The sequence below is a fragment of the Python bivittatus genome, unplaced genomic scaffold, assembly GCF_059951505.1.
Source record: "Python bivittatus isolate LINGU-HERP-01145 unplaced genomic scaffold, Pbiv_v1 ctg000610_np1212, whole genome shotgun sequence".
NCBI lineage: Eukaryota > Metazoa > Chordata > Lepidosauria > Squamata > Pythonidae > Python > Python bivittatus.
This window is the reverse complement of record NW_028277088.1, coordinates 55,876,078-55,948,166: the sequence shown is the minus strand read 5'-3', so window position 1 is coordinate 55,948,166 and position 72,089 is coordinate 55,876,078. Positions and strand designations below refer to the sequence as shown.

Below are 72,089 nucleotides of genomic sequence, written 5' to 3'. Positions count from 1 at the left end.
AGAGCTGATGCAGTAAATACCACCCAACAATACAGGAGATACTATTTTATTTTGTCACTTTCATTCTGTCAATCATTCTGACCTTACATGCCTTCTTGTGCTGACCAGGAGACATAAGGGGATGGGAAATCTCCTTAGACTGCTCTTTGAGATGAACCTTGGTATAGACTTGGTGGACTTTGGACTTTTCTCCAGCTCTCTGGATTATCTCAAGTGGCTTACCTCAAGATTGCAGATCTTGTCATGATCATTCATCAAAGTCTGGTAGCTGTTCATCTCTTCAAGTTGTTCTTTTCATGACTGTTTCACATCCATCAGAAGTATAAGTATGATATGAGGGACTTCTGGTAAGGCATGGCAAACTGAACATGTCCCTGGATAACAGGGGATGACATTACAGCTGAAATTCACACCTGGATGCAGGTTCTGGACTGGCGAAATCTTTCCAGAGAAAGGAGAGATCTCAAGATCACCCACATGCACTCTGGACAGCTGCTTCTCACAAGTAAACTGGTGGCTGGTGAGAGGAGCAGCTGGAGTCGAGGGAAATTCCATTGGAGCTGATAGTTGTAATGTAGCCTTTTCAGACTCAACGTTCTGCCAATCCTCATTTCTTATTCAATTTGGGCTTTAATTTTTTTTATTGCTTTTTAAATATTAAGAACCTCCAGAACTGCATGTTTTATGGTTTTCACTGGGTGAGTTTTCTTCAACCTTTTGCCAAAGATGTTTTAAATGTGATTTAAGGATTTCTAAATTTGTATTAAGGAATTAACAGCAAAAGAGCAATTGGAGTGTTGTTTTTAAAAGCTACAAATGACTAAGGGTCCAGGTGGATTTATTATAAATGGATTAATTATATTTAAGAATTCTTCCTTGGAAACTAGTCATGTTTGTACTTTCAGCATAAAAACAAGATAAGATGGGAATTTGAAAGCTGGACACTAGAGGGCACTACAAGCAAACAAAACAATGGATACTTAGAGGGATATATGGAACCAAATGACTCAGAAATTACTCTTAAAGATCTCCACCACTATTGACAAATGTATTGACAAAGTAGATGATGCTATGGAAGACAAATATACTTTACTGCACAAGGAAATTGACTTAAAAGTGGATCTAAAAATGACAGATTACATGGAAGGAAATGGAACAAGATGAAACATTGAACCTACAGACAAAACCGGCTGATGTTACAATTACTGAAAAGGACATACAAATACCAGACCAGAAGAGTGACTTGGATGGTTTTTCTATATTGGATTTACAAAAGGGATTGGTTAATGTTGTCAGTGATTTTATGAGAAGAGACAAAGAGAAAATGATGAGAAACCATATGTTGGGATATTATTTGAAAGGATCTAGGGTCAAGAAGATTGAGAGTAGGGGGAAAGAATTTAAAGTGGGTTTATTTGACCAAGGTTAAAATAGACAAATTGTTAGTTCTGGCAGTTTTTAATGGATTTTCTTTTACTAGGATTGGAAGAAGAGGTTTTAAGATTTTTTTTTTAATAGATAAAAGTTACAGGGATAAAAGATTGTTATAGTTTAAATTTATTTGAGTAAAGTTAACCTAGCAAAGCTATTATTTTTAGTAGCTTCTATTAGATCCTCACTGATTATATTTGAACAATGAGGTTTGGGGGATTTGTATAAGAATAGAAAATGAGATTTGATTAAGGCTAATATAATTATGTTCTCTTTATAACTTCTATTGGATTTTCACTTATTGTATCTGAATGAATTTGGAAGGATTTCAAGTGGGTTTATTAGATTAATTTTATAATAAATATGTTGTTATTTCTTGTAACCCTTAATGGACTCTTGCTGATTTAGGATGGGTAAATCTTTTGGGGGGGGGAAGGGGGCATTTTAAAAAATATATTTGCTTATGTATTAGTTATGTATTAGTTATATATTCAGAAGCTGAAAGATGCATACGAAGTGCTCCTTCCTCTTATTTTTCCCCATAACAAAGTATGAAGTACTCTGGCCTGAGACTGACTACCCAAAGTCACCTGGTGAACTTCTATGGCTGAGGGTAGATTAGAACTGGAGTCCCCTACTCCTAGTTCAACACCTTAAGCACTGTACCACACTGCTTCTCAATGCTCTTATCTTTTGGAGCACTTGATTTGCAAACCTTCAGGAAGCTTGAGCCATTTTATTGCACACTTTAACCCCTCTAACCTCCCCCACAAAAATTCATTCCTCAGTTTTCCTATGGGGAAGTTAAGGGCATAACAGGTGCTTTAAGCCTATACAATGTTTAAGCCACTAACTTTACTACTTAAAACCTGCAAAATGCCTATTCTAGTGATAACATGGAGCCATGTGCTTCTGGTCCTGCGTCTCCTTATAGGACAGAAACATAAATTGCACCCCCAAGACAAAAATAGTTGTCCATCTCAATTTAAAGCATGAATGGTCAATTTTTGGCATACTATACCAAGTATGTTTTCAATCCCATTGTTAATGTATTTGCTTTTTTCTAAAAAAAAAAAAAATGTGTGGGGGGGTACAATGATTTTCTAACTTCCAAGTCTGCTTTTGGCTTGCGTCAGATATGGAAGCCAACATAATTTGACTCTAATGTTACAGAACAAAGCTGGATTCTTCATTCATCAGCAACTTGGATAATAAAAAATGAAAACAGATAAAAACTTGGGAAAAGAATCTGGAAACTCTTCTGTACCCTTGCACCATTGTTTCTGCTTTTTGCTTTTTTTTTTTTTTCTTCCTCCCTTTAGTTCATGATTTTTAGGTCACTTTGGTTGAGGAATCCATTCCTCCCAGAAGAAAAGGGGAAAAAAACCCTCAGTGTCACCTTTCCTTTTAACTCATTTTGAAGTAGGTTCAAAAATACGTTTTAATAGAAAGCCTCAGAGCAGCTCTCTCAGATGCAGAATATAAAACACCCTTTAAAAGCTATTCTTTTTTGTTAGATTAAACTTTGTTTGTTTTTAGGTAAACGGGGAGAAAACCTTTTTCCAAAGACAAATCCCAAATCCCAGTGTGTCTTTCCTTGCCTTGCCTCATAAAAAACAGAAATGGTGCTGCTATCCCAATCTTCTGCAGTGGGAAAATTGATGGGAAACGACATAGAAATACAAGAAAATATTACAAATTCTGATTTCTGGATAAAAGCAGCTAGGAAAACTGAACTCACTGTGGGAGACTGTGGTTCATTTCATCATGTGGGTAAGAAAATAAAGATTTTATTCAAAATTGGATGTACCTTACTCTACAAACTCTCTGGGAGGCAGACAAAAGAAACTTATGGCATCACTGAAATTTGTAAAACACTTTGTTGTAGCTGTAACTGCAGGGTGGGCCTAAATTTATGGTTTTCATGGATTTGTAATATTAGTTGGGAAAGCTAATAGGAACAAGAGATGATTTAACTATTTTGGGTTACTCATGTCTGTTTTAGATTAATCCAAGTAAAATTGACTGTAAAAAAAAAATTATGTGCAGAGATTTGCACAAAGGGAAGTCAACAGGATACAAGATAAACTTCACTTTACCCTGTGATTTACTGGGTTTGTATATGGGTATGCCATTTTAGGATAGTTTATGTCATTGTGAAAAGAAATATTTATCAAAGTTTGAAATGTTAGTCTTTGTTTCACATACCTCCTAAATATTTACTTTGAAATACTGATAACACTCTTTTGTTTATAGTAAAAAGTACAGGCATTTTGCCAGAACCAGGTCAAGAGTGTGAAATTCTCCTACTGAAATGGACAAGAATTTATTTATTGCTTACATGAACCAGTGCAATGTGGCCTCCTGTGAAAAGCCTGGAGCATGGCTCATTTTAAAAATCTGGATTGATTGAGACTGGATTATTCCAATATAAGTATGTTCCTGAGTTGTCGTCCAGGAAGCTCTAGACAAGAAGAATCCTTTTTGCAAAAATCCTCATGTTGTCGTCCAGTACAAGGCAATTTAAATATTAAAAAATAAGGTTGAAGAAACCACCTTATAAAATTAAAAAATAAATGTAACCTTCCTTCTATATAATTTAAGGAAAAAAGTCTGGACAAGAATTCAGAAGCAGTTTTTAGATGATGTCCGGTTATTCTGACAACTTGATAATAATATAATAAATATAATATAATAACATAAGAATGTAAGAATGATAAGTTAAGCAAAAGCAGTGCTAGAATAGATTAAGCAGCATTCTAGTGTATGCCCCCAAAACAGGACAATCATTGCATCGAGAATTCAGAGCTTCTTTTGCTTTTAAATTAGGCTTTTATCACACAAATCCAGTTTCATGCACAGAATTTGAAAATAAGAGACAGATGAGGGCTATTTACAAGTTGTAGATCTCCTTTGTTTTTCTCTTACTCTTTCTATCTTTTTTTTCCAAAAACAAAACAGTTATGGAAGTCAAGATACACCAGGAGCAGTGTCTTTTAACTGGCAGTATTAGGAGCTATCCATCTGGAAGCGCCCAGAGATCTGCCAGTTGCTAATCATTCCCAATGCTTTTTAAAACCAACCTGAGTGCTCCTCAGTTATCCCCATCACCATGCAGATCAGAAACATGCTCATCATATGCCTATATGCTTGTAATTGCACAACTTGCAAACAGTGACTTCAGCTAATCATTGTTCAGCCCAAGCTTGTAGTCAAGAGTTAAGTGCTGGAATGCCAGACAATTAATGAAAGTTAGGAAGAGGCAGCAGGCAAGGCAAGCAGTCTATCCAATATGAAAATAAAGATCAGAAACACAGGGTGTATTTGCTGGACTGTGAGAACAATCTGTTGCTGGAGCAAAGGCCAGAAAAAGAGCCTTTTCTCAGGGTAGTCATGGCCTGGTGCTTTTAGAAGATAACAGTGTATCACCACTGATTTGAAGTTGGTGTCATTAAGTTGGGAAGGCCAGATATGCAGGAGGAGTGAGGAAACATCATGTGGTAGAGCCCATGTGTTGCATCTGAAGAACATAGATTTTCCTGGGTACTTTAGCTCCCTTTAAACTTCCCCCTCAGAGGCATAGCCAGTAGGCTAGCATAAAGTGGCAACAAGAGAAAGAGACAGATACCCAAATCATCAGGACACGGTACTAGGATTACATGGAGGCTGCTGGGATGATAGAATTGATGGGCTTCAGAACACAGGAAAATAGACAAATTAGATTTCTCTTCTCCATATACCAACCATGTTTAAAGGCATTTGCCATACATGTATAATTAATATGCTTATATATTCTTCTTCCCTGCTAGCCGTAAATATAAATTAGTCAGTTAGAAATGCAAATATCTTAAAACAAAATCTAAAGGAGATACCATTTCTCCAACAGTTTGAAATACACAGTGTGCCATGTAGAATATGGGGAAGGAAAAGATTCTGAGGGAAAAGAGATTTGTGTTTGTCTGGAAATTAGTGCATCTTGATTTTAAGGCAACCAGATAAGATAAATTTAATCTCTCTGCCTGGGCCTCATCAGATGAATTATAAGACAAGAGCAAGATTTGCCAGCATGGTTAGACATATATGAAATTCTTAGCCCACTTTATCATACATTTTTTAACCTGTTCTTCCACTGTTTCAAATTTCAACAAAAGTTTGTACATTTTAGCAATTACATGTTCATCATCAGTACACAATTTTATTTCAAATTCTGACTTATTTTGCTCCATACCATAAGTCTTTTTACTCATTTTAAATCTTTCAAGTAACTGTTCATGGGAACAGTTGACAACTATATCCTTCTGCTATTCATTGTTCTCTTGATTTGATTTTAAATTCCCCTTGATAGTTTTCTAATAAGTCCCAGTACTTCAACCTTTTATCTTTTTCTGCCATTTCTCTCCTATAATATGCTTCTTAAGCTGAGATCCATAAAGGTGTTTTTGGGCACAACCTGAGTTTATATCTATTCCATATTCTCAATATGACACATCTAATAAAATGATTTTTAAAGTCCACATTAATTTTAACTTTATCGTACCATAAATATCTATGCCATCCAAACCTCAGGTTGTGATCTTCTAACTGTAAAAGTCTCTTGTTTCTCAGCAACATCCATTCTTTCATCCAGACCAAATAACAAGCAGTGAAATACAATTTCAAATCCGATAAACCCAGTCCTCCTCTTTCCTATGCAGCTTGTAACACTTTATATTTAACTTGTGTTTTTTTTTCCTTGCCATATAAATTTAGATATGTCTTTTTTGCCATTGTTTAAATGGTACATCCATTGTCAAAACAGGTATTGTCTGAAACAAGAACATCATTCTTGGCAAAACATTCATTTTTATCACAGAAATTCTCCCCAACAGTGACAATTTTAATTTCTCCCTTAAGTTCTTATTAATTTCAGTCCATGTCTTAACATAATTATTTTGAAATAACATACCATTCATATTTGTCACAGAAGTACCCAAGTATTTTACATTTTTCTCAAAGCCAGTTTTCTCCAGCAGCTCTATTTGATCTTCTAATTTCATATTTTTTGTTAACATCTTTGTCTTCTGATTATTAATCTTGAAACCTGCTAATATACCCAAGTCCTCTAATTTTCCCATTAATCCTTTACTCCCTCTAGTGGATCTTCTAAAATTAACAGCCAGTTGCCCTACAGATTCTTCAGTTTTCTTAACTTCTTCTTTCACATCTTTTTTCATCCCTGCAAATCCTTCTTCCATTTCCTTCTTCAAGTTCTTCAAACATTTTCTGCATTAAATCTGATGAAATACCCTTACCTGTAATTTGTTCTAGTGAACCCCAGCGTCCTTCCCCCAATTTGGCAACTTTCCTTGTAGTTACAATGGTGAGAAAGTGAATATGTCAATTACTTTAGTAAAAGGCAAGCTTTTTTTTCTTCCTGTTTTGCTTTCTCTATCTTTAATACTTTAGTCCCAATTGGCTCTCTGTAGTCACAGTCAGACTCTGGATCATATTATTCTTATCTTCTTGTTTGTAAAGTCCACCAATTATTACTGTCCTTAGAATAAACAATCAGCATTCCGATGAAGGTCCAGCCTGTTAGTCTAATTAATTTTACTATTTTCAAAGGCACTTTCATCAGAAAAAGTTATTTCTTCTATTTTTTAAAATGACTGTCCTCCTTGTCTGTTTGAAACTTTCTTATATTACAGTCTTGTTAAGTTTTTTGCTTTTAAATTAAAAACCTTTAAGATAGTAAGGTTTTTTTTTTCTCTTCTTAATTTCAAAAAGAAGACACTCACCAAGAATTTTTGATATTCATTACTGTTAAGAATATCTCTCTTAGGATGCAAAGCAATTAAATTGTAACGTGATTAAGAAGGTGAGGTTTTTACCAGTCAAAAATCCATAAAGGCTACATAGCAATTTAGGGTACATTGTAAATCTCTCAGCTCTCAGGCTGCTCAACACACAATTGACCACAAGAAACTAAATTCCTGCAGCTTTCTCATGAGGAGCAGCTCTTCCAGAGCACAAGTGGGTAATCCCCAGATTTCTCCTTCCTCTGGAGAAACTTCTGGGGGTCAGAACCATCTCCTGGCTGGCAATTACACCACTGTGATATCTCTACTTGCAGAGCTGTTTGGAGAGATGTCTAATGTGCCATAACACCACATCCTCAATGAGCCTTTGTTGGTTGCCACATGCCTGGATTTATTTACCTGCATTGCTTTTATTCTGTTAATTAGAAACATGCCTTCAGAAGAAGGTGCTGAATTCCTCTAGCAGACTATAAAGAATACTCAAAACTCTTGCTACAGGAAAAATAAATACAATGATTTGTCTGGCAGAGTCATAGAAAGGAAGAATTTCCCCCAACAATTAGGAACTGTTGTAGTTCCTGGTACATGGAGACATAGTATCTGGTTCAGCCCAGAATAGGCTGATTATGATTCAGTGGAGATAAAAGTCAACAAGAATGGGATGCATAAAAATGCATAACCATGCTAAGTCTGATTAACTAGGCAAGCTTTTTTTATTATTTTTAAGTTAACCATGTGAACAAAAATCTCTGCCACAGTAGAGGTTTGCAATAAATGGGGCTGCATGCCATGGGCCTCTGCAGGAAGTGGTGACATTTCACACATCACTATGAAAATGACAAAATGAGAAATGTGGTATCATTGTGGTTGTACCAGAATGTATATACTATATGCATGGCAAGCTAAAATTATTTTTAAAAATTGTGTGACCAGGCAATCTAAATACAGCACCAGCAAGCAAGAAGCTGCAGCAATGCACAGCTATATGAACTTGCATCCTTCCTCTTAGTTTGCATTATTGGTTGAATCTTTTAAAAACTGCTTTTGTCTCATTCATTCTGATTTTGCTAATCCTATTGGATGGAGGACCAAAAGCTATAAAGGCAGTGAAGTTTCTCCCTCCTTTAGGATTATGTGTTAGAAACTTTCACATACATGAGGAACAGCTCACCAGCTCTTGCACGTGTTGTACTTAAGACTTAATCCCCCCCACAATCCCTTAATCTGTGAATAATCCCCCCCACAATACTTGCAAATTATAACATTGCATGTCACATGGGATCTTAACCATTTTCTTTCAAATAATTAGATTAAATCTACACATGATGAAGTGAATTTCTTCCCCATCCCTCCACCCCCAGCATGCAAGTAACTTCTCTTGTGAAACTATTAACTGAGTGCCCATTTTGTTTCTGCTTCCTCAAAAAAGGAGAGAGTATCTCATGAGCACCTTACTTATATGTATCTCTACGTATCAAAGGAAGGTGAAGCAGTGACCTTGCTGGATTCAATAACTGAAAGTTTTTGAGCTAGGAAGCTCTACGGTAGGAATGAGGAAACTGTAGCCTCAGCCATTGCTGAATCCCAGCATTCTTCATTTTTCCCCAAATTCTAAAAAGAGGACACAGCTTCCACAGCCCTATAGCTCTAGAAGATTTCATGATACTCTCTTGCTACATTTTAAAAAAGAACGCTTATTCTCATTAGGGGATGCATGTGGACTTTTACATTCTAAAAATATATTGCAGCTTTTAAACTGGTCACTGTGGAGAATTCTAATGCCAAATTTATATTTCACCTTTTTGAAATATTTCATTTATTTATTTATTTTTCAAATTTAGTTGCTGCCCATCTCACTCAGTTGGCAACTCTGGACAGTTTACAGTAAAAACAAAAATAAATACTAGTTAAAATACTGATTAAAATACAATAAACCAATGTTTATTAATAAATAACATCTTCCAAGATAATTGATGGTAATTATTCAGAACAATGCATCTGTTTAGAAGTTTCAGAGAAAAACTCCCTTTGCAATATGAGATAACCATTTCATGTTTCTGAATGCCTCATGGTAAGCAATAATTGGGAGAAGCTATCAAAAGTATAAATAAAAAAAGATTGAAGTGTCAACAGAGAATGGAAAAAACAACAAAAACGGGCATTGCTTACATTCTGAGGAAAGTAGTTGGAGGTTTTGAAATACATATTTTTATGGGAAACAAAAATATCTGTCACATATTCAAGCAAAGTAGAATACTATTCTGAGAGCACTCTTTTTTAAGAGATAAATAACAGATTAACTAATCTACCTCAAGTGCATTTTCAAAATGCAATGTATGAGCAAATCAGTCTAAATCCATTCTCTGGCAGAGTTGCAGGATTTTGTATATTCTCATTCATAAAGAAATGCATTGTTTTAAAATAGCCATCTGAAAATATAGATTTATTATTATTTAAAAGTTTCTCTAATACAGGAGTTCTGTTTGCATTATTTTTTAAAATATGATTTTTAAACACAGACTTTTAAAAAATACAACATTAAAATATATTCTCTTTTTTTTGACACAACTTGCTCTTGTGATGAGGAACTATTACTGTGTAAAAGCAACCTCTTTACACAAGCGGCTTTTGATCTCACTCCCTTTGAGAATATCTGATGTGAGAATAATAATAATAGCCAAATTCTGCTGCTAAGACCACGTCTAAGATAGGTGTTCCCATAAACTGAAATAAAATTCCTGATTTTCACCTAACCGTTTGATTCTTTTGCAAAGATTGGGATTCTCCAAGGCTGATTTTAAATGTTTCCAGATTTAGAGTTAAATTCTGTTCCAGTCCTTTGGCCAGCTATCTGAAATGTATATTTGACATTTGTATAAAGGCAAAATTAATATTTCTGTTCATTGCCCTTTTTATTGGAATACCTGGATAGCCTTGGTAGAGAATTTGTAGAAACTCCAGATTTTAATTTAGTATTGTATTCCTCAAGAGCCAGTTTGTTGTAAAGGTTAAGGCACCAGAACAGAAACTGTGAGTTCTAGCCCTGCCTTAAGCACAAAGCCAGCTGGGGGATCTTGGCCGGGTCACTCTCAGCTCTAGAAGGATGGCAATGGCAATCTATAGTACTTCCAAAAATCTTGCCAAGGAAACTGCAGGGACTAATACAGGCAGTCATGGGAGTCAAGACTGACTTGAAGGCATATACACAAACACACACACACACACACACACACACACACACACACAAATTGTTTTCCTCAATTTAATTTGGAATTATTAGGCCCCAGAATCACTTAGTTGATCATTTTGAACAACTTTTAAAAGTTGCTGGAATAATATATGTATCTTGCTTCAATCTAGGGCTTAGTTGAACTTGATTCTACAAAGAATTTAGAACTATATTAGGAGCCTCTGAATGAAATCCAGCTGTATCTCAGGCAACATGGAGAACAGTGTGAAGTAGCTGCACTGATTCTTCTACAGAATGTAACATTTTGATGCTTCAAACAGAGGAATGGGCCCTTCCGACAGCCCCATTTGTTCCCTTCTTAGCAGCTTTAGGAAAGGCATGTTCACTTTAGTGAGAACAACACAATTACATGACACGAAAATCAATATAATGTGCTATCCTAATCAATTTTTTTAAGATGAAAAAAGCAAAGAAAATAGAAAAGACAGCAGGATATCCCTTGCCAATTCTTTCCACTAGAATTTTTAAAAAGTTGGATATTGAAAGAGACAGCTATCATCCTTCCAACCAAATAATAGTTAAGGCATTGCACTAGGACTAAAAAAATCCAAGTTCAAATTCAGCCTTAGCCATGGAAACTGACTGGGTTAGTCACAATTTCTCAGCCCAACCTATCCTACATAGTTAGTATTATGGGAAAAAAATGGAGGAAGGAGCTATGTATGCCTCCTTGAACTCCTGGAGGAACAGTAGATATAAAAGAAATAATTGTTTTCTTCTGTCTATTTAATGGAGAGAATAACTCTCATTCCAATGGGATTTGGGTGTTCTGCACAATATCAGAAAACAAAGTCAGCAAAAGCAATACCAATTTGATTAGGATAGGTATTAAAATACTTCCCAGGTGGTTTTCAAATATGAGATACATTCTGCTGTCAGGGTTAGAATCTAAAGGACCTAACACTTCAAAGAGAAGAAACGTAGAGGGAAAGAGGAATATGTACATATGTAGCATTGTTCAGAAAGGTAGCAAATTGCAGGTCACTGTTGATCTTTAATGTATAGAAGTTTTATAGGAAGTGTTGTTTTCTCCTTCCCCCATAACTGCAGATTGAACAAAGTTGAATGGTGGGAGATTCATGACAGACTAAAGGAAATACTTAGTACTATTGAGTTCATGTGTTGTTTTTGTGCTTTCCAGAAGCATTTGGTTGTCCACTTTGAAACAGAACCCTGGCCTAGATAGGTCTGATCCTGCAGAGCTTTTACCTATGTCCCTAAGTTTAGTCTTGACATTTCCATTGAAAAGAAATTCTATTTAGCAGGCTTGGGAATCACTTGAAACCTCAGACAGTCACTCTTCTTTCAAGTGAACAAGCTGGACAGAAGTCTAACAATGTACAGTAGATTTTGATGAAAAAAACAATACAAGAGTAGAGAAAACAGCTGATAGACAGCAAGATTTAATTTTATGATGGCTTCCTAACCCAAAATGGCATAAACCCTACTTTCAACGATGCTTAGAAACAAGAAGAGTTCTCAAAATATGTGGTCTGCTTATTTGTGTCTTAGTGTGTTGTGTGAATCTAAATGAATGTTGTTTGTTCAATTCAGCATGATTAAGCAAATTATGAATAATGTACCATATGAAAACAGCCACAAAATATCTGTTTTTTTGTTTAGTTTTGGATGATCCTTTTTATAAAATTGACAGCATCTTCTTGTTGTCAATAAAAGATACTACTCAAAGAAATCATTTCAAGTTTACTAAAGGGAAGGAGTTGAATAACTTCATCTTCCCTGTGATTTTTGCAAGGAAAATGGCTACACTGAACTCTCACATTAAATTACAAATACAAAGTTTAAAGCGAGCAATTGTAGAAAGCCAATTTGCACTTCAGATCAGACTAAGAAATGAAAATTGCCTCTACAAATCATATCTCATGGTTTAAAGAAATAATGTCAAGAAGACAAGAAAATCATTGCCACACTTCAAAATTACAATTTCAAGAACATTGTTACTTTATGAATCCAAGAACAGAATATACGCCCATCTGTAACTTGGAAAGTCTGTTTTGTTTCAGTAAGATTTCACAGAGAACAAGCATACCACAAAGTAATTGAGGAAATTCTCTGCAGATCTATCCTGGGAATCTTTCAATTTGATAAAAAATGTAATTCTGACAGCAAGAAAAGTCATTTCTCCACTACTGATTTCTGATGTCTATGTAGCATCACCCAGTCATCACTTGAGTGATATAAAGCCTGCCCTCATTATTGTAATTTTTGGCATAACAATGGTTGGATGACTAGAGAGCATCCTTAAGGTCTTTGTAAGGAAATGAATGACCTAGCCATGTCTAAGAAACAGCACTTTATAGGAAGCCTGTTTACTGATATGAAATTTCTTAAGACTTTTTTTTTTTAAATCTTTCATGCACTAGGATGGATAAAAGAAACACAGACATTTAGGAATTCTATGGCTTAGAGACTTACTCCTTCTAAATGGGAAATATATTACTCAGATTCCAAGATACAGAAAAAATATACAGAGACAGACTCTAGAGCAAAGAACTGCCCACAGCAGAGGGGTTTTAAAAAAAGTCAGTGCAGAAGCCACAACTGCATGATCAAAGCCCCTCCATTGAAGACCCACATTTCTAGCTTTCATTTTTTAATAAGTAATTAGTCCCTCCACAACCTGTGATATGAAACTACAGATGTAACAACTATTCAGTCCATTAAAAGAAAAGCTTTTCAGTGTTTCAGTGCTTTTCTTTCCTTAATTTCTCTTCTTCTCTGTGTCTGCCAAAGTTGTAATCCTTGGCCAATCTAAATAAAGCTGGAAACGACTCCAGCTTGAACATGGAAGAGTTGTTTCCCCTCAGGATGGAAAATACCAAGCTGGGTAGGCATGTTTGCATGAAGGCAGGAGGAATCTGGCATAATAGAAAGCATCAGCCCTGACTGATTGGCAGTGTTTCATTTTCTTCCTGACTGATTTGAAGCCATAACTGGTAATGCCCTTGCTATAGCTTACTATGCTTTTCTATTCTAGAACATGCCCTCCTTTCCTGACAAATTGAGGGAAGCTGTGTTTCCCCAAAACAGTACTGCTGCTGTGTTGGCACTCTGCATGGCATATGACGCTAAGCAGCAAAGTTGTTGTTGTTGTTCAGTCATTAAGTCGTGTCCGACTCTTCATGACCCCATGAACCATATCGTGCCAGGCCTTCCTGTCCTTCATTGCCTCCCTGAGTTTGCTTCAGTTTCATGCTCATTGCTACAGTGATGCTATCTAACCATCTCACCCTCTGCCGTCCTCTTCTCCTTTTGCCTTCAATCTTTCCCAGCATCAGGGTCTTTTCCAAGGAGTCCTCTCTTCACAGCCATACATTACTACTGGAAAAACCATAGCTTTGACTATGCGGATCTTTGTCGGCAAGGTGACGTCTCTGCTTTTTAATATGCTATCTAGGTTTGCCATAGCTTTCCTCCCAAGTAGCAAGCGTCTTTTAATTTCATGGCTGCAGTCTCTGTCTGTGGTGATCTTGGAGCCCAAATAAATGAAGCAGCAAAGTACTCATTAGAAAAATGGACAGAAATGTTGCAATAAGCCCTGCTACTTATCTCCTGCATTGCGATTTTTCCCTAACTCTGAAAAATCCCTGCAGTCATCCTGCAAGGCATTTCTCATGTATAAAATAGGCCTGTACAAGAGTGCTTCCATTTGCCTCGATGCACCATGGAGGCAATGCTATTTCCCTCATCAATTCACTTTGCCAGTGCACTTTGCCACACTTTGACAGTCTCCTCTAGCATGTCCAGTAAAAGAAAGATTTTGGTGACTGTGCTGCATAGCCAATGTGTTAAAGCCTCTTTGCGACTCGGCAGGCCAGAGGAGACTATAGGTACAGAGCAAACATGAAGCAGTTTTGCATTCAAGACACCATTGAAGCAAAACACTCCTTTAGACTTTATACAGACCTTTTATTGAGCACGTTTCAGGTGTTCCAAGTGTTTCATGTACACTGCAGTATTTTAGTAAATGTTATAGACTTGCTAGGCACACCAAGTACTGTTAACTCCAGATGGGGGTGGCACAGAGGGCCTAATGCGAAACAAAGTTCTGGGCCAGGATAATGTCCATCCAGATATATGATTAGAATAGAAAAGTTAATTTAGTTAACTTCTCCATTCTACCATGAAATCATATATTTGGTAACCTTACATATTTTGTAATAACAGTGTCTAGTCTTTGATTCAAATCTTAGGTATTGGCCCCCATATCTTCTTGGTAGAAAGGTATGTTATATACTTTGTTTCTAAACCCAAGACTACACTTCCTCCCCACTCAGAAATACCAAAATATTGCATGTTACTATGTAAGAAAATGAAATTCCTTTTGGTGGGTAGGCGGCTATACAAATTTGTTCAATAAAGAAAGAAAGAAAGAAAGAAAGAAAGTGTTTATTGCAATCATCAGTCAAGGAAGCAAATTCTACAGCGATGCTAGGTTTGGCTACTGTCCAAATTTAAGCATGCAAATCTAGACTTTAGGAAAAGAAGACAGGAGAAATAATGACTCCTGAGAGCGAAGCTGGCATTTAGTATTCTTGATCAATCTCATCAATAAATACTCAACTTGGGATGACATTTAATTTTCAGCATATATTATTATGTACCTCTCCTGCACAAATGAATGTAATAAATAATTTTGTCTGGTTTATTTAATGTCAAACAGATTAGGCAGGTTTACCATGTGATTGAAAATGCAGTTACATTATAAATGTTCTAGTCAAACAGTTGTAAGAAATGGCAGAATCAGTGTGTTGTTTTAGATTTATTTTGTCCAGATGTTATTTCCATTTTTTTAAAAATGTAGTAATATTCATATTGGGAATTGGAGCAGATGAATATTGGCATAGCAATGTGAGAGACTAAACATTAAACAGATGGTTTTCTCGATAGATTCCATTTTATAGACATAAGTGACTCCTGAAGCCCATTTTAATTTCAGATAAAGTGAGAACAAATGCACATTTGTTAATGAAAAATAGTTCTTTCCATATTCCAGATCTGAACTGTTATGAGGTGAGAGTATTCCTCTTCTTCTTGTTATGCTTCTGTGCCTTGCTACTCAAAGTCAACAGCTTAAGTTAGCTAAAGCATGGCTGTCTTAAGCTTCTGGACCCAAAATTATAGCAAAGATCTGTATTCTTGCCTTCTTAAGGAGGCACCATGTTCTTAGCATTAGTTTGTAGCATACTCTTAGGAAGAGTCTGAGTGAACAGGCTAGAAACTATCTGCCAACTTTCAAGGAAGAGAAACATTTTTTTAAAAAGATATGGTGTTTTGTTTACTTAAGAATAGAAACAATCATAAATAACAGCTGGATTTTATACGAGTAATTGTCAAGTCCACAAAGTCCAAACCCCAATTCAGAAGAATTCTCATGAAACCAGGCCTGGTTCAGATAAATGCTCCTTTATTGTGTGGTACATGCAGCTTGAAACAAAACATTGCTAAAACTAAAGCCTGGGTAAACTTCCCTCTATTTATCCCCCTTCCCCTTGTTGTCCTGGCGCCTCAATTCCTCTTCACCTGGTGGGGACCTCTTTCCTTCCTCCCACAGATGCATAGCTCCTTCCTGGCCATCAGGCCCCCACTGGCCTTGCCTGCAATCAGGTCCGGCCTCATTGCCCATATAAGGTTAAGCTCCTCACCATCTCCTGTGACTACTCCTATTACAGCCCTTAACTACTAGCCCCCCTCCCCAGTCACAATTGGCAGAAGCAAATCAATCAAACTCCCATTGACTGCTATGCTTTGTAAATTAACAATTGTTGGTTGATGCAGGTTCTGACAGTAATTCAAACACATACAATCCTTTCACCCACATTTTATCTTAAGTCTGTGATTAAATTCCGATTCCATACCTTCAACATCAGCCACCACTACCACCCTTTTCTTACCATCATGTATGATAAAGAGTTCTGGAAATGGTGCACTACTTTATGACCTTTGTTGTTAAAGATAAGTAATTGATGAAAAATATGCTGGTGTAAATTACTTTTCTGAAGGAAATGTATCAAATCTGGTGAAGTAGGCATTAATAAAATTATAGAGCTAATTGAAATTATGCAGCACTCCAGTTCTCTCTCTTTTAGTACCTTCCTCTTGTTCCACAAAATATTCTGAGCTACATTTATTAGATTTCAAATTCATGGATTTCTCACCTTACAAATGTGACTTTTACCAGAATATGCTACGCCTACAGCCAAATATTATGTTGTCATCCCATAAGCTATGAAGAAAGGCTGATGGGGGCCCTTGGAGAAAGCTGAAATAAAGATACTCCTAGCCATCAGCCTTTTTTAGAATCCACATAGCAGCTCTGCATGGAATTCATGTCTTGCAAAACTTCCATTTTCATGGATACAGTTCTGTGAGGCTTTGCACAGAGGTGTTATTAGAACTGTTAGAACCTACTAGTTCTGACAATGTGATCACTATGCCATACAACAATTTACTTTCCTGTCTTATAATTTAAAACAATCCAAAAATGTGGTTTTCTTTACATTTCAGCATCTTACTGGTGACATCAAAAATGAATGGATGTATCCCATTTTCCACTGGATAAAATTCTTAACAAGTCCTTGGTTCTTGGCTTGGCTCCTGAGCCCAACTGATACATAATTCTCCTTCACTCCTTTCCCTTACTGGTTTAGGAACATACTCCCATGGGTAACAGCCTTTCAGGTACATTTAGATACAGCAATGGTATCCTAATTCTTTTTCAGTCCAAATTTACTATATTGCTATCTTCACTGGATCATAATCTTATAACTGGAAATGTATTCATTTATTTGCTAAATTTATATAGCCGCCCATCTCCCGTACATGACTGAGTGGCATACAAGTTTAAAAAACACAAAACAACAAAATAGCCAAAAACATCACACCAAAAATAATTTTAAAAAGCATTAAGAATAATAAAAATCATTTAAAAAACAAACTAATAACTTGTTCCTTGAAATAATTAACATCTGGTGCCAGAATGAACAGAAAGATTCTGAAGCTTTTTAAATCATATATTTATATTTTTACAGTCAATTGTTCTTTGCAACCACGCTCACAGTATATATACAAACAGAGATGGAGAAATACAAGTTCTCTGAATGCATGAGAGCTAGGAAGTTATTTTGTTTCTGTGAAGGGGGATGAAGGGACCTGGTGAACCTAGGACAGTGTGATCAAATGTCTGTGTTTTCTATTACTCAGACAAAAGATACCTGACCCAGGAGTTGGTTTTTATGCTGCTTGCTCTACTGAAACTTCTTGAACTCCAGACTGCAAGAATTACAACATATATAGGCAGGCCAAAGTAATTGAGTGACTGCACTGTATCCTTACCCAACCAATAATAATACCAGTCCATTTACATTACAAAGTACTCATGTACGAGTGGTACCTCAGTTCACGAAGTTAATTTGTTCCACATTCTGGTTGCGAACCGAATCAAATTTTCCCATAAGGTTCAATGTAAATAAGGTTAATTCGTTCCGAACCATATGTATTTTTTTTTAACCACAAAAATATGAAACAAAGTACAGTACAGTACAGTAAGAAGAGAGAGAACGCTAACCTTGCTTGAGGCGACTTCTGGAGTGAAGGACAGGAAGGTGGGTGGGGGGGCGGTTATTGTTTGGCGGGACAGTCCCCCTCCATAAGGACATCAGGGAGATCTTCTTCAGGGGTTTCCTCTCTTCTTTGTCTCTTAGCTGCAGGCTCAATTTTGGCGAAAAATCTATCTAATGTCACTTGTTTTTTCCTGCGCTGCATAACCCTCCGGAAATGAGAGATCACATTATCATTCATCAGATTCAACACTCTGTTCGTTACAGTTATGTTGGGATGGTGCTTCTCAAAGAAATGCTGGCACTCATTCCATTTTTCCATAATGGATTTTATCACATCACTGCTAACCTCCTCCCTGTCTTCCTCTTCCTCAGTGGAATGGTCCTCACCAAGTGCCTTCTGCTGCTCACTCTGGAGTTCAGTAATTTCTTGTTACCTTCATTATTACCACGGAAGAAATTCAGACAATTTCTTCCGTGGTAATTTCTTGTTACCTTCATTATTGCTCTGCACATTCTTGTCACCTTCATTACCGCTCTGCACTTTCTTTTTACCGCCATGCTTGCTCTGCACTTTCTTTGGAGCCATGCTGGATGTACTGTATGTGCTAAAAAGCACACCAAAAAGCTTCACAGCAAGTGTCTGTCTGTGACCCCGATCTTGCCTAGAGGAAGCCACGTCCATGTGTCAGAGCAGGGAAGATGGCCGCGGGTCGTGTTCGTCACCTGATGCGGAGTTTGCAAATGAAAGCAAAATTTTATGAATGCTTGCTGTTCACGAACCGAATTGCTTGCGAACAGAAGCATTTGTGAACCAAGGTATTACTTTATTAACCAGCTTGGAGTGAAAATGAACAAACCGTGCTTCTTTCACAGTATTTTTGGTAAGCTCTAGATCTGCAAACACACATAATTGCAGTTTGCTTTCATATAAGATCTTGTCTTTTCAAATACTGAAAACAATCCATGGAAATCCAGAGTAGTTTTAGAGTTGTTTGTATAGGATTGGTACATTAAACACCTGATATCCTGGAATGTTATTCAGCATGTTTTTTCTCAGAAGAAATCAGAACACACACTAGTGGGAATTTTCAACAGAATTTTAGTTTGGCATACCACAAGAAAAACATTTAGAGGATAGGGCAGGGAAAAATATATTAATTCATACCATCAGCCAGGCAGAGACAGAAAACACTATAGTGATCTTCTAACTTTAAGGCAGATTGCAAGCAGTTTTCCAGTAATCTAACCTTTAGCTGTTATACTGTATATTTCAACACAGAAGACCTAAAAATATATTTAAATCAAATAAATCTGTTCAATGCATAGCATAATTAAAAATAATGGAGCAACAATAATAATAAAGAATGAGCTGCTTCTAAAGCTATCATCATTCATTGTTTCTATTTTCATGCCTGCATTAGCTTCTCATTTTATAGTGGATTCAGTGGATTAGTGATCCTTCATTTTTTCTTATATCTAAAATTACAGATTTTATGCTCAAATTCCTGAAAGTTTCAGAATGTTTAGATCATTTATATGGAATGATGCTGATGGAAATGTACCAACTGATGCCCTGCCTGGTTCCTGTCTTGATATGATTGTATCCATGAGTATTTCATTTTTTTTTGTATATAATATTTTACTAATTCTTATTTAAAAGTATAGCGTGTATATGATTATACGTATGAAACAATAACACATTGTTTTGCTAATAATAGTACAGTATTTATTAATTTGACTAGAATCTCAATGAGGAATGAAGGAAGGGAGAATAAAAATGAACTGAAGAAATTAAAAACTTAAGCAAACTATGCAGATTTGATCCCAGAATTAATTTACCCATTTTCCTCCTTAAAAAGGAGAGGATACTATGCAAGAACGAGCATCTCTAAAGAAATCCTATAAGGGATATTCTGGTGAGGATGTTGCTACTAATAAACACAAGTCAGTCTGCTGAATGGAAACCATCTGAAGTGTATTACCAGGCTTTGAGAATGCAATAATTTCCTTGACCTTTAAATAGAAAGTTTTATGAGATATAGATGGAAATAGACACATATTAAAATGTGGCATTTCTCTTGGGCCAAAAAACCCACTTAAAGTTGGGAAAATAAAATACTGGCAATAATATCTGACTGCAACATTAATCGTAACAAGGTATAATTGCATTCACTTTTTCTTCTGCTAGGAAAGAAATTCTCAGCATGCTCATAAAGTTGCTGAAAATCAGTGGGTTTAAGTGTGGGTAGCCCTACATTTGTGGATTAAGTAATTTAAAAAACACTTCAAGTTAGATCAACTCAGGTTCTGAAACCAACAGTAAAATGGCTACTTCTGTATCCCTTCTGTTTCCTAAATGTGCATTTAAAATCACTTCCACTGAAATTCTTCACCTTTGCAGTAATTCCTTACAAACTGTGGTCATGCAAGAAAAAAATTGAATTTTTTTCTTTTTTTCTTTCCTTTTACATATGCTGTAGTATATAAGGTTGTTCTTTCAAGATTTCAGATTTGTAAGCAGATACTTGTATCCTTCCTCTATAACTAGTAGCACACATTTTTCCCACTAAATTACAAATTCTCAAGTCTGTCTTTGTTGGAATTCGATTTTGCACGTACCAACTCTCTGCACTTATTGACCACTAGAGACAAGAAATGAAAAGATAGTTAGCAGAAGGACTCTGTGGTTACATCTCCTTTTCTTGTCTAAAACTTACTTTGCATATTTCAAAATAACACGCCTCCTATTAGTTAGACTGATATTGTTAGGGCTTTCATCACTTCCTTCATCTCACAGTTCAGTTTCCTTTTCTCCTCTGAGTCTGAACTGTATAGTTCAGGTATGCAAAGTAAGTTTTAGACGAGGAAAGGAGATGTAACCACAGAGTCCCTCTGCTAATAGGCAGAGGTCACATTCAACTGAGTTAGAGGCAAGCAGAGGACAAGGACATTCATTCGTGCACTCCAGAAATGGTTGTTGGCTTTTAATCATGATGGAGCAACATGGCAGAAGGCTGAAGATGCTCTTGCCATCTCTCAGGTAGATTACTGTAATTCACTTTACATGGGGCTGCCCTTTATTTATTTATTATTGATACAATTCATAGGCGGCCGACTCCCAACAATTCTGGGTGACTTACAATTAAAAGTGTACTTGAAACCTAGTCAGAAGCTGCAGCATGTACATAATGCAGTGGTCTGCATGCTAATTGGCACTGGCAAGTTTCACAAAATAACATCTCCTTTAATGATTTAGTTTTGTTGGTACTTTATATGTGCTTTATTTTGTTTATTGAAAGAATTGTAGTATTGTGAATTGTAGTATTGTGAGAATAGACAGCATACAAAGATAGACAGATAGTACCGGTAGCAGGTCTCTGACATCTCATGGCAGCGACAAACCTATATATATTAATTACAGTAATAAAAATTAATACAAACTAAATTCAGAGAGAGAAAGGAAAGTAAAAAGAAAATAAGAAGTGCAAAGAAAGAAAAGGGGGAAAAAAAGGAAAGGAAAAGGAAAAAGGAAAATACAAAAAGAAAGGAAACATATAAAGAAGTGACTTCCAATCTTCATCACAACAAATTTGGTAGGTCTTCACCCTCTATAAGGTTACAAACAGATATCTCTTCTTACCATAACCCATCCATTATTTATAAGCAAATCCATAAAACATCAACTTTTTAATCCTGGTGTCAGCAAAAGGTCCATAAAGGGTTTCCAGAATTTCATAAAAATATGACTTAGGTTAACCTTGATCAAATAAACCAACTTTATATTCCTTCCTTTTACTTCTGAAAATCTTAATCTTTAATTCATTCAAATATTGTGTAGGATTTGATTTCTCTTCAATTATTCTTTGTCCCATCACATTTAACAAGCCTCTTTTGTAAATCCAATAAAAAGAGATTATCCAGGTCATTCTCTTGGTTTATGATTTGTATTTCCCCTTTAATTTTTAAAACTTCAGCTAGCTTCTTTTGTATATCCAGTAAAGAGTCTTTATCCAGGGCATTCTCTTGGCTTGTCACTTGTATTTGCACTTTAAATGCCTTCTCTGTCTTATAATCCATACTTTTTTTAATTCAGTATTTCTGATTCTACTATTTCTGCATCAAGGAAGATTTATTTCACATCTGTTATTCCTTCATTAACATCCTTTAGACATAGTCTATCCATAGAAGCAGACACTGTTACTGATATTGTTCATATTGTGGCTACTAACTTCTGGCCCCGTTCTTCAAAGATCTGCTTTAAGGCAAGGTTTTTTTTTTTTTATTTGCCTGGAATTTTTAGTCCCCTCTAGTGTCCAATTTAAATCATAAGGTATCTAATCTCTATCATGACTTACAGTAGACAAAATAATTTTGGTTCCCATGAAAAGCTGTTTATTTTATATAGTTAGTTCCAAAATCTTATAGTAAAAGTTTCAATATTCCAAATTTGTCTGGATCCTTAATTTGTTTATAACTTTCTTAGTTCAAATTCCTATATAGTCTTTTGCTGTTTATTTCAAATTCTTTACACTCTTAAACTTAATTTTTCTTTTGTTCAGAAATGAAGAGAGATTCACCAGGTGCTTTTCAAACTTGTTGTCCTGAAGATCTCTAATAGCTTTAAGATGTTTAGATAAGCAATTTCAGAAAGTGATTAGAAGTGGCGTTAGTGAACTTAGCGTCCTTTAAAAGGCTCTGCCACAGTTGTGAGCTTGATGATTGATCTCTTTGTCTCCCAACATCTAAACCTATGGGAGGCCACTGTCCCATGGTCACCTCATGAGGAACAGCTGTCCAGAGCACATATGGGTGATCTCCCATCCTCTCCTTGTCCAGAGAGGCTCTGAAGAACTGGTCTATTCACCAGTTCTTTCGTCTTTGTTGCAGTCATTGTCTCCACTCTCCGCAGAGATGTGTTTAGTTCACTGTGCCTCTACCAGAAGTCCAGCAGGGACAAATCTGTAGTTTTATATGAAATCTTGGATACTATAAAATACGAATCAATCTTTATTGCAATCATAGACCAGCATAAGACACCAGAAAGGAATATAGTCAGTAAAAAATTTAAAAGGCAGCACAGGAGCATAAAAGATATAAAAAGGCATATAGGAACATAAATGGATAAAGATTTCATAAAAAGTCATTTAAAGGACATATAAAGTATATGAAATTGAGCATAAATAAAATAAGAAATTATTAGTTGCTAGACTACAATAGTCATAAAATGTTCTGTGGCGACAGATTAGGGCCATGCTGTGCTATACGTTTGGCCACTAAGCACTAACCTCTATCTATGGTATACTTAGTCTCAGTGTTAGCTTCAGAGATTAATATTCACAAATGTTGAAATTTGCCACGCAGACCTGGCAACACTTAACGTTGTGTCAGGATTAATGTCCCAAAGCAACAGGGAGTATAAAATATGTGTGTGTACTTAATACAGTCTGATAAGCAACTTGAATAGAAAATAGTCCTCCATGGGTATCTGACTTTTGTCAGAAAATGCCAGAAGGAAGATTCTAGGCTGGCATTATTGTCAATGAACTTCCAACGAATATTTTCCCTCCAAATAAGAATTTATAATTTGTATTTTAAAAAATGAAGTTTTACTTTGCCTATTAAGAGGATATCATATCTAGGTCTTAAAGCCTCAAAGAGATTATCTTTCAATAAGGTTGAAATATAGAAGGAAGATTAACTAGAGCACCATTTTTGCCTTTTTTTCCTACACTGCCCACAATTCTTAAAATGAATCCTGATGAAACAGATAAAACTAAATATGTTCAAGATTAGATTTTTTTTGGTTTGTAAATTAGCAGAGTTCGGCTCTGATCTGTGAAATAAAGTTTCTAAAAGTGATTTAATAACATGCAATCTTCCACAGCAATTCCCTCACCTCTGTAAGATTGCAGTTCTATTTTCAAAGTCATAAAAGACAGGGAAAATTGCTAGGTTGTATTTTGGAAATTGCTTACTTTCAGGAACATGCCCTAAAACAATAGGGAATATTGTAACTATTTTATAAAGCATACCCTGTGTTCTTATTTGTGGTTATTAAGCAGAATGCTTCAGACAGGGAAATTTGGAACCAGATGATGCCACTAAGCTAAACATACCCAAATCTGCTTCTTTATAATATCTTCAGGTAAGAATATGGTTCCTGTAAATGCTTATCTGCAAATGGTGATGGATAGATGGATGAATTGGATAAAAAGTAATAAATTATACAGAGGTACTCATTATGAAAGGCAGCCAAGGTGGTGATAGAGTCATTTTGTGTGAGATCAGCAGCTATATAAATATGATATGTGAATGTGTGGAGGTCCACATGGGAAAAAGGAGAAGAACATCTGCTAGTGTTGCACAGAATTCCACCAAAGATTTACCTCAGCTCGGTGGCAAACAAGTTGGAAAGAACTATGTACTGGACTTTTTTTTACCTGTTGTGTTAGCAATTTTTAAAAGAATATATCTTAACTAAAGCCTGAAGCCAGAATCCAATTATCAATAAAGAGCCAAGATGTATTTCATTTCATTCATAATTAATTTTATCAACTGATTTTCAGAACAATACATGGCTTTTATAAAAGAACATAATACTGACAAGGACAATATGGTCATATCACATCCAAGAAGAATGAGCAGAATAATAAAATAAAAACAGAGGCTTTGAAAAAAATTACCACTTACTAAATAAGATTAACAATCCTATTTAGGATTTAGAAACATAAAGTTGCCGTTCAAAGCCACTAATGCTGTAGTCCTCTATTTGCTTGGAGTAAGCCTATGGAAAAAGTTTTTCTGTCTCCAGGCAATCTGAGTAATATCTCTTATAATATTTGCCAGTACTGTGGGTAAGTGAGACAAAATGTTAGTTTTTCTGCAGTCTGGCTCACTTTCATCATGGTCCTTTCACCATTATATTTATTTGTTATATCTACCCTCCAGGCTCAAGATGAACTTTCGATTACCTTTTTTTTCTCTTCAACCTAGGTTGCTATTAGCAAAATCTCCAATTGGTCTTGGCATAAACTATTTTACTACAGAGATATGAGAATCCTTATGCAAGATGCACAGATACAGTGTTGCTAAATTTAAAATTACACCCATATCTCAAAAGATGCAAGCATTCCTGCTTTGAAGTGCTTATCTTCTTAAATTTATATTGATAGTATTGTTGGGAATTTTTCACTGGAGAGCCCTACATCCTTGTGAACATCTCTTGGCCATCCTCTTTTTCCCATTAGACACATTGCTATTCTTGCTACCCCTTTCCCAGAATATACACTGTTATTCTTACAGCCATCTAGATTATTGTCATTGGATCAAAGTGACACAAGGTAACTCACAAAATCCTCACACTATTCATTTAGCAAGAAGCTTGAATCCCTCTCCATCAAGAGATTTTACTAAGTACACTAACTTATTCCAAGATTCATAAAGTTATTTTTATTAAACAGGAGTCTCAACAATTCAATTTCTCTTGAATTATCTGAAAGTTGTACCTTCAAATCAGTTTTGAATCTTGGCAGCTATCTGGGCCAGTTCACACAGTTTTCTTGGCAAAATTTTCAGAAGTGGCTTGCCATTGCCTTTTTTCTAGAGCTGAGTGAGAATGACTGGCCCAAAGTCACTCAACTGGTTTTGTGCCTAAGGCAGGAGTGAAACTCAAAGTTTCCTGGTTTCTAGCCTGGTGCTTTTAACCACTACACTAAACTGACTTTCACGTTCAGATTATTAATGGCTAATGTTCATATTATTATCAGCATGCATTTGAAAAACAATGGTAAAACAAGGCATTGTAAACAAACCAGAGAAGTTGGCTGATGTGGGTCTTCTGGGGTATGTGGCCATGTTCTGGAAGTTTTGGTTCCTAACATTTCATCAGCATCTGTGACCGGGCATCTTCAGAGGACGGGAACACAGACAGGAGCGGTTCTCTCTGTGCCCAGGATGATGTGACACTTTTTTGGGTATTTACAGAGATCAGCAAGGGTGCCTGCGGGGGGAGGGGGGTTGTGGGTTAATGAGTGGATGCTTGTTTGGGTGATCAGAGTTTGTGTGTATCTTCTTGGGGGTTAGGCAGGATTTTTTGTGTTGAGTGGTTAACGAGTGGCTGCTGAGGGTGATTAGCATGTTCATTGTATGAATTGTTCACGCGTCCTGGTGGTTGAGCTGAGTTCATTGACCTTTTGCAGGCTGTATTTTTCAGGATTGCTAGCCAGGTTTTGTTGATTTTTAGACTTTCTTCTTTTTTATTGAAACTGTGCCGGTGTAAAAAAGAAAAAAAAGAAAGAATGCCAACTAGCAGTCAGAAGAGACAATGAAAACTCCTTAATCTCACAAACACATGGACACAACACATGGACAGACTCAACCATAGTTTCACCTGGGAAACTGTCAGCATCTTAGACCAGGCCAAATCCAAAAATGCGAGGGAATTCCTGCAAGCTTGGTATTCAGACAAGGCAGCCACAAACTGGCACATAGAGATAAACAACATCTACACACTATTCAAAAGAGACAATAGAAAGGAAACAAAAGATCAGAACATCTCCTCACCAGCAACCAACACCCATATAAGCAGAGATTAATACCAGGATCAACTCCAGACAAACAATCAAGCAGTAAACAATACCCTAATCAAGGAACTACCGGACCGGGGGGGGGGGGGACCACCAACACAGGCAGGGCAAGCCACTGTACATAAACAGAAAGCAAACCCCACTCCATTCTAGCATGAAACTTTTGCAAGAAAACAACCAAGCTCAGAGAACCCTAAGGATTCCATAGTTCAACCCTGAGCTACATATATTCTCTTCTGTTGGTACACACACACATGGATGAGAAAAAATGCATATAAGAGAATGATTATTGCAAAAAGAAAAAGAAAAAAGGGGATCAGAGAACTTATCGTATAATGTATACAAAGAAGAATAGTCTGCAAAGAATATAGTCAAACGGAGCACAGAATGGTAAACATTAACAGAAGCAAAGAAAAGGCAGAATGGTTTTTCAAAAATGGTTTTGAAAGTGGATAAAAAGGGTTAAACAAAGAGCCTCCAGCAGAGTGAAGGGAATTAAAAATAAAAGTAATGAAATTATCTGGGATGCAACTAAAGTGAGAGAATGCCAGAAAGATTATTTTTAAAGATGTGCATAGGAATAAAAGTGGAAGTGACTTTTATAGTGAAACACCATACATGTCAGTACCAAAGGGAAAAAATTAGTAAAGTAACTCATAAAGCTGCAACAATTTTAAAAACACTGTGGTTGCAAGCATAGGCAGTGTAACCAGAGAAATAGTAAAATATAGATGTGGTTTGCCTATGGATTGGAGAGAAATGAAAATGGCTATGTATAAAAATGTGCTTCTGGCCTCTTTGTTATACAGAAATGTGAGTAGATTCTGTCAGAGAAATATAAAGTTGAATGCAGTAGGATTAGGGCACTTATGAAGTACTCTATGTACAAAAATAATAAGAAGAGATAGGGTCAAGAATGAATGGGTAATGAATGAAAGTGTGCTGAATACAAAATTGAGTGAACAGTGGAAAAGTACACTGAAGTTGTTTCATCATTCCAGAGAATGAATGAAGAATGGAGAAGGAAAAGTAAATAGGCTGAGAGGAAGGGGAAACCTGAGGAAGGTATGTTTGCATGGCGTTGATGAAATCTTCAGAAAAAGAGAGAGGTGAAGTTTACAGTACAAAAGGCAACAAATCAGTCAATGTATGGATGTGATGGAAGCAGGGATGGTTTACAAGGACAGAAATGTACAGAAATATATAGCAAATTATTTCCTTTTCTGTTATTTCCTGCCTCCAATTTCTCTTGCTTACTACTTCTTATTCCTTTTTGTGCCTTCTATACACTGCTTACCCACAAGAGGAATGGCAGGATGGTATGTATGTATGTAGATAAATATTGGACTTTAAAGCCATGGCTATAATTTGAAACTACAGCTGTAACAATCACTTCCTTCTAGGACCACTTTGTTTTGAAGCTTGCCTTATGTTCACAATTTCAATACAGTCTTTTTTCTAGTTAAGTTTAAGAAAAATGCTGCACATTTAAAATATTGCCACCCAATGGGAAAACTCTTAAGGGTGGCAGGCAGGGGGGAAGACTATCTCAGCTAGGCTGCAAAAATCTGGATGTCCGTGACATGGCAACAAAGGGCAGAAAACTGTAATTCTTTGCTTCCATCTAGTAGCTGACTAATAGGCTTAAGACAGAAAATGTTAAGAAGGGAATTTAAATCAAAATGTATCATAGATTTCATATACTGAAATTATTCAGATGCTTAGTAAGGTTGAAGACAAGGATAAGGTGGTTGGAAGGGATCAAACAGATTACTGGAATGACCTTAGGAGAGCTATGCATTGTTGCTAGAGATGGGCACAATGGTAACTATTTGTTGATGTGATCACTATGAATTGAACATGACTTAATAATGTTCATTAATATTATTATTGAAGTGAATTGGTTCCATATTTTACTGAGCATGTTCTGTACATCAGAAGCATCCTTATTTTTCATGTTTGCACCACAGCATTATGATAAACAAAGCCACTATGCTATCCTTTAGAGTGAATGGCATGATTGGGCTGTTGGCAACTCTGAGTTAGAACTGGAAACTCATAATGATAATTTAAAAGGCATGAGCCAGGAAGGAAGAAGTAGGAAACTAAACCATTAGTGTGATAAGCCAAAGCTACAGTATATAGTTGAAATTGCCCAGGCAAGAATTTATAATAGTTTCGTGATAGCCTTTATGAGCAGGGTGATTGTGACCACATCATAGTCCAGAGCAACTCCAACCTGCTGCCCATTGACTATACAACAGTGCAGAGAACAATGCAGTTTTAGCATATGGCATCTTTCATCAAACGACTGTATGTGTAGCTATAAAGAGAAAGTCCACTTAGCTGATATGGTGCAATGTGTTGTTTTTGTTATTGCATTTTATTGTTGTATTTTAAATTCTATTATAAGAACTGTGCTGAAATCTAATTAATAACACAGTTATAGGACAGTCTAAATCTATAGCTGAGTAATACTTTTATTATTACAAATCAAAGTGGTACAGTACCAAACAATATGCAAGCTTTTAAGTTTTTCTGAACTCTTCCTTATGCAAGATGTAGAAAAAGTAGGGAATGGGGGAGAAGCAAAGAGAAAAAAAAAATGGTCTGACATTCATAATAAGTCCAAATTCAAGTTACATTTTCCATTCAGGAAATGGAAGCACAAAGGCTATGGCTTAGAAGCCATATCTAAAAAAGTATGTCATTACATAATTATTTATAAATATAAATATCCCCCAGGAATTATAACATAATGATCTGCTGAGAACAATGATGGTTACTGCCAAGTAGCCTACTGCTGTCAGGAAAGAAAGCCAGGCAGTGAGCTACGTATTAGACCATGAATGTTCTTATTATCCAAAGCTGATTATGTGATCATGGATGGTACAGCAGACCCCACCACTCCTCTGATGGAACCAGGCAGGATGGGCGTCATTGCCATTTAACACTTGCCTGGACTCAGGAAACACTATCTTCCACAAGCCTAAACAGTAGTTCCCATAATTTTATTCGGTAGAATGAGTAAATGTTAAATTAGTTTGAAGGCACTAGTGTGGATATCCTTTTAAGCATTTTGATAAGAAGAAAGGTTCCAATTTAGTTTTTATTTGTAAGTTTGCTTTCTTTCCTGTTTATAAATGGTTTCAGCACTCTTTTTCACAACAATCAATCATGACTTTCTTCTTTCCTCAGCATGAAATTTCCTCTTAATTTTACCAAAACATTTCCAATTGGCTTTCAGTCTTGTAAAAGCAGAAGGAGAACCAGTCTCTCTGCATATGGATTATAGCAACTGAAAGCAGAAAGTATTAACAGGGGGCATCTTTCAGATGCTTTCCCTCATTCCTGTTGTTTCTGAGATAGACATGGATTTTGCTGAAGATGGTCTTGCTGCACAAGTAAATTCAACCTGCATTATGAGTATTTACTTCGCTATAAATCCTATTGAACGCAGTGGGATTACACATGCATAGGATTGTAGTGTTAGGTTGGTGAGAATGATTGAACAGATATGTTCTTCTCTGGGATGTAATCATTTTTACTTAAAAGCTGAAGCTCTGAAATTGTCAGATCATCCTCGACTCATTTGGCATTAATCAGCACAACAACATGGATTTCAAAGGAGCTACACCCATTAATGTCAGTGAAGAGTTTGTGTCTTTGAAGTTACATTTTCTTATGCATTACCAAAGTTGCAATTCTTTGGTTTTCCATAGGCACAAAGTTACTGTTTTAAGTAACTCTCTCTCTCTCTCTCTCTCTCTCTCTCTTTCTCTTTCTCTCTTTTCCCTTCCTTCCTTCCTTCCTTCCTTCCTTCCTTCCTTCCTTCCTTCCTTCCTTCCTTCCTTCTCTTCTCTTCTCTTCTCTTCTCTTCTCTTCTCTTCTCAAAAACCTTCTAAACACTTCTCTCAGAAACTAAAATCTAAGTAATTTTATTAAAAATATACTAGAAGTGGGAACCAAAGTGTACCTTCCCATAGAGGTTTCAGAACCTTTTTTGTCTCTCTGAACAACAGAATCCTTTCTCCCATTGCTATTTTTCTTTTTAAATGCCCCTTGATTTCAAAATCAGCTCATTATATGGCATGAGGAGAGGGCCTGCTGTTTGAGGAACACAATTCCAGAGAAACTCCTGGGGTCAGAAAGAACATGTTCCATGGTTTCTGAGATCTGCACCTATGTCTGCTGTTTGTTATTGTTTATTAGCAAAGGAAGGAATTCTTTTTGCTACCATAAAAGCTGCCCTTCTTAATAATAGGGTTGTATGAAGTCTGAACACTTCAAAGGGTGCTTTGTTTTGGAACAAATCCTTGGTCTAAGTGCCGCTTTGAGGCTGTTCTGCAAAATGATGCAGTGCCTGACAGTTACTAGAGGTTTAACAGTTTGAGGGACACTTTTATTCTTCTGCTCATTCACAGAAGACACTTTCAGCAAACTAAAGTGGCTGGCCAAATTAAAGCAATCCACCTAAACACTTTTATTGGAACTAGCAAGGAAATATCCCTTGCTTTTTTGAGTTGAGGTGCTACATTGAATCATTTCTTCCATCCTATGCAAGGCAGCTCTGGGTAGTGAAGTGGTGCCATTTTCTACAGGCCTACTAAACAGTGGATCTGTTACACTGCAGAAAATCAGGTGCAATTATGGAAATGCTATACAGTTGCCCATGTAAATCAATACAAGAAATCACAAAACATCTTAATGCAACAGTAATATTGAAGGAGTTCAATATCAGATAAAAGCAAACAATAAAAAAAATGAATGAGTTTTCCAAATATCAGAAGACAGAGGAAAGCAGCAGCAACAACAACAACAACAACAAAACACACAAACACACAATCTCAATTTGTTTTGGTTCACATCTACTTTGTACCAAATATTTTGAACAAATTGAAACAAACAAATTGAACAAAAAATGACTTTAGGAGCCTACAGTGCATTGATTGATGGATTATGTGCCATCAAGTTGTTTTCAACTCCTAGCAACCACCTAGATCAATTTTCTCCATAGTAATCTGTCCCTAACCTGGTCTTTCAGATCTTCCAATGGTACACTCATCACCACTGCAACTGAGTCCGTCCATCCTGCTGATAGTTGTCTCTTCTTCTCTTTCCTTTCACCTTTCCCAGCATTAGAGTCTCCAGAGAGCTAGGTCTTCGCATAATGTGTCTGAAGTAGGATAATTTGAGGCTGGCCATTTGTGCCTCAAGAGCCAGTTTGAGCTAGTGGTTAAGGCTCCAGGCTAGAAAGCAGGAGACTGTGAGTTCTAGTCCTGTCTTAGGCATGAAAGCTGGCTGGATGACTTTGGGCCAGTCACTCTCTCTCAGCCCAACCCACCTCACAGGATTATTGTTGTGGGGAAAATAGGAGGTAGAAGGAATATTAGGTATGTTCACCACCTTGAGTTATTTATAAAAAATAATAAAGATAGATAAAATATCTTTTAAAAAAAATGAGAACTCTGATTTGATTTGTCTGATGATCCATTGGTTTGTTTTTTTAGCAGCCCACATTATTCTCAGGAGTTTTCTCCAACACCAAAGTTCAAAAGCATCAATACACTTCCTATCCTGCTTCTTCAAAGTCCACTATAGTGCACATGGGCAAGATAATAAGATGTTCCCTTCCCTCATTCTGCTCACTCTGTTCATCAGGGATAGACATTTCATGGCTGCTAGATTAGTCATGGAGAAATATTTACTCTCTTCCTTCAAGAACAAACTACTGGAAACTCAGAGGGAGAGAATACTTTATTTGCTATAGTTTTGGATGCTGTGCTGAACATTGAGAAAAGGAAGCTGACTTGCAGAAAGAAACTGCTGTCTACCCCCCACCTACTTACTCTAAGTACAGGTTGCACCATTTCCACTCTTTTCAAGTATCAGCAGGGAAACTAATCAGCCTCCCTACTGAGGGAGAAACAAGCCACTCTCCCAGGAGCGACTGCTGAGGAAAGGAAGCCCCTTTCTCAAGCTTGTATCAAGAAGGTGGTGAGCTGGAACTGAACAGCAGTCTTGACGTATGAGTGCATTATTTCCCCTCTGCCATTCTGGAAGTATGACACATAGGGAAAAAGGGAAGGAGAGAGAAAAGAAGGGTTAGAAATAAGGAAAATGAATAAGAGAGCAAAAGGACGTACGTATGTGTTCATCCTCCCTAAAAAGGCAAATTTATCTGCAAATGTAATCAGACTCTGCCAGGAAACTGAAACCAATAAAATGAAAAGTTAACAGAGTTTAACACAAAAGCCCTGCCCCTAAAATGTGGCAGACTTCATTCAAGAAAGGGCTACTACATTTGTTAACTTCAACTATGTCTGTCAAAATAAAATTTTAAAAAGGTAACCATGTGTTGCTATTCAGTGACTGTCAATGGGAGACATAAGGCTTTAGATTTCTTGTCTTGCAAATGCTGCATGAATCTCAATGTGTATCTGACAGACAATCTCCCTATTTCTGAAGCCAGTTTGAAATGCACCTGAGACTGATCTGGGTTATTTTGATTAGTTTCAGATCTGTTGATAAATCAATACATTATAAACAGCAGTACGTTTATATGTTTGCAAGTGTACAGAAATAACATAGGACAACAAGCTTACCATTTGTGCCCAATGATTTGTCCATCAACCATGTTTACACATCACCCATTAACTGAGTGCCTTATTCTGTCTCCTTCAGCCCCTCCCACTTTACACTTTTCTCTATATTTCTGTGCTCACCATGAAAGGAAAATCCATTCTTTCCCATATCATAATATCATTGTACTTAGCAGTTCTGCATTTGACTTTTTTACCACTGGGGAAACTGCCTTCTTGAAATATGGCATTCTGCTTTTCCCACAACCCAGCTAAGCAACTTGATAAACTGGTTGGCAGAGATCAGGTCACTACCTTTGCACTACTAATGGGACTGGGAAATTAACTATATGTGGTAGATGTCTAGAAGAAAAGAAGAAACTTTGTTGTTCATGCCCTCCTCCCAGCTACCCATTCAAGATCATTTTTCCCATTAGCATTAGGAGTGGTAAATCAGTGAACCTGAATATAAATACTGGGGAGAAGAAGGACTAGGCTCTTTCATCCTCTCCAAGAGACTGTCTGGAAGAATCTATTTCAGGTCTGATGCTGAGCACTTTTTGTCATTATCTTTCTTGTCTTTAAATCCAGATTTCCATATCCTACCCATTCTCTCCATTCTACTGGTTGTTTTTATGGTCTCTGTGTACATGTTTCCTTTTGAATCAAGCAGTCCCACTCTCCCAACTTCATTTAGAGCAGTGGTTTCCAACCATGGCAACTGGAAGACATGTGGACTTCAACTCCCAGAATTCCCTAGCCAGCATGGGGATTGATTGATTGATTTAGAGGCTTCTAGCATTTACCAAGATACATGCTCAATGTTTCTGACATGCAGTTCCCTCAGGCATTTGACAAAAACCATCAGAACTTTACAACCTTCAGAAAGGTGATTTGATTTCATGAAGCTTCAGCTGAACAATTCCAGTAAAGCAGATTTTCCAACTGAAGCAGGGACCCACTTCAAAGCAGAGTGATTCATGGCCTTTCAAGTGCATCACAGATTTGAGAAGCTTCTGCTTCTGGGGTTGTTATGGGAAATATACAATGTTGCCATGTCATTTTCTGACATGTGGAGAATGGGATTAAGTGGTACGATGGGCTCTCAAATATTAGAGAGCAAGGATGGTGTAGCGGTTAAAGTGCTGGACTAAGAGTGGGGAGGTCCAGGTTCTAGTCCACCCATAGGCATGGAAGCCAGCTGGATGTCACTCCCCCCCAGCTTTAATCAGCGTCAAACTGTGACAAGCTGGATGATAAACAAGCCCTCCTGTCACATCAGACATTACTACTTGTAAGAGTTTGGTGAGCAAGTGGACCCTGCAACCATGTGGGACAATCAGGAAGAAGAAAGAAGAAAAGGACAACAACAACATGGACATAATTTGAATCAATTCAGGGTTGATTTACACTGATATGGACTATCACTTTGGACAATTCCACACTACAGCCTAAACTGCTTGTCTCCCATGCTGCTCCCAGCTGTTTTGTAAACCAACTTTAGAAATTCCTGTCCAGATTGCATTGAGTTAGCAATGAGACCCACCTGCTGCTTAGTGAAGATTATGGTTACCACAAGGCCCAAATGGTCATTGCTCTGCTTGTTCCCCTCCCCATCCATGCAGGGAAGGCAAATCTCACTGACTGGCTTCTGTGTGCCTGCCTTCTGCGCCTGCCTCACTAGTCCCTATGTCCTTCCTTTTCTTTCCCAGATATTTGTACATGGGATGCCTCCACACATAGCCTTTCCACATTATTTCCTTTGACACTAAAGTATACCTCCCTTTTTTGCTTTTTTCCTTCTTATTTTAGGATCATTTTTTCTAATGCTGTAATAACCAAAGCAACAGGAACAGGCTATTCTTTCATGCCTATGTTCCTCTATGTGTCCATGGAATTGATGTAACAAGGAAGAACTATTGTTTGCTGAAACAAAGTAACAATGATCCTACACTGCAACTTAAAGATGTTTTAAAAAAATAAAGGGAAGGAAAGGGAAGGGAAGCTTTGCAGTACTATAGGCGGGGGTGGGAAAGCAAGGGAAGCATGCGTCACCCAGCCTGGGCAGAAAGCATAGGGGTGGGAGATATAAGAGTTGAATGGAGCAGGAGCTCTTAGGGGTGAGAATAGTCACCAATAGAATCCATTGACTTAACAGGCCATCATTGGATCAACTGCAAGATTATAAAAGAATACAGAGAACATAGCAGGCCAGTAGGCCAGGATGAAATAGCTACCAAGAGCAGCAACCAGCAACTGGAAGGAAGGAGACCTGTCAAGCATTGCAGCCAATCAGAGTTGGAGCTTTGCTGTGCTGAAGAGAACATAGTTCTGGAGACCGTCTGCCCAGAAGGGCTTAAGATAGCCCAGGCTGGAAAACAGCAATGTTGAATTGAAGCTGTATTACAGGCACAGGGGGTAATTTGCAATGGGCTGGAAGTGTGATGAGGAGGGCATCACCTGTTTCTGTACTCAGGAAGCAATGGGTTGCCTGTACTGGTGATGGGCCAAGCAGAAAGTGTGGAAGTGCCCTTCCTGTTGTATTCTCATAGCACATTTCTACTCTATCCCCATTTGGCCACGCAGAACATTTTTCACTTTTATTCCTTAGACATGATTCATCCTGAACTGGACATTGTTTCAAGTTCATGTTTCTTTGATGGTTTATTTATTGTGAGCAATTAGTCATCCAATAGCTACAAAGTGGTACTGAAGTAAAATTTTCAAGACCTAGTTATTTTCATCGCAGTACATATACCCTGCTTTCTGACCTTCATGCTGAGTGTAATAGCCCAAAATAAACATTAGGTAAATTTTTAAAAACAAGCAGAAGGAGCTAAAAGGTATTTATTCATTTAGCGGTCCACAAAGAACACAGGAGACATTCATTGTTTTTAAAAACACATTCCAAGAAGGTGGAAAAGATGAGAGTGGTGAGAATAATTTACCTGTCCCTTCTTTGTTGCTTTTGCAAATGGAATTTTGGTGAGAGGAACAGTATGAGTCTTTTATTGTTGAAATAAACTGCAAAAGTAAAAGAACAATTGCATAGCATTTAGCACAGCTAAATCATATTCACTTGATCCTGTCCCAACCATGCATGATACTAGACTATTTTAAAACTAATTCCAAAATGAATAATTTGGTTTCTTTTGGAAAAAAAATGATTACTTGAGATTTCAAACATCTTAACAAGATAATTTACACATTTAAATTGCACTTAGATAAAAGCAAACCACAGCATATGCACACCCTCCTACAAAAAGCAAATCTACTGCTTCACTTTAGACTCTCAAAAAGTTAATCAAGAACTGTAAACCCATTTCTCTCTTGTCTTTCAGCCCATTTCAAAAAATCAGTACCTTTGTTATTTTATGCCAGACTTCCAGCAATACTTGAACTGTAATTTCTAGATTTTCCCCAGTCTGGGAATTCTGGGAATTAAAAATTCAATATATCTGGAGTCCAAAAGACTGTGCAATAAAGTATGAAAGAAAGAGCATGTTAGATTATATCATTAGGAGTGGATGAGACTTGGTAGGTTCTGTTTTTTAAAACCCTCAAGGAAGATCCAGCAACCTTACTGGGGAAAACATCAACAGATATCCTGTTTCATTAGGCAAGTTATTTGGCTGATCTAAATCAAGGGAATAGGTCCTTATCCAATACTTCAAGTCTACAAATGCTTTTTAATCTATCAGAAAATCTGTTTTGGGATATGGATGAGAAAAACCCTTGGTTGTCTACTGTTGTCAAAGCACATGCAATTGCATATACAATTGTTATGCAATTGGCACTGACACTGGAATGGGATCTGTGTGAATGGCTTCATGCTCTTTACATGTGCCTCTGAACTTTGACTCAGTCATAACACCTGAATAAGCATTCCTCTCAGTATGGGTTCAATTGCTCTAGGAATGCAGGTATGAATCAGTAGATGGAGTCTCTTGTTTGTGTTCGTGTTTTTTGCTCATGCAGACTACACCGAGTAGGGCAAGAGCTGTTTTATGCTGGAGTTTGATAGCTCCGAACATAAACTGCTGGTTTACTGCTTCATATATGAATGTGACAGATATTTTCATTTACTATGACCAACTCAGAACTCAGACTATTTTATTGCCTTTATGTGTCTTCTAGAGGAATAAATCATACAAGTGATTTGGATGCCTGTACTGATATAAAATAATAGAAAATAAAAACCATACAATTTCTGCTGGTTTATACTCCAAAATACTGAACTGAATTTGGAATATCCTGCTGCATCCAAGGAAAGGGAAAGGAAAACTTGAACAAACTACGAGAAACTTTAATTCAAAAAGGTGGAGCTGTCAATAAATAGCACACTGTCAATATTATAATATCCTGGTCTTATAAGAAAATTCTCTGCAATATACAGGATTTCACCTCAAGTCATCCAGTGACTTTTGTGAGAAACAAAATGAGCTTCTATAAAAGTATCAGCATTTTTAAAGGCAGGTCCACAGAAATCAAGTAAATCATTTATCTGTCATTACTTAGTACACAGATGAATTCTAACAGCTAAAACATACATTGACCTCTCTTTTGCCAACTCCCCTCCCCCCAAGAAGCTCTAACTAAATGCAGGTGATTTAGGTTTGATAGCTCAACTCACTTATACAGCCCTACGATAGGATCATAGCTCTTGGAAGAACAAAGGCTTCACACCTTTTGCCTGTCTGTGGAATTGCATTCATATCTAAAGCAATGGCTCAGACTGATTAAACATGTTGAAAATGTTTGCTAAGAGGAATGAAATGTGTTCATAATGTTTCTGCTTATAATAGTCTCTGAGAAAATCTAAAACAGAAGAAATTAGTGATCATTGAGATGGAGAAATATAACAATATAACTGTGATTTAGAATGCCAACATAAAAGATAAGGAAGCTGAATAACTCTGTTTTTTCAGGCACAATGATCAAGATGGAATATGTTACAGGCCACTTAACAGGTAAGCCAAATCATGGAAATATGATGGAAAGATGGAAATCTTTGTGAACTATACAACAGATCAACTATGTAATACATTTTGCCCATATTTTTTCTAGGATAATATTGTTGTCTTTTTATTTGAGGGAAAATATCCAATATTTAAATAATTCAGAGAACTATGACATTTCCCTGGCCCATGTTTTGGAATAATTAATATTGTAAATGAATGCACAGTCCAGTGAATATCCTGGCTTCCATTAAAAATCTCAGCCAGAAAGAGAGATACATATTATTTACTACATTTATCATCTCTCACATGAGTTCTGGACAGGGCCTGCTTAAGTTACCCTTTTAGCAATTCAGTGAGGTTAGGCTGAAAGATTATAAATGGCACAAGGTCACAAAGTGACTTTCCTGTCTAATGGAGATTTGAACCTGAGTTTCTTAAAGCCTAATCTGAAATGCAAACCATTATATTGTCTTGGCTGTAGTGCAGACACACTAGATTGTTTTTCCAGGGATATACCTCCACATATGGAGGCATTTACCTGATTAATTTAGATGGGTAAATCAGATTGCATGGGTTATAAAATTATCATATTCATTCTATCAGGCACTTCTCATATTCATTGGGAAACCTTAGCTAATCAGAGAACCTTAGTGAATGAATATACTTGAAGTATAGCACAAAGGAAACAGTCACACTCTTAGACATGTACTTAAGCAAGGTACAGCCTAAATATTCTTTAAAAGTAAAAGACTAAAAAACTTACTTGATTTGTTTATCAACAGAGAAATCATTCTTTCTTTAAACCACACACACACACACGTTTATTACAGCCCTAAGGCCAGATACAATCAAAGTATACAATTTCTTTAAAGCTAACTTTCTGGATTCTGTAAAAGAAAGGTGTCAGCCAATTGGTTCATGTAATAATCTGCAAATATTAAATTCCTCCCCAAATCATTCAGTAAAGCAGGGAGAGATAACGGAATGCTTATGCAGAAGATACACTTCCATTCTTATCCTGTCTTTGTACACTTTTGTGCTTCAGAATATTCTCTGATTATCCTTTGTGTTAACAGTTCATACATCTGTATCTCATTCTCATTCCTTAAAAAAATAATGTAAAGGAGACTTAAGACCCATTTCTGACACAGTGAAGCTAATTTGGGATAACATTACTAAAAAAGAGATACGGCTCACACATGTATTATACCCATCTGTGAGAAAGAAACTCCCAGCTGTAGGATTGGCATATTTTCCAACATTCAAAATCACTCATTAACTTTAAGAAAAGTTAGGAAAAGTTGTACTGAACTTAGCAAAACCCTTTTAGTGCTCAACAGTTAGATTTTCATACCTCTTAGAAGCATTTATTAATTTATTTTTGAGTTGGATCAAGATTTAATTATAGTAATTTAAATTGCACTGGTGGAAATGGGTTTATTCCAAGTATGACTAAATCTGGGTCCAATTATTATTTATATAACATCCAGTAAAAAGGTTATTTATAACAGATGTAAAATCTTGTCAGTTAAGCTCCATGGTTATAGCCTTGCTGTTATAATCACATGGGCTTTCTGCTGCCACATTCTTCCACAGCAAGTATGTTGTTTTGTTTGCAGGGCTGGTTTAAGCTCAAAAAGGCCAAGTTTACATTTTCAGCCATGAAGCTCACTCTATGACCCCATTTAATCTCTGAGGCGAGGCAAATTTGTTGTTTGCTTTTGTTTCTTAGTTTCTTATTTTCCCAGACCTAAGTTCATTTAAGCTTAGATCTGCATAAGACTGCAAATTTTGCACATATGCACACTGTTTCCAAATCATTTTTCTCAGTCTAAGGCATTTTTGTGCATAATTTCCCTATTTAATATATTTTGCATGCACATTTGTCTTAGAACATACTGTATATTTTTGCACATTCCTTTAAATAGTTAATTGCATTGTAAAAAAAACCTGTGGAATCTGCCATCCAATTACAGGTGGGAAAGAAGAATTGCATGTTCTGCCACAAACTACTTGGATGAAACACAGGATGTCATATAATAGTAGGAAAATAATGCTATAATTAGTCTTTAAAACATTCCAAACACTTTTCATAGTTTTTATTATAAATCCTTACAATAAGTTGTAGATAGGTCAATATTTTAACCAAAAATATCATTTTTTATCAAGTGTAGGCAACTGTTTCTGCCCTAAAGGTTGTATGAAATATGCAGGACATACCTGTAGGCAAACATGTATGCAGGACATACCTGTGGACAAACATGTACCTCCCACAGAGACAGAGGTTTACTTCTCAGAAACAGCTCCAAACAGATATATATACTGTATGTACCAATTTTCACCATCAAAGTGGCTCATCCAGTGGTGATGAATTTCAGCAGCAGGTGACAATAGTCTCCCAAGGCCACATTGTGTGTGTTTGCCTTCGAGTCAGTTTTTGACTCCTAGCGACTGCCTGGACAAGTCCTTGCAGTTTTCTTGGCAAGGTTTTTCGGAAGTGGTTTGCCATTGCCTTGTTCCCAGGGCTGAGAGAGAGTGACTGGCCCAAAGTCACCCAGCTGGCTTTGTGCCTAAGGCGGGACTTGAACTCACAGTCTCCCATTTTCTAGCCTGGTGCTTTAACCACAACACCAAACTGGCTCTCTAAAGACACATTAGGCTTTTCAAAAGATGCATGGGGCTCCTGGGATGTAAGTTTCTCATTCCTGATATATCAGGGAGAGGGGATTTTTTTTATGTAGCAGGGGGATCAATGAATAGATGGGTGACTGCTTCCCCATGGGAAACAAGGTTCATTTTAGCTCTGATTCAACTCCTATTTTCCCTTGATCAGCTGAGCAGTATGTTTGCATCTGGGAGATGTAACTCTACTCTCTCCCATTATTATCTCAATGAAAATAACTTTTCCTGTGCTGCTGTTAAGCTTTTGCTTCAGCTTAATAAAAGCATTTTACCTTTTAATATAACAGAATGGGAAAATATCTGACTAAAGAATAATTGTATTAACTCTGCTTAATTTTAATTTAAAGACAAATGAAGTCAAATCAAATTTAGTTTTTAACTTGGTTCTACCCATTCCTTTTTTGGAGTATGCTCCATGGTATATCATTTAACACCCAGTATAAACCTCAGCCAGAAAAAAAATGTTGTATACCATTAATGTAAACAGTGACAAGAATTAAGGGAGTAAGGCAGAGGAGGCAGAACAAAAAATCTGGTTATGAAGAAAATTAGGTAAGAATAGAGCTGGAGCTTGGTGCCAACAGAAGATTCATCTCATTCCAAGCTCAGCATAAAAATGTAACTGGATTAGATCTAAATCAATTATATCATATTTTGGTTCTATTTCAATCAGACATAAATTTATTATTAACCTTTAAATAACTTTTTATATTAATTTCAATGGATTCTGATTACTGAAAGTACTACTAATCTTATCCATTTTGCTCTAATGTTTATTTATTTGACCTTGTCCAAGAAACTTTAATTAATTAACTTCAAAATGAATAGCTGAAATGAATGAAGAACAAGTTCTTTTCCAACTTTTAAGGCCTTGGCATATCAAAAGATGTCTTCATGAATTTTCCATAGACTTTTATCCTACTGTGAAAAAGTGTATGATTTGAAATAATCATAATTTTGCTAAAGGAATCACTGGTTTTTAGTGGCAAAGTAGCAGTCAGCATAAAGGGGAAAAAATGAAAACTTCTGATGTAAAGTTCTGAATGTTTTTTCAAGCCCATTTTTTAATGTGAATTATTTTAGATAGCTAAAAGCATGATCTTCAACTTTTTCTATATTTTTATTTTTGTTTATTTACCACCTTGATCAAAGACTTACTGAAAAATTGAGTAACTATTATTCAAGCCATGCCTGCTTTAATATTAACTTCATCTTCAATATCAGAACTTGAAAACTTCTACATTATTTTGGAGTCTTGATAAAATAATTCTTAATATGGAATATGATTTTATTATTTATTTATTATTTACTAATGGTTAATACAGCTATGTTTGCTTTCTTTGTAATTTATTTTTATTATTTTAATAGTTTGGTAAATAATATTTATATCTGAAAATGGCAGAACCGTGGATGTCAATGTTTCAGAAAGTTGCTAAATAAGAAAGGTAATTATGCCACAGTGCTTTTAAATGTAATTAATCCAAATTTATTAGTATTCTGTGAATGCACACTGTGTACCCATTTTGTCACATCCATTTTTGAGAACATCAACAACTAAAATCCAGCATAGAACAATTAACTCAAGCAAGAACAATGAGTCATACAGTCCAGGCTAATTTTTGTGAATATGCCACAGTTTTTTCAATTTTTCCCCCTTTTTATTTCTATGCTTCTGAATAACCACTAACAGCAAAGATATGGCATTTCAAGGCAGCACGTGGCCCAACAGATCTCCTAGAAAAACTGAAGGAGCATTTATGCAAAACATTTTTGCAGCAGCAAATTGTGCGACTTGATGATTAATGACACTTTCATACGAATATTATATACTCAAGGAAAAGTAGGTAGCTCAGGGAAAAATAAAAATATTAATTAAAAAAACCTAGTCATTGTCCAAAAATAAAATATGTTTATTTCTCCAACTTTGGGACATAAACTAAACAATACTTACAATCTTTATATGACTATCAACATTATCTGGTTTATTTTGGTGGCTTAAGGAAATCCTGTCCAGACTGAGATACTTTGGCAAATGTGTGCAATCTGGGCATCAAAATGCACATACATGCAGATACAACAACCAGCTTTAAAATAAAGGTAGTTAGCTCAGGGAAGAAAAATATCAATTAAAAAAGGGTTTTGCCAGGCTATGAATCAACACCCTCGTATTGGCAAAGCAAGTTTTATTACTATTGTGCTATTATTGATATGAGTTCTAGAAGACATTAGGGACCATGGTTTTAATTGACTCATTTGATAGCAGGTTTCTATCTCTCTAAAGTAGCCAGTAGTACTGGCTGCAGTTAGTCTGTAATGCAGTTAAGTGCAACCCCAAGAGGCAGCAGGGCTCAAGGAGATATGGGGAGGGGGGAAGAATACTTTAAACCGTAGTATGAAAATGTGCCCATAGTCACATCTGCACCAAAAGGGGTGCGAATGCAGACTAATATTATCTGTTCCTGCCCTCCAAAAGTGGTTGCTGCCCCATTTTGGCAATGGGTGCAGTTAAGCCGTACAGCAGTCTCACCACCAAAATGCCAAACTGGTGCCAAGAGAAAGCTGACAAATTTATGTAGAAATAAATAGTGCTCTGGAAACTTCATCAGTGACAGGTAATCTTAATCATTAACACTTTGCAAGGACAATGAGAGAATCCCCTACTCTGTAGGAGTACAACAACCAACCAACAGTGGAAAAAATGACGAGAAGTTACACATATGTGCACATCTTAACAATTGCCCTTTCTCTTTGTTACTTCCCTTTATGATCTGCTGTGTTTCCTGTTTCTATATTCCATTGTTTTCAGATATTAGATCCATAGGATATAGTGCAGTGGTTTCCTACTAGTGGCACACATTTCACTGAATCCCAGTCTAGGGAAGTTTGTCCCTTGTTAGAATGAAAATCTTCTCATTTCCCTTTTGATAACTGACATTTTACAATGTAATTTTGGATTCTGTGCTCATTTTTTTGTTCCTTCCTTTTTACACAAACAAACCAATTAAGGTATTGTTTTAAAATATCTGCTTAAATTCTCTTTTGATCCAGCTTCTGAAATTCTTGGAATTCTGTCCCTTTTGCATTTGGCCTCAGGGCTTTTTAATCTCCTTTTCCTGATTCATCCACTGCCCCAGGTAACTGAACTGATCTCTCACTGTGACTTAAACCATCATCTCTCTCAATCTTCAATTAAGATTATGTTTATATATTCTGCTCTGGAACACAAGACTACACAGTGGCCCAAAGCAAATTCTAATTTCATAAGAATGATTTTCCTCAGGAGACAAGGAAAGATTAACTTTTCCTCAAACTTGATATGCTTTCATTATCAGCTGTTGAAATCTGAAAAATGTTAACTTTAAATGCAAAGATAAAGAGCTATGTATTATTTCAAATCTTCAGCATATAAAGGCCTCTTTTGCACTTTCCGTGTGATTTAAGTACACTTAGATTTTCTGAATCTTATCTATTATTAACATTAATGGAGAAGAAACTGTTTTTCCCAAAGGAGTCCTATGTATTCCTCATGAGGTTTTTCAGGTTTGCTTTTTATTTGCTTTGTTGTGTTGTTTTCTGACACAGATGAGTAAATTGTTTTATTTCTATTCTTCTGAACTACAAACAGTACTATATAGAACTCCTCCCCTCTTTTACAATTATCTTCAAGTTCAAAATTGTTTTTCCTGAACAACGAAATACAAATTTGAAGCCCTTTCCTTGCGTGAAAGGAAAGAAAGGAAAGTTGGAACATACTTTAAATACTGTACTTATTCTTTTAGAACTGAACCAATATACCTCAGATTATGACTATTTTTTCAAACAGCATAACAAATTTATTCTGCAAGCAAGCCCTCTTTATCATGCTAATGAGTTCATTTGGTTAAAAGACATATTTGCTGTTTGGTAGCAGCAGTTTGTTCTTAAAAGATAGTCACATTACCACATTTATAAAATGCATTTCCAGGATGTCAACAGTATATTCAAAGTTGACTCCTTTTTGAAATGTTGCCTTAGAAAATAATAATAAGATAAAGCATCTAGTTAGTGCAATACTCTATGGCTGATTATCTTTTCACTATCTTGGGTGTGGTTCTGCTAAAGTACTGAATGCAATACTGTTGTAGCAAAAGCCAATTCCACCCACTTCTTCTGATCTGCCTCATATTTGCAACTCAAGTTTATTAAGTTTCTGCACTGCAGAAGTAGTGTCTTATTTATACAAACGCAGGAAGTTGTCAGGATTTTGCAAAGCATTGGCCCCAGCTGACTTAAAAGCCCCAAATTTATGTGTGGATCATTTGATATCCTCCTGAACTTCCTTTTCCCATATAAAACATTTGTAAATAAAGTCTCCTTCATTTGAACAAAAACATCTCAAAAGGATGTCTTAACTATTTCCTCCACATTTTACAAGATAAAAATAAACAGCCTGATGTATGCAAGGTCATTTCTAAAACTTAATGATCCAGAAATCATTGGCCTGCTTAGTAGAGTGAACAAAGAATTATTTAATCCTGCCAAAATGCACTCTGAAAAAAATGGAGAAGACTTGTACTCTCTACTCAGTGGTTGCCCAATAGCATGTGAGAGTTTTCCTTTACTAGGTATATTTATTAAAACACATTTATATGACTTACATATCATAGGAATTATAAAAATAGTTCAGGTGTCCCAATAATGCCATATCACAAGAATACAATAATTGTTCAATGTCTTTTTCAAAACTTTTAAAACTTGGCACAAAATGTATATAACAACATAAAAGGCATTATGAGGATTAGGATTTTGTGAAGATCAAAACCAATATATCATTGTGTGGAGACCACTGGGAATAAACAGTCCAAAAGTTTTTTATTAGGGCTGTGCAAGTGCCATCTGACCCATTGTTCAGCAAGGGGAGAATCGCTCATCTTGGGTTGATCCTAGAGTCACATGTTCCAATTCATTCCAACTTCTGAACATTATTTAAGAAGCTCAGACATTTGTTTTCCCATTCTCCAGCATGGGAGAAACATAAATAAATGGCTAGAACATTTTTGCTGTGTGTCAGAATAGAACGAACTTTGCAGGGAAGTTAGAATATTATAGGTGGGGAAGGCATATCTCATTTAATAAAAATTCGTGTAGAAGCTTTTGAGCTATAGTACATGCTTGCAAACTCCATTTTTAAAGGACCCATAATATGTTTGCTTTTCATCAGAATGTGACAAAATTTCCAGGATAGCTACACTGCTGCCAAAGAATGAAGCATGCCACATTCCATGGTAACTGCTGCAGGGATTTTCAAGCTGTGCTCTTTATTTTTTTATTTTATATTTTTAAAAAGTGACCATAGATTTTTGTTGTTGTTGTTGTGAGACAGACTTCAGTGAGACTTGTAAAAGCATTATCCCCTTAGTGAGAAACACCTATGGCAAATTAAAGGCTGGTTGCAGGTGCAAAATGAAGCGTGGTGGCAGAGAATAATCATCACCTTCAAGAAAGGATTAGTGCAGGCTATGGAGAGTTAGAGAGAGGAGCAACGTAAAAGATGCAAAATGCAAGGATTCAAGCAACCAAAGGTCTGTTTGAAGAGCCACTCTGATGTGATGGCAGACTTGTCAGTCAACTGAATCCAATATGTTCACCCTTTCCCTCTGCTCCCCACCAAGCTAGTATGGTAGCACAAAGCAGAAATTTCTCTCTCCTCTCTCTCTCTCCCTCTCCCTCTCCCTCTCCCTCTCTCCATATTGTTTTTGGCACACAGTGCTGTTTTTTTCAGCCAATGAGATGAGCTCATAAACATCATAATGGAGGAAGAGCTTTAGGGTGGATTTTGAATCTGGGTCAGGGTGAAATATATACCCACCATAAAATAGATAAATGCCACTCCAAATTGCTCCGTCCAGTGCAGGGTTCAGAGCTTGGGCCGAGTCAGAGGACAACTTTGATCTTAATAAATAAAAATAATCTACAAATATGATTAGCTTTACTGAAAAATGTAACAATTTAAAAATGTACATGTGGCTTATAATAGCAACTCTTAAAAATACTTGATGTTGTGGAGCCCAAGATGCTCATGAGGTCTTCCTCTCTGTATGATGTCTTTGTATGTATTCTTACTCTTGTTCTTGTTCTTGTTCTTATTCTTATTCTTAATCATGTATTATTTTGCAGACTTTCTCTCCTTAGAATCTGAAGGCCTTTTTCTGTACTAGGCATTTTAACCAAGCAACAGCACTCGCATTGCTACTACTAATTTGGCAGATGTTTAGTTCTAATATAAAATGCCTAGTAAAATATGCCTTATGATAATTAGAAGACTGCAGCCACCTTGATGGTTATATCAGAGGCAAGATGCTCCTCATTATCAATTTTTGGAGAACAAAAGCTCAAGGCTATGACTGACTTTTATAAAATGCCATTTAGTTTCTCCTGAGATGAAAATTTGAAAGGATTTGCTTAATCAAAATCTCAGTTTGGAGGGGTTTTTTTCAAATGTTCAAACAATAAACCAGACATTTCTCAGTGAGGAGTTGACATAACTAATTGGTCAATGAGTTGTACCTAGAGTGGGCCATTCTCACAGTATTCTATAGGGGTGCATGAAGTATTTCCTGAGAGATATTTAATTGTGTACATATTCCTGGGCCTGAATTGGGTGCGCTACAGCTGAGATAAATGGTGGAGTTACCCCAAGAAGCCATCAGAAATCCAAGAAAAAGAAGCAGAGCAGTTTGCTTCAGGAGTCAAATTATTTTTAAGAAATAGATAAAAGTTTCAGGTAGAAGCTGGGTTATATTTTAAGTCCAGTAAAACCGTAATCTTAACCCTGACCACAAGACAGCACTGACCAGGTTCCAGGTTTTTCAGTTTCTAGAGTATAGAACTGCCCAGTGTAACTTATATAGCAACTGGCAAACTGGTTCAACTGAAAAATCCAGATCCACCCAACAGATATGGGGCAACTGCTAGAAAGCAGGAGTCAGATGACCCACCCCTCCCCTTCAGAACTTAATGCAGAGTATTTCTACAATAAAAGTTTCAGACATTTTGAGCATACCAGTGCCTCAAATGAAACAACAAGAGCTTCCCCTCCATTGCCTCTTCATCTAGGGGCTTATGGATTTTAACAAGTTGAAAATTTAGAAAGTTGTGAACATTTTAATTATTATTTTTATTTTAATATACAGTGATCAAATCACTGAAAATAGAAAAACATGTTGGCCGTTATTTAAAACAAAACAATCAACAACACATTTGTGAAAAATTATGAATACGTTTTAATTCCAGACTGGTGTTCACTTCTATTCTGTTCCATACATTGTAGTGGTCCAGACTGCAGATACATGTTTTTAAATACTCTGTACATCATCATGAAGTATCCCTGAAGTAGTATAGTCCATGCAATCACAGAGATTCGATCGCTTTATCCTATGGCCATTGTAATCCATGTCTCCTTTCGGCCCATCTATATCCCCAGTAGTAAAACTTAAACTTGTAAAAATACAGCTTCAGAATTCAGTTTAAATCAATGTCATTTTGGAACATAAATCTGGTTTTGCTAAGTTTTTCAGACTGTATGATGATCAGTACTGTTATGGAGGCCAAACTGCCTAAGAAATTGCACAGTTGTCAAGCTGTTTTATGAGGCAATAACAGAGTTAGTAGATAAACTACAAAGCTAGAAGCAGAGGAACTTGTCCCAACAGGGAACAAAATTATTATCTCATAAAGCTCACAAATAATATTATTTTTTATTGCAGTTCAAACACTTATACACTGATGGTATTTTCTAACATGCTATTCCTGTAAATTTGTTTAGATGTTCTGGAACTGGTAATTCAGAGTCTGTTTGGTTATTCTATTTTGTAAGAAATTCTGATGGATTATGATAGTTAGCCAAGTAAATCCAGCAAGATTCATAAAATACATGTCAGAATTTTCAAGGTGTTTACTTAGGATCCTGGAATCAGATGGGCAAAATAGACATTTCTGTCTTACCCAATATTAAAAATAACAGGAATTCAACTGCATGAACATAAAAGTGCCGTATGCTTGAAGGCTCTGTTTCATTCCCATGTACATCTTGGAAAAATGACTGCAATATAGAGGTCTACTTATACAGACTATTTCCACGTTATTTTCTTTCACAGTTTCAAATAATTTGTGTGTCATATGAATACTGATGGATTTTTTTTTTATCTCTATGTTCACATAGGCAGACAAAATGGAAGCATGAATAGCAGTGCTGATAGTGTATGTGTACTGAACTAACTACTGTCTTCAGGCTTCAGTTCTGAAATACTGTGTGCTTCATCCTCAACCTTAACTCCCATGCTCATATACTTCACCTTTGATATAGGAAAATTTGATAATTTTCAAAAGACTTGTTTATCTGATTAAAAGCCTGCTTTAATTCTTCTAAAGCCTTACATAATAGGGAATGAAAGCTGGTCATCTTGTCCAAATATTGAAAACTGAAATGTGTTATCGTTTCCATTTTCTACTGTCATCTTTGAACACACAGAAAGCAAAAGCAAAAAGCAAAAGAAAAGATTGCTTTCAGAAGATCTAGCTGCCTGGCATTCCAGCAGACCTCATGCCAAAAAACATGTTTAAGTACAGCCTACTGAAATATCATTATGGGAATCTAATTTCAGCAGAATTCTTTTCACTCATTATTTAGACCAAAGTTGTTGTTTTACTTGACTGAGACTGAAAGTCACTGTAGTTATCTGAACTTGTCAAAGTGAAGCATTTAAAGCCTTAAACCCATAATACAAATGGAAATATAATTCAATTAAAAAAAACCCAAAGTGTTTTCAGAAATAGATAATAAATAATTTGTTGTCTATGTGTTCTGTATTAGTTGCACTATTTAAAGAAAACTTACCCTGTGTACTTAACCTTGTTTAAAAGAATTTGACATTTAAACATGTTTCCCCTGAAAAATCTTGACACTTGGCTGACCTTGCGAGAGAAAGCTGAGAAAATTGGGTGCCTGTATTTAGTTCACAGGATTTCATGTAACTATTTTATTTCTTTAAGCTTTGCAAGCACCACTGTTCATAGATGTATTAAGCATATGACTCACTCTAAATTATGAAAAATTAAGAAAATAGCATTGAAATTGTTCAATTTTGCCTACAATAAGAAATTAAGAACGAAATGAAGAAGCTCTAACAAAGTTATACGTGAATTCATAATTTCTATTACTCATTTACTTTGTTATAATAATGAAACCATTTCGCTAAGGTAAACTTGTTTTCCTTTGTAAGAAAATCTTATCCTGTTTTGGAATGTCTGAGTCCTTCCACTATATTAACTAAACATTGTAGAGGCACAGCTTAGACATTCTCAGAGACTACCGTGCTTCAAATCTCTAGGGAAAGGGAGCTGGAACCTCAAAAACCAGTTATCTTACAGAGCCCAAATTCAACTGTATTATTTTTAGTCTCTTCCTGTCTTAATTCTATTTCAATGATGCAATATTTTATTCTTTTCACACAAAAAAAATTAGATTTTTTTTTTTAGGCATGTGTTTCCCTATAGGTTCAGAAGGCTTTATTAACCTGATGACCATGCTGTCCTCTTGAATAGTCAGTCCATAGCTGTGGTTCCTTCTTCTACAATTTTCTCTAGCCATGAAAATGGATTTTGGAAGGAAAACTCACACTAACATTCCAAGATGTGAAATTCACACAAAGGAAAACTCAGACTGTTCCAAGGCATACATGTCCAGTGTTGAAGAGTACAGACATTCTCTGTGAGTTTGGCCAAAATCATTTCCCATAGGGCAACAAAGAATGTATGCTTCATCTTCTATATAATCACTATAATATCTTCCCTTCCCCAGCTGTTTCAGTAATTTGTCTTAAGACCGGAAGAATTTGAGGTACTTGCTGTGCTAGTCTTGATGTATTTGTCTGCGATCTTCAAATATAACATTCAAATTAAATACAGTATTTCAGTTTTTATGGTTAACTGTTTGGCCACACAAGCCAATTACATTTTTGTCTCACCATTCTTCTTTGGTACATGAGGCTGTCCCATTATCACAATAATTCCATATGACAGATTTTGCTATCTACTATATTTCAGGGCTGACCAGCTCTCCCCATCATTAGTTCTACTAGCTCTACAGATTCACATATTATATTCAAGTACATAAAAGCCCTGCTGAATTTACCTACCTATTCCACATTATATTTTCTCAGAACACAAATGCCATCATAGCCTTTAGCTTTTATTCTCCAAAAGCTGATAATGAGGAGCATGTTGTCTCAGATATAACCATCAATGTGGCTTCAGTCTTCTGATTATTGTAAGGCATACTTTACTAGACATTTTATGTAACAGAACTAAACATCTGCCAAATTAGCGGTAGCAATGTGAGTGCTGTTGCTTGATTAAAATACAAAGTATAGTACAGAAAAAGGCCTTCAAATTCCAAGGAGAGAAAGACTACAAATCATACATGATTAATAAGAATAAGAATAAGAATGCAAACAAAGAAATCATACAGAGAGGAAGAACTCAAGAGCGTCTCGGGCTGGGGTCTTACACCTGTTTTTCTGGGAGTAAATTCCACTGGACCTCATGGAACTTGACCTGCATAATGTTTTATCATTAATTTCTCTATATTTTTTATTCACTGAACGTTCTTAGGAATACATTTTATATATATTCTTTCGAGTTACAGCATTGCTTCTGCCATTCTTTAAGGAAACCTATCAGTATTAAAGGGATCACTCACAGTCCATAAACAAGCTGTTCAAATGAAATTGTATACTCTCCATTGCTATTCCTGTAAAAGTCAGCGCCAGCCTTACATATCCACTGGAAACTGATTTCTTCGGGCAGCTCTGAGCCATATTGATTGGAAAAGTAAATAAAGGTGCTTGGCAATTCTTCAATGGATTTAATAATTGACAGGATGCTTACAAGTAGATTGTTTCCCAATAAAAATCAATCAAACCTTGGAAGCAAGTTAAAAAAAACAGTAGCAAAAATGTTATTGCTTTTAGAACACATTCTTTGAAAGGGTCTGTCACACAAAGATGCCTATTTTTAAAGTGCATGAAAAAGAAAAAGAAATGAGCAGCATGACAGATTTTACAATCATTGGATTGTTATGCTGTTGCTGCCCTATCCCCTCCCAAATGAATTACAAGTAATATAATTTAAACCAAATAGCTTCTACTTAACTGTTTTTGTATAGTTGGCTTCAAATGAAACATATCTTTCTTAGCTTTATACATCCTTTCCTTTTCTCTATTATTTCTATTATAGAAAGAAGACTAAACTAACACTCTAGTTGTATCTGTTTGGGGAAAAAACTACAGTGAAGCAATCAGTTTGCAAGATAACTGTAAAAATGTAAGATATTTATAAATGTTTCCTCTGTAGTCATAAATACACTAGTGGTTGCCTCTAAAAGTTAAAGTTAGTACTGCCTACCAGCAACTATAGTAAACTGAAGGATGTTTGACATCCACTCCCTGTTCTATAATTCCAGGTATGCAGCATTAACACATCTGTTTGATTCTTTTGTGCAAAAATAGTTCTGCAATTGACCAGAATTTCTTTGCTTACTTTTTAAATCCCTTTTATAATAAAAGCATGTGACACTTTGTTCCTAAACCTAGGCTGTTATGTTGAATACTCAAGTCTGTGCACATTCTACCTTCCAAGAGACTGATGTTCGCTAATTATTCAATTATTTACAGCAGTTTTACTCTACTGCTTCTGGAACTGCTTGTGTATGATCAATAAAACAGAACAGTTTCTGCCTACAAGCTTATACACTAAATAACATATCAATATCAAAGAATATGGAAGGTGAAGGCGAAACCCAAAACTCAGGGACCAATTATTAAAGTTCACTTGTTCCTATAATGACTAGCTAAAATGAAAATGATTCAGAGAAGAGTCAGTTGGTTTCTCAGCAAATACAGTGGAATAGCTCTCCGTCCTGTTTCCTCTTCTGCCTCTGCTGCAGTCTGATGGAACGGTTATTGGTTTATCGAGAGACTGAAAAGCCCAAACAAGGCAGATTCAACACAGCCAATTTACTCACCCTTTGTAGAGTATCTCTTGTCCTAGACTGCATGTTTTATAAAAGCAGCAGAGTCATTCAAATGGCTCAGTCTCGTAGAAATACCTAGATCTGTAGGTTCTCCTCGGGCTCCATCCCAGCATCAACATGGCTGGGTAGACCCATAGGTAATATGTAAAGGGAGAGGCAGTCTAAGTTTTATTCAGCCTGGTTGCAGAAGTTCTTCAAGTTTGGGGTATTTCCAAACAGGCAGCTCTCAGCACTTCTGAATCACTGGTCTTTTGCATGAGGTACAAAAAAATAGCAATTTATTTGCCACATTACAAAGGACATGGTGTTTCTCAACCGTCTTGCCATTTGGTAGAAAAATTACTATTTACACCATCATCCCCACTTTCTTCACAATGCATTTGTGGGAAGGGATTAGCAGAGGCAAGCCCATGCTAGGTTCCATCTGCGTTGCCTATGTTTTTTATGCAAAGGAGAGAAAAATAAACAAACAAACAAAATAATTCAGCCAATTTTTTTTATGTGGGTGGTTTTATGGCAAAAAAAGGGGGGGTTGGGAGACAGAATGAATCATAGGAGATAGGGGGGGGTTGTAGTAGTGGGAGGGAGGGAGGGAAGGATCGACTCTTCTGCTTTTCTTTGGACTTCCTCCCTGTCCAGATCAGATAAGCTGTATTTCAAAATGGTCATAGATTTATTGTAGGAAAAGGAAAAAAGAAACAGATGAAAAGATTTCCTTTATTTTTGGCAAGATTTGAAAACAGCAGGAACTACTCTCCAACTCCGCTTCTTCGTACAACTAGAACAAGGCTGAGGGGAACAGAAGGAGCAGAGTGGCCACACCACTGGAAATACAGTGGAGAAACATGAGGCATCCTCAGTATCTTGTCCCTGTCTTATGGAAAACTCATCCTGTGGGAAAAACATGAGAAGATTAAAAATGGAAGACAGCCACAGTATGTCTTCCATGCTTTAAAAACTAGCAGCAAAACTTCCTAGTTGCTTAGAGGCTTTAAAAATAATACCAGTAGGATGGATTTGATTTAGATGTAAAGCACAGTTTCAACTTTATTGTGATTTAGTTAATTTTCAACAAAATGCTGTATTCCATTAAGGATGCAAAATCTGATTAAAAAATGAAGCAAGAAAAATGATCATAAATGTTTCAGGTTTCAATGACTCTTCAAAGTGTTTTTTAGCTTGATTGAGATTTAATTTTCACTCTTCACGTTTATTTCTATTATTCAAATTTCAGCTTGTTAAAATACTGAGAACTCCAACTTAGAGTGGCCTACTGAAATCAGTAATGGTCATGACAAGCTTAAACTCCATTGATTTGATTGGATGACTAATTCTGGATTCAATCCAATGTTATCTAGAGTAACAGAATGAATTAATGAATGGATTAGTATATAAATTCACACTGAATCTGTTTTAACATATTTTGTTGACAGTATTTTGTGAAGCTCAGCATTACATTTAAGGTTCATTCTCATGTCCCACCTATGGTATGAAAATGCCTTGCTAATTATTAAGGTACATGTGCTCATGACATTGCCTCTGTCTCATTCTGAACCCACTGCAATGGTAGCCTGAAGTCATTTTTAGTTGTTTCATTATTAAAGTCGAGTTTTTGTTCTTTTCCCAACAGAATCTTGCTATGTGAACAATCTATAACACCCTGGTGTCAAGGCAAACAGTAATATGCACAGGGATGGGGATTTACCTAGTTCCTATTGGCTACTTAAGTCTACCACAACCATACATTCTCCTTGTCTAGTTACTGGACACATCCATTTTTGGCTTGGGCTACAAGAAAGATAAGATGACCTATCAGCTAGGTTATTGTTTTTTGGCATAGGTTGGGCCACATGAGGAGAACAGGATGAAGAAGGGCCAAGCTCTGTTAAACTCCATGCAGACTCCCTCCCTCTGATCATTAGATGTTATGTGTGTGGAGGGATGTCCTTTGTTTGATAGCCCTATGAATCTGTGCTCCCATCCCATCCCATCCCAAAAATCCAGGTGACTAGCAGATAAAGCATCAGAGGGACATAAGATGAAGCTGGAGGGAGTATCAAGGGTCCCCCAACCTCAGAAATGTGTTATGGAGGGCAATTGATTGTTTTTCTATCTGGTAGGAAACTATGGGTATAAGGAGAAAAGATGCCAAGAAATATACCAATCATTGATCCGTATTGAATTGTGTAAGGGCAGCTGAATTGTCTCACTGCTGAAGTGAAGTAAATCTAAGATGTGGGGATAGTGCAGTTTAAGCTGAAATACTCTTTTGCCAGCTCAAAAATGAGAGGCCTGCATGCTAACAAAGTAACTTGAGTAGACCAGCTTCACCAAGAAACACCAGTAAAAAAGATTCCCTCAGGATTCTATCATTACTTAATAGAATAGAGACTGAGGAGCTTTGTAACATTCACACAGTTACCGCGGGCCTCTCACGAGTGAGGGGAAAGAAGACACCAAACTGATTCTCCTTCGAGGGGGATGAGCGCGCCCAGACCGAAGTCTGGAAACCTCTTTTATTGAGTACATCAGAAGGCAGGGTTAAGCATATATACGTCACACTACCTAATACAAGCTCATAACTATATATGGTAATACATGAAGCGCAAGGGATCATGTGCTCCGATTGAGCACGTGACAAGCTGCGGGGGCTTGCCTCCTGAAATTTGAGGCTTTACCCCATGTTGTTGCTGGTACTTTTCCATGCTAGCTTCCTTGTTAGCGTACGACTGATTTTACTAGTCTGTACTAACAGAAATGCCTAGCATGTGATGGGGTGTTATAATGCAACAGAGCTTTATCTAATTTGTTCTGCTTTCTGCAAACAGAACATGTCTTTGTACAGATTTTTACCTTTTTATATCCTTAAGACATCGGTCTATAGATAAATGATATTATCCATACAAATACTTTGCATTCACTGAGAAACAGTGATACAAAATGATCCAAGTATTAGGAGAAAAGATTGAAAACGAATCATTTATCTTCCAAAAGAAAATACTGAATTAAATCAAATCATACAATACATAAAATCATGTGTAGCTAATGTTATGATTTTGGGGTACCAATATGCTTGCAGATAGCTGCCTTGGTTCCTGCAAGGCTCTCTTCACCAGCTGACTCTTTTTTTTTTTTTAAGATTCTTGTTCTATCATCTATCTATCTATCCATCCATCTACAGTATCTATCTATCATCTATCTATCTATCTATCTATCTATCTATCTATCTATCTATCTATCATCTCAGGATAGAAAGTGCATTCATGCTTTTGAACCTTGGCATTGGAGAACACTCCTGAGAATACCATGAATAGCTGAGAAAAGAAATAAATGGATCTTAGAACAAATCAATCCAGAATTGGATGGCTGTTCCTGGAGCTTATTACAGTTTACTTCAGGAAAGTTCATAAGTTATGAACAGTAGCAATGGGCTGGTCCTAGTCAGATGGCACTCCTACTGTGCCATCTTGAACTTTTCTTGACCTTCTTTTATTCTTCCCCAACCCAGATTCTAACCCTTTGACAGGGTTACATGAGTTATATACACATGTAATACTGCATGTCTCTTTTTCTCTTTGGTTAGAATACTTCTATGGCATTCCCCAATTTCCAAAAATTGTTTGTGCTCAAAATTTGCAACCTACCTCCATACTGCATTTCCATATTCTTTCTAACAAATCCTGTGGAATCCATATACGGAACAAGAGATACTGTCCAACTGATTTCATCCCATCCAAGACACTATGATTGGGGCAACCAATGGTGATTGATTGCAAGGATGTAGCTGATTGTTCTGATCTGAGGCCAGATTTGTTGATCACTGAATTCAGTCTTGCCCTTTCTTCCCCACCATGGCGTTTTGGACATATTTTTTTCCCTTTGGGAGGCAGCTGCAGTGCTCTCATATGCAGTATGATGAAATTCCAGAACAATAGTTCAGGATCTGAGCAGAACTGGGTGGCTTGCCATACTTCAAATACCTAAAAGTACATTCTGAATTGTCCCAAACTGCCTTCAGTTTTACCCAGAACTGGAGTACAATCCTGAAACACAGCTGTATGTACACAGATCTTCTCATCAATCCCACAAGAGCTTTTGGGTGGATTTTATGTTATTAACTGCCAGATGAAATAAGCAAGATTACTTGCATGTTGTTAAGATCAGTCTCATGGTATTTAGGATATCCATTTTGATGCAAGCCTATTCTCCAAAATGCTCTGATTTCCAAAGCCATCTTCCTGAAGTAAAAAGCATATAGGTTTGTCAATATCCCTCTCCGTGGATAGGGAGTGATACCACATCTCCAAGTAATTTTAAAATGAGCTTTTCCATTGTAAAACGTATCTACGTCCATAGCCCAAACAAAATACAAGAAATGGAATAGGCAGGGTTAACATGTTTATCCCCTCTCATATAGATCCTACAAGCTCTTTCAATGCCTAGTAAAGTTTTAATTCTCTCAGATTATCAGAATGTAAATTGTGCTAAAACATGCTTTGCCTAACCCAGATTTATTGAATAAGCCACGGGGTTGTGTTTACAGAATTACATTTAGCTGTCAAACATGGGTTTACAAACCACAGTTTTAGGTTTGCACAATACTCTGTCAAAAAGAGAAAAGAAAAAAGAAGCAAACCACGTTATGGCTTAGAATCTTGTGTGAACATGGACATTTTTTCTGTTCGAGGTGGAATATTTTGCAGTGGATCTTCTAACTGTATCTAGCTCAAGAGTTTACTTAAATGTTTCTTCCTGTAAAGCAAATTCATGAAAACTATTATCTGTCAGCAGGGAATTTATTGAATAGCGTGTATTGCAAACTGCATTATCTAATGCCATCAACCAGCTGCCTCAGGGAAGTAATTCTAAAATTGTGCCAAGGAAAGTTAAATAATCATTCCCTGATACTGTACTCAAAGGAGTACAACTAGTTCTTTGGCTTCCACTTGTCATTATATGCAGTTCTGTCAATTAGATGTAGCAACTGTTAGTGAAGGAGCTTTTAACATAATCTGATATGGAAGTAGTTGCTGTAACAGCATGCAATTATGCTGTAAAATGGCATAAAGAAAAGTTGATGCATTATATACTGTCTGCTTTCACTAGCTACCATTTATGTGCTGCAAAAATCCAGACAGCCACCAGATGGCAGGAAATGGTTAGAGTTTTCTGTATCTCTTTGATGCCACCTAATTGTAGTCCGGATTTTTGCAGCCTGAATATAGTAACCTAGTGTGTTCTTTCTTTACCATCTCAGATGCCACGCCCCTTCCATGAGTTCCATACCTGTATTTGACATGTACAAATATCTGTATGGGAGAAGCTCTCTCTAGCCAGTTACTTGATCAGTGCCTGCTCTCATACTACCAGGGAATTAAGTCCCAGTGAATACAATGCAACATTTCCTGAGTAAGAGTACAGGGGATTTATATAGATGAAATATATATTTACTCCACAGTATCCTCGTATAGTTTACAAATGGTTATGTTTAAAGGAAGGGTTGATGAGATTACAGCCATAAGGCATGTGTGCTTGAATTTTTAAAAATACAGTTGGGAGTAGAGTGCATGTAGGAATCTATGGGTATAGTTATATCCCAGTTTCAAAACTGCAGATTTGACTTTTGAATGGGAGGAGGGGAGAAGGACCATGAAACATATGTGAAACTACAATGGATTTTGCTGTTTTGGTTTTTGCTTTTGCTTTTTTCTAGGGTGCTTGATCTCAAGTAAATAAATAAGTTTATTGTTGTAACCGCAAGTCATAACATAGGAATGCCATAAAATACAATAAAATAACAATAAAATAATAATAGTGAAATGATAAAATAGAATAGTAGAAGAAATATTAGATGTAAAAAGGTTACAACAAAATAAAGCCAAAGCTCAACTAGGAACTTAAGTATTTCTTTCTAAGTTTAAATGACAGAAGAGCAAAAGTAGCAGCTTGGTTGCTGACAGTTGGAAACACATCTGCAAGAAGATAGTTAATTTTAATTAATATAGTTAATATACTGTAGTTAAAATAATTTTTCAAGCCTGGAGCCCTTGAGTTCATCTGCCATTAATAATTTGGCCCTGATTTCATTGTAAATAGGGCAGTGGAGGACATAATGGATAATGTCCTCCACTTGACCAACACCACAAGGACAGAGGCATTGTTCAACAAGGAGTTTATGAAATCTCCCTTCGAGATATGTGAGGAGCATGGTCTGCAGGTGAAGGGGTGTTAAAACCCTTCTCAATGAAGCACTGGTTATGTTAACCAGGTAGTGGGAGAGATTTCTATCTTTTTTATAATTATGATTTTTTTTTTTAATCTGTTCAATTGTGTCTGATTCTTGGAGAGTGCCTGGACAAGTCCATGCAATTTTCCTGGCAAGATTTTTCAGAAGTGGTTTGCCTTTGCCTCCTTCCTAGGGCTGAGACAAAGTGACTGGCCCAAGGTCGCCCAGCTGTCATTGCGCCTAGGCAGGACTAGAACTCATGGTCTTCTGGTTTTTAGCCTGATGCCTTAACCACTATGCCAAATTGACTCAAATGATGATACCAAGATGAAAATTTGGATGATTTTACTGTGGTGGCATCTTTATTGGCATCCCTTTCAAAAAGTCTATTTCTAATATCTTCTCTGTTCCAAGATCTAGTATCTCCCAAAGGTGGTAGGGAATACATTTGTAGGATGGGTGACAGAAGTTTGGTCCATTAGTTCCCAGCCATGTAATGGAGAAAACAGAGTTGGGCAAGATGGGATTCTTGAAGGCTTTCTAGTTTCTTATAGTGCCCCAACAATGCAAGGTGTATTCTAATGGCACTGGAAGGTAGCCCTTCCTCCACCCTTAAGTAGGCTGTGGGGGGTGCCCTGGGGGGAGGCCAAGTTCTTCCTTATGAAGTTGCTTTGGACTACTTCCATTGGGCAGTAACCTTCTCATCCCGCCCCCAGATCTCAGCCCCCTACGACATCTGGGCTATCACCTTGCCTTGAACTATTTTACCTGCAGGGGCCACCAATTGCCCTCCTTCAGAACATAAAATTTTCAGAATAGTGCCCACTGTATGCTGGGCAGTAACTAAAACAGTAGCTAAATGTGTTTTCCATAAAAGAGACTTACGAAAGGTGATGCCCGGGCATTTAAAACAGGGGCATTGCTCCATTTGTTGGGCATTAATTGTCCATCTGTGTTTAATATTACTTCTGCCCAAAACTACTATCTTTGTTTTAATATAATTTATCTTCAGTTTTTCCCTTTCACAGTAAGCAGCCAGTCTGGCCCATAACCTTCTAAGGCCAATCCTGGTACAGGAAATAAGAGCCATGTCATCAGCATACATTAACACTGAAAATGTCTGTCCATTGACTGAGGGGGAAAAAAACCTTTGTGACTTCATGGCCACTACAATGTCAGTAATACAGAAGTTAAATAAGAAGGGAGCAAGTAAACAGCCCTGTTTAACTCCTCTCTCCAATACGATAGGGTCTGACAAGGACCTTTGTGGGCCCATTCTTACTCTGGCTATAATGTCAGTAGGTACTATGTAAACTAATGTCAGTAATTAGTTTAGGAAGGCACTTATCAGTATCTGTCCTAGTTAGTTTCTCCCATAGTCGAGGATTGTCAATGGAATCAAAGGCAGAGGTGAGGTCAATAAAAGCGACATAGAGTTGTTTGTATGCCCGTTGGTATATTTCTGAGTATGGGCCTTCAATTAGCACAGTGGTCTACTGTGCTATGTCCTTTTCGAAACCCTGCCTGTTCTAGATGAAAGAGTTTTGTTTCTTCTTCCCAATCTTCTAATTTATTCAAAAGATGTCTGGCATACAGCTTAGAAGAAATATCCAGCAGAGTAATTGGGTGATAATTGGCAGGTTCCTGCCGATTGCCCTTTTTAAAGATTGGGTATATTATACTTTGTTTCCAGTGGGGAGGTACAACACATGTTTTATCTGCTTCTGAGAGGAATCTAGTCAGGATGGGGACCCACCAGGAATCATTCATCTTATATACCTTGGGAGGAATCTTCCTGCCCAAGAGCTTTTCCAAGGGCCAAGGTTGAAATCAGCTGCTTACACTCAGATTTTGAGACAGCTGGCCATTCTGGTAGTATGCTTAATTCAGTAGAGACTATTGTTGGCTCAGTATATGGATATTATAAATGGAGGAAAAATAATAGGTCCAACTTTGTGCTGAAATACATGCCTGGGGCATAGTGCTGTGTATGGAAATATAATTAGCCACCAATTCCCAAAAGCTTCTCTCATTTTTTTGAATTAAGCTGAGGCCGAGTTCCTTCCACTGATCCCTATAGTAGGATAACTTCTTAGTCTTTAATAATTCCTTATATTGGGATCGAAATTGGATCAATAACTGAATCAAGGTATCTGTCCTTTCCTCTCCAACTCTCCTCTGTAGCTTTCTCAGAGCTTGTCTTTTATTTCTACAGTCTTGGTTGTACCATCCCTTCCTTGTATTATTCCTTCTAGGATGACAAGTGCTTGATCACTGGCTATCCTTCTGTGTTTACTGGCTGCTGTTGTGAGCTGCCTAGGATTATGGTGCATTAGATAGATGGTCATATATGCTTTCTAAATAAATAACCAAATAAATAAATAAATATCAGCACCCTCTTATAAAAAGAGGTCAAGGCATGCTGTCACTGACTGTATGCACAAATAAGTAATCCATGACATACTGCTGTGATGAAAGTACTGTAGCTGTAGTTTTCCTGAGGCTATCAAGTGAGTTCATGGCTGGAATCAAATTTGACCTTGGTCTACAGAAGAATCACAGAACTAATATGCCTGGGGAGGGGGGGCGCAGAGGGAGACAGGGCAGTCCAAAAAGGCAATATCTTGATTATGCATGAAGCATTGTGGTCAGGGTAAACCAAATGTCTACAACCTGTTACCTCAAGATCTTATTTATTTATTTATTTATTTATTTATTTGTTCGTTCGTTCGTTCGTTCGTTCAACAAATGTATGTGATTGCCCATCCAACCAGTGGAAGTCTAGGCAGTGAAGAAAGATAAAAATACTTTTTAAAAGCATTTAAACTTATTTTGTTTTAAAACCTTTACAGGCTTTACAGTATCCTTAATATCACACACAACCACACCAGAGTTCCACTCACATCCTGGCCCCAGTACCTCTGTAAAAAACTAGACCTTAGCCTTCCTGCTTTAAAGATGACGATCAGCTCCTCGAATTGTACCAGAAACTTACTAGAAGTCAGTACAGCTCACACAGCACTGGCATTATGTCAGCATGCCAGGTTACCCATAATGCATGAGCTGCTGAATTCTGGACCAGTTGAAGCTGCTGAATACTCTTCAAGAGCAGCTCATGATTAACAGAGTGGATTAAATCCCCAAAGAACAGAACTTCAGTATTGGAAGGAGACAGCCTAGCTAACGGGCTGCATAGATACTTATGGTCTAGGGATACAAAAGAGGATAAAAAACTAAAAGGACACATTATAACACAGAGCTTGATAAAAGTATGGAACTTTATAAGGAAAATAAGTCCAACAATTTTACCATTAGCCTCTCCTCTAAATGCCTTTCTTGTTGGATATAATTATAGTAAGAAAAGTATAATTGCATATGCAAACCTACCCAAACCCCATGAATATCATTCAGACAAAACCACTATGTCTAAATAAATTGCACATATTGTTTAAATTCAGCAACATGGAGCCAACTGCACTTCCCCATGGAAGGAATTTGAACATTGCTATCAAGAAGCCAATATTGCATATCTATATACTTTGAGCCATTCCATCGGTAGAATCACAATAAGCCCCTTCTAAGTGATCTTAAAGTAAGGATTGCACAATATTATAGCAAAAGCCCATGGATTCTTCTGGAATTCTCCAAATAGTTATGGTGTCAGTAGCCACTAGCATTCTATACTAACGTATACTTATAGTAATAAGTTGAAAAATCATAAATGCAGTAATGTTACTGCAGCTAATGGAGAAATCCAAAAATAACTTGAAAAAAGCACTTTGTGAAAGCTTCTTGGCTTTGATTCAAACATCTAGATCAGTTTTACAGAAAATCAGAGAGGTTGTATTAATAATCAGGACATTGAGACACTCATCATGACACATAGCTTGTCTCTTAAAGATAATGTTAAAGATAAATTATAAAGATAACAACAAAGAAGTTTACCTGGAGGAAAATAATTCATGCCTAATAAAAACACAATAATTCTCTCTGATTGCATGATAGCTGTTTGGGAACTAACTCATGAGTAAATAACAATGTTTCACAGCAAGGATGAAAGAATATATATAATCTGAACTCACTGAATTCTATCAAGACTATAAATTAACTTATCCCATCGGGAATAATTCATCATTGCTTATAGCACATCCATCCTGGAAAAATGACAGGACAGTGCACATTATAAAAATGATGGTTGTGATACATAGAATTTATTCAGCTCCCTTGCCACTTAATAGTTTGTTGTGTTTGAAGTCACCAAATACTGTGGATCTCTAACTCACACAACTAAAGGCGAAGTTACATAATGCATGGGAAGCTGGCTATCTTCAAAGATGAACAGGAGCTTATACTTTGTTTTCATCCATACACATGTAAGTCTGCTGTCATCCAATAGTTGTGAACTTAAGCAAATAGCTGAGCACATGTAAGACAATCACTCACTGAATTCACTCTTCCTCAGAGTTTCCAGAGCAGCAGAGAGTCCTGCTGTTCATAAAAAGGAGAAGACAAAAAAGTAACAGTTTTGCAGTGTTTCCACCCTTTCCTCAACAAGTATTTCTTTGCTTCCATTTATGTGGGGCCCTGCTAAACATACTTCCCATATGGTGCAATGGTGGGTATTGAATCAGAGCAGGCAGGGTGTATGCCATGGGATACTTTCAAATGAAGAATCATTATTAATCAAGTATGTTGAGAAGTCAGAAAAGTCTTTCCTCTATATTGTCAGATCAGCTGTGCTGATGGAGTTGGTTTCTATTAGATAAAAGTCTAGACATCTTGGAAGACATTTGGTCTGCAGAGGAGATGCCTGATGATTTCCACAATACTCTTTGTGGCTCTCTACAAAAATAAGGGAAGTAAATCAGACTGCAGAAAATACAGGGGCATCTCACTGCTGTCTTGCCTGCATTCTCCTGAACAGACTTGTCAGTGTCTCAGAAAGGAACTATCCAGAGGCTCAGTGTGGCTTTCAGCCAGAATGAAGACATTATATTTGCCATGAGGCAAATCAGGGAGAAGTGCATCAAGCAAAACAAGCCTCTTTACTGCCTTCATTGACCTAACAAAGGCATTTGACCCTGTAAACAGGGAGGCTCTCTGGATCATCTTGAGACATTATGAATGCCCAAGGAAATTCGTTGATTCAGCTAGTCCATGACGGAATGACAGGACAGGTTCTTTATAACAGTGATACATCAGCTGCATATGCCATTTCCAATGGGGTAAAACAGGGTTGTGTGCTAGCCCCAGTCCGTTCAATCTGTTCTTTGCTTGCATGTTGTCACGTGCTGTCCCAGGTCTGAAGGAAGGAGTCTAAATCAGATACTGATTGGATAGCTCTCTCTTTGACATTCACCACCTGAACACATGGATGAAATGTCTCCATACAGTCATCCAAGAAACCCTCTTTGTTGATGACTGTGTGCTCCTGGCACATCAAGACAATGATCTACAGTTGATGCTGAATAGACGCTGCTATGCTGTTCGGCCTGACTATCAGCCTGAACAAGACTGAAATACTTTATCAGCCCATGCCAAATGCCAACCCCATAGAACCAAAAATCACTGTTGACGACACCCAGCTGACAAATGTAAACAGCTTGAAATACTTGGGAGGCATCATCTCAAGCAACAGGGACTTTGGACAAAGAAATTGACTCCAGGATCAGAAAGGCCAGCCAGCACTGGGGTGTCTGCATACTTGAGCACTCAATCAACATAGCATCCATATCTCCACAAAGCTGAAAGTCTACAGAGCTGAAGTTATTCCTTCTCTCCTATATGGATGTGAGTCCTGGACTCTGTACTACTGAAGGCACATCAAACAACTGGAGAAATTTCGCATGTGCGCTATCCACTCCATCCTCGGCATTCGTTAGCAAGACCATGTCTCCAACCTGTAGTTCTTGGACCATGCAGAGTCCACCAGCATTGAGTCCCTGATTATCACTGCTCAGAACCCACTGGTGAGCCTTGTGGTATGAAGTCTCCACCAGCTCTGAAGACAGGTGCTGCCAAAAACTGATAGAAAACTGTGAATGGTGTCACAGAATAACACCCAGAATTACTACAACAATGGACTTCCAGTGCCCCCCCTTATGCTAGACTTTGCACTTCCAAACTGGGACTACAGAGCCACCTCCGTGTCCACAGATGAACTGCACAATGGCATGTCTTCTTCCAACCTGAAGGACTACCATATACTGTAGAGTTTCATGCTGACAAAGTAGCATTGTTTGGCTTTTTCATTAGCAGGGAAGAATAGGATAGGAGTTGTGCATGGCAAGCACTATCTAGTAAGATATCTATCTGACCCTGACCCCAGCTTGCTTACAACTTCCATCTGTTGCTAAGGCAAAAAAAAAAAGCCAGGTTTTGCAATGAGATGAACAAATGCAGTTCATGGGAGTTTGGACTTCAGCTGGTACACTGGCCAGAGACACTTTCTGCCACAGACACTGAATATTTTATGCATGCAATTGAACTCATTGACTGATCTGCTGTGGGTAGGTGAAGAGAAGTTGGATTTCCTTCCTGAAGAGATGTGAAGTCATGTCTAGTAAGGTCCTTAAACTATATTTTCAGAGTGCATTTTTGGCATGCTATGTCCTAACAACAATTAATTATTAAATTGTATGCCTATTTCTTTTAATAAAATTACCATTCCATGTATGCAAAAGTTATCATATTTATTCCTACCAAACACTGAGTTTTATTTTCCACATTAAAGAAGAGTTGGAAGCCCATCCTGTTTTGCACCCAATGTTGCTAGCATGTTAGATACTGGCCGCAGTTGTTTTTGAAACTGGGTTTTTGTTTGGGGAGAAGTGTTTTATGTTCTTTGTAGACCAGTAAACATCTACAATATAAATATTTAGGATGGGCAGCAAATAATGTAATAAGACTTTACAAGTAGTGCTTGTTGGCTTCATTTAAATTTATTTATCTTAAATTCCATTTTTTTACTGAGAAAACTTAATAGCAGCTCCCAGACAAACCTGTATAATGCTCAGAATATAAGGATCATGAACCTTCATCTAATCTCTAGGATCCTGATCTCTGCTACTTCTGGAATGCCCATTTTCAATATGATTTATATAATACCAAAATGCTTTTCCTTAATGTACTGTCATTTCTCACTTCATATAATTTCTGTCAGTGAACTGCATTTGCTCTTCTGAAATGGAACTGTGATTGCTGACCCAGGGCCCTCTGCTATTAAGTAGTGGGAACATATCTGGAATTACTTTGGTAATTCAGAAATTGTAGCAAAGAAGAGTGTTCATTCCAAGTCAAAGGCAAAAATCAGTTTCATATAAAAATGGTGCTCCAAAAGTGAACAGAGAGAGAGAGAGAGTTTAACAAGTTACAGCAGACAATCTAGTTTTTGAAAGTCCTTCCTAGGACAAAAATGTTCTTAGTTTTATAGGACTGTCTTGCATTTACAGCATGTTTCAGTGTTTAAATTATCCTTTTTGCTCACAGTAGGTGGGACAAAGAGAGTGATAGAACCCTCAGCCAAGATTCCATTAAAATAAATGCACTTCCAATACATTCTTATTTAAAATACTGTACATGTCCCCAGAGATCTAACCAAACAACTGTTCACTTTTATCTGATATATGCATTCTTCGCTATTATACACAAGAGATAGATGCAAGGTGATCCAGAAATTATTTCTATGATACATTAAGGTCAACACACTTTTTCCTCATGTTTTGTCATGTCAGGTAAAGCTTCCCCTGCTGTGTTTCTAGTTGTCTTGGATGGACAAAGGAACGTTTCCAGAATAAACAGCAAGAAATCTAAATCTTAAATCTCTAGGTACTAACTTAGATTCTAAGTAAATTCTAGAATCTAGAATTTAGACTCTAATGAAGTGACATCAAGGACTATTAGCTATGAAAGCTAAATGCTTTTACATTAATGGAGGCAACATATTTTTGAGAACTACTTTCTTGCCCTCTTGGGACATCTTCCTAATTATCACTAGGAATAGAATGTTAGATTAAACAGAATTTTGGCCTTAGGCTCTTGCAATTCCAGGGTTATGCCATGACTTGTGACACAGCTAGTACAGTGGAGAGACTAGATCCATCCTAAGGACTTACTCCTTTTCTTAAATAATATGACTTGGCTATGAGCAGTGCTTGAAATTTTCCCCCAAAGGATAGTGAAAGAATGCTTGTTAAAAGCTGCACATCCTGATCTGGATGTCCATATATGGTTGTAGTTGTATGGTGTGGAAAGAAAGGTATTTCTGATGTTTTCATCCTCTTTCTCCTTTATTATTATACACCATCAAGTATTGAGCCATAGTACTGAAAACAAATTTAAAAAGGCTTAGCTGAAAGATTCAGTTAAGCTCTGATTATTCATTTCTCAAATTTCAACTGGATCAAACATAAAAGTAGAAGCCTGTGTGGGTTTTTGTTTGTAGGAAATGTGTGTGGCTTCTGTCATTTTAATGATCTTTAATGATCTTTTATAGGCATGATTTCTTTAGATGAACAAAGGCAACCATTTGCATAGAAATTATAGAATAAATCTTAGAAGAGTGCAAAACTAGTTGACCCATTACACAAAAAACTTATACAGTAACAGCCTAATTTGCACAAATATTTTTTTCCTCCCTGAATGCTAAAACAGAATCCAGTGTGCATCCCAAATTAATTTTTCTCTCCCTGAATGCTAAAACAGCATTTCAGTTTGCATCCCAAACTCACAGTTCCTATTTGCAATCTGGAGGATACTCCCAAATGATACCAAATTCAAGCAATTAAACACGGAGCTGTATGGCACACAGATCTTGAATACAAGGCAATATTGGTAGTTTCAGTTATTTTGAAGTTAACCCTAACCTCAATTTATTGGGGACACTGGCTAGTTATTACAGGAAGCAATTTTTCTGTCCAGCAATTTGGATTTGGATCCTAACATATTTTTTTCAGAAGTTTTACATGAAAAAAGTATGTCTGAGATCACTTTGAAAAATAACCCTCATTTTATTGAGTCGTTTAGACCTCTACCACTAATTTATGACATTGTTATCTTGTTCAATTATTTTTCTTTGGTAACATACAAAAGTAAAATCTTTTTTTGAACAGCTACTTATCCCACCAGTCTTTTCTGTAAACCAATGTATTCTTTCAAATAAAAAGTAATAAGTGATTTAATCCTTTGGGAAGAAATAGCTGAACAACCACAAAGTGGTTGTGATTCTGATTTGTTGGTTCCCCGAGTAATCTAATAACTGTAGAAAGAAGTTTCAAGTTTATTTGTGTTGCCTATTTATCCATAAAGGTAATTTGAAAGGTCTTAGAGATTGCATAGCTCTTAGTTAATTGTGACAGCAAATCACACATTATTTATAAAGTAGGCCAAGTCATAAATTATTAATAGGTTGAAAGGGCCTTTGAAGCTTGCTTTCCATTCTAATGCATTGTTTATGTAATAGGGGCTCAATGTTCTCCATTTTGTTGCCTTTGGAATTTTAATTATTTGCATGATTGTTTTCTGTTTTTATAAAAATGACAACAGTTTAGACTTTGAAGTGCTCAACAAAACAAGGAAGAGTGTACCACAGAACTATATTTGGAGAGATAGAAATTATAATTTTGTTGTAATCTGTTACAATGCAAAAATAAAGAGGATGAATTTGAGGATATAATCTATGACTATTTATAACTGTGCTTCATTTATTTCACAAAGTATTATTTATTTTCACAGGTATATCTTAACTTCAAGAAATTTCTTAAGTTACACAATTCTATTTTTAATGGAAAAAGCATGTTTGGGGTTTCAAATCTCTAGCTGGCAGAAGCAGTGAAAGCTAAAATACCTTATTAAGTATTTTATTAAGGTACATAGTTGTGAAAATGTAAACGTCAAATAATCCCAAGCAATTCCTAATTTCAGATGCTATCCCAAATAATGGAATTGAACTTATATCATGGAGACCTACAAGCAGATTTTCACAGGAATGCCTCCTGCTTTTTCCACAAGACTTTTTCTTCCCTGTAATATAGGTGACTGATTCTGTAAGATGGTCTTATCAAACTCTGTGGAAAATTGCTTCAAGACATTGTATGATTGTTTCATATGAGCTAAATTGCTGCCCTTGACTTCAGAGAGATGTCTGTTACTTTTATGTAACTTAAATTATTGATCCTGTAATTACACTTTCTCATATTTGTTCAATATTAAATTACAGTGTTTTATTAGAGTATATTGGTGCTCAAAGGAACAAGTCTTTCATATTTAAATTTCTTTCACATAAAATCCCCAATTTTTTCAGCAACAACACATGTAGCCATTTCAATTTGCCCCATTAATCTGCTGGAAATCCAAACAATTTATTCTCTTGCTTGCAGAATGATGAGTTCATCTACAATATATTCCCCAAACCCTTTATATTTCAGTTTATTTAATAAGCTGTTCACCTGCATTGACTGTGGTCCTTGTTATTCACAGGGGTTCTTTTCCAACCTGATAACCATGCATATCAGAACCATTGGTAACAAGACATTTAAAAAAGGTTATTTTGTAAATGGGCAAATACTTGTTTGCCATTTTGCACATGCATAAACACACAGAGGTACAAAACCCTCCAAAAGTCCTCCTCCAAACAAAGTCCTAAATTATGGATACCTGAAACCTTTTATTCTGAATAGGAAAGTCTGGTCCGTATTTACCAAACCACAGATACATGAAAGTACAGATGATGAAACCACAGATAATGTGGCCCACCTGTAATTTATACCCATACATGAAATATATTGAACCTGATCCTTCAGCTGCAGATTTTTATCACACCTGCTCAGTGTGCAGGTCACACTGCTTTTTTAAAAAGTGAGTAATTGCTAGAGGAAGCATAAAGTCCTCTGTGGCACTCCTTTCTAAAACCAGGTCTTATATTTGCAACAATGGGTGTTTCCCCCCTCCTCCCCACAGATGGAAGACTTCCTACAGAGAGAACCTGGATCAAGCACAGGTTTCCTTCTAGAGGAAAGAGGCTTCTGGAAAAAAATTATCTGTTTCTCTGAAAACCCTCATTCTAGACCTCACATGGTTGCAAAGGGTTCCCCCAATCCTCCAAAACATATTTTATGAAATGCAAGGGGTACAGGACGAAGGAATAATTGGGGAAAAAGCGCTGCCCCACCCCCTTAAGGAACACTCCTCACAAAGCACTAGTCTAGATTTAATCCAATATCCATGGCTTTCTGCCATGGTAGACTGCATTTTGATAAGTACTGTATATCTCTGAGAGATGCAGGAACAACAAAATGGATGAATTTCTTCCCCACCAGCTAAAATGTAGAAACCTAAAAATGGGATACTTTCTGGTCTGCCCTTTGACCTTAAGAGGAACCCAAACTTCATATGTGAATTTGAAACTCTATATTTGATATAAATGTATAGCTTAATTTCTGAAGTCTTAAAACTGATATTGCTAATAACTTACAGCCAAATCTGAGACATGATGTATAACTCTAGATTTCCATATACAGATATACTTCAGCACAAAACAGCTCAAATGTCATCAAATATAGAATAAATGTTGGACATTGTTGGTATAGTTACAGATAAACAGCTTCTTATTCTTCATAGTGTCTATGTATCACACGTACAGGAAAATAGTAAACTTACTATACCATTTGGTGATGGATAGGTACATTACAGAATTTCAGAATCCTGCATATATCTAGTGAATGCACCTACATATGAAAGTGGTGAAGTAAAAATGAGTATAAGGATAAAGGACTGGGCCTCTTAAAATTCTGCAAAGACCTTCAGTAAGAAAGTACAGTACATATGACTGCAGAATCACTTTGTCTTGAAAAATTGAGGTAGGTCAACCTCAAGTACACATAGCTTGTTTCCCCTTCTGGCTAATGCAATTCCTACCAAGAATACAATTTTCAAAGGTAAGAGACATGTATCAATTTTGGCAGTGATTTGGCAGTGGTTAGTGAGCAGGCTGGATAGTATGACTGGAAGACTCTATTGTGAGTTGAAGTTTTGTCTGTATTAGAAAAGTTTGGCAATCTTTTTAGGAACTTTTTCATTAGGGAATAGGAAAAGGCTGGACAGTGTGCTATGCCAAAATTGAGACTACTTATAGTTTAATGAAAAATAGGGCAAAAGCCTTGTCCTTTAAAGAGAAGAGGAATTGAAATATGGTATTGATTCTATAGAGATTATGATTGCTACCTAGAGAAAAGACGAATGCAGCAATCTGGGATCATTTTTCCTGCATAGGATTTTCTTGTTGACAGGCACCTAGCCATTTCCAGGATTGTTGTTTCATCCTTTGTGGAGGGTTGGTCTATACAAGATACTCCATGAAGGAAGGGGAGTTAAGATTCAGATGTAGGAGCTGTCCCTGTTCATGTGATAGGAGGTTACTCAGTTAACAAAAGCACTGGTACTGTGGATATATGAAGAACAGTAAACAAGGGTTATCTGGGCCTCTATGGGATGATCATAATGCAGTTGTCCCAGGTAATGGATAGTCTGTGTAGGATGTTTGTTATGAGGGAGAGAAGGCACAGAAGAGCTGATCTATCCATCTTTATCAAAATCCGTTTCTCGATAGTTGGGATCATGTCCCACTCTGCTACAGAATAGCTACCACTGGAAGTGGCTGAGATGACTATGGTAATTCCTCCCAGTGCTTTAACAGTACTTGCATTGTTGCTCATCTGAACATCCATTTGTGAGTCCTTCAGGTATTAGCTAATTCTACCAAGTGTATTAAGGTTATTTCATTGTTTTGCTCTAGTTCCATAGTGTTATTGTGAGTTACAGGATGTTCGAGAGAAAAGTAGAGAAATTTGTAACTCTCTTTTTTCTTTATATTATATGCCCTTAGTGAAGGAAAGACATCAGTCTTGCATGTGATATAGGACTGGCA

The 72,089-nt window shown here is 36.7% G+C and overlaps 1 long non-coding RNA gene across 1 annotated transcript; it reads right to left on the bottom strand.

Annotated features, from left to right (window-relative positions):
* Positions 1-24,622: 24,622 nt before the first annotated feature.
* On the bottom strand, positions 24,623-53,348 carry LOC148214634 (uncharacterized). The gene is made up of 3 exons (XR_015797743.1): positions 52,933-53,348; positions 36,177-36,252; positions 24,623-32,703 (listed from the first exon to the last, which is right to left on the bottom strand). It is a non-coding gene; the product is annotated as an uncharacterized LOC148214634 (long non-coding RNA).
* Positions 53,349-72,089: the final 18,741 nt, after the last annotated feature.